The 72,089-nt window shown below is 44.2% G+C and overlaps 1 protein-coding gene across 1 annotated transcript; it reads left to right on the forward strand.

Moving 5' to 3' along the window:
• Nucleotides 1–23,969: 23,969 nt before the first annotated feature.
• On the forward strand, nucleotides 23,970–52,298 carry Siah2 (siah E3 ubiquitin protein ligase 2). The gene is made up of 2 exons (XM_041659578.1): nucleotides 23,970–24,908; nucleotides 51,664–52,298. The coding sequence occupies exons 1-2, from the start codon at nucleotides 24,483–24,485 to the stop codon at nucleotides 52,219–52,221; spliced, it is 984 nt and encodes a 327-aa protein (XP_041515512.1). The 5' UTR covers nucleotides 23,970–24,482; the 3' UTR covers nucleotides 52,222–52,298.
• Nucleotides 52,299–72,089: the final 19,791 nt, after the last annotated feature.

The raw sequence follows: 72,089 nt of genomic DNA on the forward strand, positions 1-72,089 counted from the left end.
GCACTCACATCATGAATTTATCATGCTCTGGCTGCCTTCACTTGGCACTTAGGGACATTCCAGCTGTTTTCAGCAGCTCATCTTTCCAGCACACATGCCTTTCCAGACGAAAGAAAGTGGTGGCATTTTCTATCAGAAAATCCAGAGACTCTTGCGAAGCATATACAGTCAAATGCGGCACGGGAAATTTGCCTCTGGGACTCATCTGAATAGCATTCCAGGCCGTGTTTAGGATCTGAATGCTACTGCAGTCAAAGTACCTTAATTTTATCTTTACACTGCTTGACAAAGGCAAGTTAAGGGATAATGTTGTAGGATATTTGGTCACATTGTCAACCCCAAAATTGCACTATTTACTGGAAAAACCTACTTCTAGCTGTGCTGTGATTCCGCCCTAGCACACGCCCTTAATCCAAGAGTTTTCTGCTTGAATATTGCAATCAGGATTAAATAAATTCAACCTAGTTAAAAGGTAGAACAAGCAACCAGACAACTGGGAAAAAAATATGGAGAGAAAGAGGAAGTGAGGAGGAGGAAGAGAAAGATGCACAGGCAGTATAAGGGAGGGACATCCAGTTGGAGGAGTTTTGGTTTGAGATGGAGTAGGAGAAAGTTCTCTTTCTGGGATGTTAGCAGAAGAGAAAAGTCAGCAGTGTGCATCTGCCTTTCTGAGCTAGCAGGTTCTCACGCCAGCATCTGGCCTCTGAGTCTTTTTTTTTTCCCTAGCTTCTGAGTAAAATAGAACAATAGAAAATTTGATAAAAACAACATCTGGGGCCCAATGTGGGGAATGACCACACAGGCAGAGAAATCACGTCCGTGGTGGACAAACTAAGAAGTCACTGGCTTTGGTAAGATACCTGGGGAGTCCGCAAGGAGAGGGCTAAGCAATATCAAAAGGAAAAAACTTTCCCATGTTGAGGATGGGAAATGCCAAAATTCAGGGCATTAGGACCTTGTATAATGCTACTTTAGATGACTTTGAAAATAGAAGCAGGAAATGGAAAGATAAATAACTTATCTGAGGTTGACATAATACCAGTTATAATTGCTATCAGTCTGGTGCTTCATATTTTATCCTTAATCGCCAGAGTGGTTTTATGAAGGTGGACTGATAAGACACGAGCCCTAGAAAGACTTATACACGGAAATAAGAAGACTACTCAGACGCGGAGAAATTTAGACAAGAGCCCACAGCACCACCGCATGATGAAAATGAAGAAGGGCAGCTCAAGGCGGCTAGAAAGCCAGCCTTAGTTTATCTAGTTACTGAATAAGGGTTTGTGTTAGCCGACAGTTCCAGTAGGAAAGAGTCCATCATGGTGAGGAAGATGTGGCAGACGTCAGGCACAGTGACAAGAGCAGAAGGCTGGCTGGCCACCTGGCCTCTGCACTCAGGAAGTGAGGGTGACCTGTGAAGTCTCAAAGCTCACCCCAGGGCTGTTTCCCTGAAGCAATGCTCCACCTCCTAAAGGTTCCACAATCTTCCCAAATAGCACCACCAGCTGGGGACCAAATGTTGGGCCGTGGGAACCTTCACAGCCAAACCACACACGCCATTTGGAAGCACGTGTTCTTCTCTTTGCCTTCTAAACGCAACGGAATGTACCGCCTTTATTCAGAGTTTACTGTGGGAAAGAGCCCTCTTACCAGAATTGTTACTGGAAGAGAGACAAAGCTAAATCAGTAGGACACTTGAATTTGGCGCCAACGCACGGATCTACGTTGCAACGCTTGTCAACTGCAAGCAAGCAAAACCAACATTCCGCCTCCTTGTCAATCACAGATTCTAAAAGACAATAAAATCACCCCAAATCAAGATCCAAAGGATCATCTTGATCTACACAAAATGGATCATTGGCAGAAAGAAACACAGAGAAGGAATGGGGGGGGAGAGAAATCAAGTGAACGAGTTCACTGGTGACTCATTTGCCTCACCCCAGAACGTCTTTCCTGACAGCCCAGCTTTACCCTCACACCGCTTCTTTATGCAATACTGTACTGGCTTGGATTTATGATGTAGTAGATCTTGGAATTGAATTCTATGAATTTATGATCTAGTAGATCTTGGAATTGCATTGTATGAGTGGTGCAAAGAGTTTAAGGGGACATTTAAGTTAGGACTTTTATTTTATAGATAGCAAAACTGAAATCCAGAGAATGGAAATGATTTATTCACGGCCACTAAATGGCAGATAAAGGACACACCCCCACTTATGACCTTTATACTCTGATCTTCTAGCTACTACATATCCTTCCAAGTACTCTCTGAAAGTGGGTGACATGGTTGCAACATCTGCAAGTTACCTTTAAGCCCTTCAGCTCTGACAGAGGGATATAAAAATGTGAGCTTGTTAAGGCTTAACCTACGCTCTAGGGAGAGTAAGTCACTCAAATCAAGAATTCTATGACAACATCTAACCACATAACACCACATAACAGAGAAGACTACCACAGGCCTCAGCGACTTTCCATCAACACCGGAAGCACTGCTAATCACGATAAACATTATTAATAGGCCTTCATTGGTAATTACTTAAAACTTGCTTAAAAATTAACGAGTAGTGACTTAATATAATGGATACTATAAATGGACTGCCACTGGTGAAGCCAGTCCTCTCCTGCTCTAGAGATAACTCAGTTCTTCACCATCATGACGAACCGTGGGGAGTCAGCCTAACCCAAGGCTTTCTCAGAATCCCTGGTGAAAGGATAAATGGAATGCTAGTTCCGTCTTTGCCAAGGGAGAGACTTGGTGAAGTCTGGTCTGAGGATGAAGCCTGGGCCTGGAAAGAGTCAAGGCTGCAGCTTCTGGGGATTCAATTCTTCCCCCATGCTGTGGTTATCAGTCCTAGGGCAGTCGTGTCTGAGACATCCTGTGTTCTCCTTGTCAGATTCAGCTCTCTGCTGACCCTGACCATTTTCCCCCTGGAAATAGTATGTAAGAACCCGAGCTGCTCAACGAGCTTGCTTGGCAGAAGTCATCAGCTTGTGCAAGACCTCCTGGGCCAGCTCTCTAGCTTCCTTTCATCATCCCTGGTCCTTCGTGACGCCTCCCTGCTTGGGGCCCCCATGTCTGAAGGTTCCTCTGGAGATCTATAAATCCTTCATACGAACGGCAACCAGGGTTTGACTAGGAACGATTCTTGGTCCAACCTTATTTCTAGGAATCCTGGTTGGTTGATATTACTGCAGAGTTAACTTAGTTCTCTCCTCTAGCTGAAGCACCAAACTCAGATGGAACCTTTACTCGGGGTAGAGAGAGATGTCTACAGAGAAAGCTGGGGTTTCTTCCTAACAATTTGTGACTATACTTGCAAACGGTCCCTGGGCTTATTTGTCAATCCACACTTATTTACGAAGCTGTGCGAGTCTGTCCTCCGCCAAGCATAACAGCCGTTGTCATCTTAAAGAGCAGCCATAATTACCTGTAAGAAATCCCCAAAAGAGGTCAGTTGACATTCACTCCCAAAAGGAGGTGTTGAGAAGGTTGATTAGACCCCTGCCTGAGATCCCAGCTGTTACCTTCTATACTCTGGGGCTTTCATCTGTATTCTACCCCAGCTGTATGTGATCTTGAAAGGTATTGGAAAATATAGGGGCACGGAGTAAACCTGAAGAGGGGACCCCATCTATGCAACTCTGGGGAAGCTGCCATCTAACCTGGAATGGGACTTTCCACCGATGCCTTTGTTTGGTTCCTGTGAGCAGCCCGTCACCTATGCTCCTGTAGATATTCCCAATTAGCCCTCTGGTTCCCCAAACTAGACTTTGTCTGTCATTAGTATTCTATAATGGGAAAAGATATTTGTTCACATCTCCCTGGGAAAATTCACACACCAGAAATATTTACATGTGTGCAGGAATTTGACCGAATGTTGTAGAATATTTGTGTGCACTGTAAAGTTGTATCTCTGCCTCAGGCGCATTCTGATTGGCTTAATAAAGAGCAGAATGGCCAATAGCTAGGCAGGAAAGGATAGGCAGGATTTCTGAGAGAGAGAAAGGAGGAGGAATCTAGGCACACAGATTTCGCCAGACACTCTGAAGAAGCTGGACATATGGTACAGAACAGAGGTACCAGAGCCACATGACAAAATGTAGGTTAATAGAGACAGCTTAATATAAGTTATAAGAGCTAGTTAGAAAACAAAGCTAAGGCCAAGACTTCATAATTAATATTGTCTCCATGTTGTTATAGGGGAGGTGGTGACCCCACAAAAGAAAATCTGACTACATTAGAGAAAACTTGTTACAACTGAAGACTCACTTTAAGTATAAAATAGAAAAGATTATATTTCTTTATATTATATAATATTATAGAAAGATTGTTAGGAAGTATCACCACTAGCTGTCTCTGAGAGTGGTGGCCAGCGACACCAACTCCGAAGATGCTAATCGTGATGAATTAGGGGTTGAATTACATCCCCCAGAAAGGCATTTGCTGATGGCTTTACAGAGATAACCCAACTCTGCTGTGGCCTTTGGAGGGGACTTCAAGATGGGTATGACTGGTGTTCTTATAAAAGGGGAAACTTAGAGAAAGCAGATACATAAGGAGGGAAGGGTATAAAATAATTATTGCAAGCCCAGAAGCAGACATCACGCCAACTGCCAGAAGCTGGGTAGGGGGTGCTTCACAGCCCTCAGCAGCATGCATGTCTTATAACTTGAACTTCTAGCACGGAGAAGTATAGGACACTAGGAGGCTACTGCTTAAACCTCCCAGTTCGTAGGATACTTTTCTCTCCAGAGCACACTTCAAAAACTGATACAATAAACTAATGGGCTTAGGTCTGTTCTAAAGAGATTTCAGTACCTGTTTGGACTACATATAATATACAGTTTCATAAGGGTGAGAAATGGCTGCCGACTATGGAATTCTCCCTCTACTTAACAACATTGGGTTGAATTCCTACTTAAAAGTCTACTTCATAGGCATTATAGTGGGAGATGAGACTTCCACGATCAACCGGAGCCACTGCAGTGCCTCCAAAAAGATGCCTGGAACAGGAGAGGTGTTTCTGTTGTGTTGTCCTGGGAGAGGAACAACATTCAACAGAGGAACTGTGGAGTCTCTGGTTTTGGAAAGTGATGTGGGAGTGTCATATATCAATCTGTTGATTTCATTGGTTAAGCAATAAAGAAACTGCTTGGCCCTCATATGTTAAAACATAGGTGGGAGGAGTAAACAGAACAGAATGCTGGGAGAAAGAAGCTGAGTCAAGGAGTCACCATGATTCTCCCACTCCAGGCAGACACAGGTTAAGATCATTCCTGGTAAGCCAGCTTGTGGGCTACAGCAGATTATTAGAAATGGGCTAGTCCAGGTGCAAGAGTTAGCCTAGAAAAGGCTAGATAGAAATGGGCCAAGCGGTGTTTAAAATAATACAGTTTCCGTGTAATTATTTCAGGTATAAAGCTAGCCAGGTGGCGGGAAGCAGCCCCGCCGCTCCTTATTACAACAGATGGCACCCAACGTGGGGTCCGAACCCATGACCCTGAGATTAAGAGTCTCATGCTCTACCGACTGAGTGTTTTCTTTAAAATTTTTGACTGTAAAGGAGCTAAGTACAGAGAGACATTTCATTACATGGGCTGCCAAGCTAAACCAGAATGGATATAAGGGTATTACGATTTCAAAATTTGGGTCTAAGGATATGATGCTTTGGAGAGGGTCTTCTTTTGTTTTCACAGAGGACCAGACCCTGTGGATTTCTTCTATTCCAATTTGGTATGATAGACCACACCCTCCTGAAAGGTTGCTGTAACACCCTCAAAAAATTACTTCACTCAACTGCCAACTGAGATGACCCTGGCACACAGGTTATACCATGAAAGACCTAATTAACGATGCCCCCATTCAGCAGGAAGCAGTTTGGAGAGAAAAAACTGCGCCCATGTTCCCAAAATATTGTTTATAAATGTTCGTTTACATTTAAAGGGGGAAATGATATAGGTATGAATAATTTGCATTGGTATGGATTTTACAGTCAATTTTGTTATGTATATATGTATTTCTGATCTTGAATAAGGTGTTGTGATTGTGTAGTTCATTTTTAAAATGTAATATATAATAGGAAATAGAGGTTGCTAATGGATAATCATTGATGATAGTAAAGTTTGTAGTCATGTTACTTAGATTTTCTACATATATAGAGATATATTTCAGATAGGCATTCTTCATATCTCTCAAAGGCTACAGAATATGGCATTTAAAATATTTTGATAATTTAGGACTTTTCATGACAATGAGACATATCTGCTCCTGGCGGCACCAATCTACTTCGAGAGGAAGATGGGCATCGAAGAGGATCCTTATGGGGTTTGATAGCCATTTGGGCAAGAAACTGCTCTTGCCTGGACTGTTGCATAAAATGGACACAGAGAACCCGCAGAGAGAGGACTGCTGAACTTGCCTAAAGGTGAGATGGTCTTTCGGGGTTCATGACTCATGAAAGAGTCTGCGAGACATTCTGCAGGACACAGCAGATAGTAGCTGAACTGTCTTTGGCATTTCCTGCTTCATGGAAATGTCTGCAGGAAACTATGGGCCTGTAGGCCGAAGATGGATGCCCCAACCGTGCAGAGAAACTTTGGGTGACTGTCCAGGCAGCGAGATGTCTCTGTCATTTCTAGAGTTTTGGACTTCTTGTTTGCTTAGGAAATGTTATATCCTTCTGGAGTCTTTGATAGAGTTGAAGAATGGATAGTTATAGTTTTCCTTAGTTATGATAAAAGATAAAATAGATATAAATATTGTAACTGTAATTCTTGCTTGATAACTGTTTTGCTATATGTAATTTTGCTATGTTAAAATTAAAGCTTTCCTTTTTTTGTTTAAACAGAAAAAGGGGAAGTGATGGGGGAGTGTCATATATCAATCTGTTGATTTCATTGGTTAAGCAATAAAGAAACTGCTTGGCCCTCATAGGTTAAAACATAGGTGGGAGGAGTAAACAGAACAGAAGGCTGGGAGAAAGAAGCTGAGTCAGGGAGTTGCCATGATTCTCCCTCTCCAGACAGACGCAGGTTAAGATCATTCCTGGTATGATGGAGGAAGGTCATTGGCTAATAAAGGCACTGCCCTGGCCCATTTTATTGGTTAGAGGATAGGTGGGAGGACTAAACAGAACAAAATGCTGGGAGGAAGAGGAAGTGAGCTCAGAGACTCGACAGCTCTCTCGGGAGCAGACGCCTCAGAGAGAGATGCCATGCCCCGCTCCCGGGATGAAGCTCCGACCCAGGATGGACTAGGCTAGAATCTTCCCGGTAAGACCGGTTCTCACAGATTATTAGAGATGGGTTGATCGGGATGTGAGAATTAGCCAGTAAGGGCTAGGGCTAAAGGGCCAATCAGTGATTAAAAGAATACAGTGTCCGTGTAATTATTTTGGGCATAAGCTAGCCGGGCAAGCGGCCGGGGGTGCTGAGAACGCAGCCCTGCCGCCCCTATTACTTCACTGGTAAGCCAGCTTGTGGGCTACAGCAGATTATTAGAAATGGGCTAGTCCAGGTGCGAGAGTTAGCCTAGAAGAGGCTAGATAGAAATGGGTCAAGCGGTGTTTAAAAGAATACAGTTTCCGTGTAATTATTTCGGGGCATAAGCTAGAGCTAGTCATGTGGGCGGCCGGGTGCCAGGGACGCAGCCCCGCCGCTCCTATTACAAGAGGAAAGGACTCTAAGGCTTGGGATGGAGTTCAAGGAAAGGAGCTAGCTGTGCTTAAGTGATCCCATCAGGAAATGAAGGATTATATCATCAGGAATTTTATCTATTTAGTTATTTAGTAAGGTTTTTGTTTTGTTTGAAACAGTCTTTCTATGTAACCCTGGCTGTACTGGAACTTGCTATATGTAGACCGGCTGGCCTTGAACTCATGGAGATCTGTCTGCCTCTGCCTCGCAAGTGCTGGGATCACAGGTGTGCACCTCCCTGGGATTTTTAACTCCCATCTGAAAGGCAGAAGGGAGGAAGTGGAATTAAGGCTGTAGCTCATGGAGAAGCAACAGCCACTTACTGGAGCCACATAGGATTTACAGTCGGAACAACCGTTTGTGCGTGCTCAGCATTACTTTGCTTGCATCTTGCTCCATCATACCTACAGGGAAACCTTCCATGACAGTGGACGCTCTTTGAAGACAGAGCTACTCAATGGAGAAACAGCAATATCTCGGCAGCAGTGCCAGGCCAGTCCCAAGAAGGTCCTGCCTTTCTTCTCCTAACCAGTGAGCAATCTTAGCATTATGATCAGGGGGCAACAGGGTACTACACACCTCCAGATACGATGCAAGAAGTCCACGTCACCCCAGAAGAGTTCTTACCAAGAAGAAGCCCAGTGAACACAGCACAGAGGAAGGAACTATAATACAAGTCACATGTGTGATTTTGAATTTATCAGTGTCCACATCATAAGAGCAAAAATTAATTTTAAAGTATATTTTATTTGGCTAGTATATCTGAGATATCATTTCACATATAATGAAGACTCTTAAGGAACTTACCATTCAGATGCATACCTCAGATATGGCATGAAACTTGATTTGATAAAACAAATGGAAAACATTTTTGTAGCCAGTTCCAGAGAATGACTTTTTTTTAGAAGATAATATTTTAAAGATGATTTTTTTAAAGGACGATATATTATTATGCTTTTGGAGCTGATAATGCTACTGTGCCTTCATTGCATAAAAAATAAGTCTTAATCTATTAAAAGATAAAGGCTGGAGTATTTACATGTAAAACAATGTCATATCTGGAATTTAAAATATTTCAGCAAAATTAAAATGTAGGAAAGTGGTAAATGAAAGAAAAAAATGGCTGGATGTGGATGTGGTGTAGAGGGCCCATCTGCTACTGTGTTTGCTTGAGTAGCTCCGTGATAAAAGATTAAAAATGTTAGGTGTATTGGCATGCACCTTTAATGTGTACCCAGGAGACAGAGGCAGGTGTCTTTTTCTCGGTCCGAGGCAAGCCTGATCTACACAATGTGACCCTGCCTCAATAAATAAATAAATAATAACTGTGATTAAAATGCAATTAGTTTATCATCTCGGGTGTATCGCTGGTGTCAAAATCACCAAATTTTACACTTTAAATATGATCGGGGAATTGTATGTCAATTAAATCTTAACACAGCGATTTAATAAAGCAATCCATTGTGGGATCATATGTCCTTGGGAACCTAGCATGGGTGAACTATCTTTCTCAACAATTTTTGATAACATACTTAATACAAATTCAGAGGTAATTCTATTGCTTCAGGCATGACTGGATAAAGGGTTGCATGTACTTCATGGGCTGGATAGCCTCCTCTTGGCTCTTTCTTACTCTGAGACAAACCTTTTGTGAGGCGTGATTACTTCCTCTTACCTGGGCGGGGGGAGATTTTCCATTTCCTTTTCTGTGGCCAGGTAGACCACTCTACCTGGTTGGATGAATGGCTTGGGTAGTGTACAAACCATCACACGTAAAGAAGTACCGTTCATATCATACGTGTCATAGATTTGTATGTGAACTGCAACCATTTCCAGTGGATCGAAGTGTCTTGGGGCAGGTGTTATATGGGTGGCCTGGTTTGGATGATGAGTCTGATCTCCAGCTATGAAGGCAATCTTACCGAAATCGGAGTGTTTGCCGGAAGCAACACTTGAGAGCATTTATCAAGAGTGGAAGTGAACGCTGTACACAGGAGTCCATTACACACCAGGTCTATTACTGTCGATGATGTCATGAGCCACAGGAACCAAACCCAAAGCCATATGACCCCAGAACACAGCCAGTTTCCACTTTAATTTCCTGCCATTAGTGGATCATAATTAACTTGCTTATTTTATGTTTACTCCCTTCCGATTCAAAGTCCATTCTTTACTGTGTGATGGGAGTCTTGATTGTCAATACATGAGAGTCACCATGGGAATAAATCCCTGCGCATATCTGTGAAGAATTATCTAGTTTAGGTTACACGAGGAAAGAATGTCTACTCTAAATGTGAGTGGTAGTCTTTCATGGGGTCCAGACAATAAAACAAAAGAGAACTAAACACAAGCCCCCACCGCAGTGTACTTCCTGAGGATGCAAGGTGACCATCCACTCCCTCCTCCTGCTGCCAAACCACCCCCATGTCAGTGGACTGTGGCTCTTCTAACCCAGAGCCAAAACAAGCCTTTCCTTGCTTCAGTGGCTTTTGTCACAGCAGCAAGGCAAGTAACCAGTAAAGCCCCCTAATCTTAACCCCCATGGCTCAAAATTAAATGTACCTGCAATAGTCTCGTCGACCTTCCCTATTCTTTTTAAGAACATCTGTGTAACGGCGTAAATGAATGCAGACAGATTGTAAAAATATATAAAGCTTTAATGGCGAAATAGACTTACAGAACCACCGTTCCCGCGGAGACCAGGAAAGCAGAAAGGGACGGCTGGGAGCATGCTTGCCAAATTTATGGGCCAACATTAGCCCGAGGCGAACACGCCCCCTAAGGGGCGGGACTTATCCCTACACCTCTATATTCTCATTTGAAGTGCCTGTGCCATACAAAACTCAAAGCCGTATAAGTACCGCGCGCTAACCGATTGGGATCTCACCAAGGCCAGCTGGCCTAGGTCTGAAAAAGCATGGGATAAATCCGGACTAGCTGAACATAGCGGACAATGAGGAATACTGAGAATTCAAGAACAATTGCAGTGGGTTTTTGATCCTACTGCACGTACTGGCTTTGTGGGAGCCTAGGCAGTTTGAATGCTCACCTTACGAGACCTGGATAGAGGTGGGCAGTCCTTGGGCTTCCCACAGGTCAGGGAACCCTGATTGCTCTTCGAGCAGATGAGGGGGGGGACTTGATCGGGGGAGGGGGAGGGAAATGGGAAGCGGTTGTGGGGACGAGGCAGAAATCCTTAATAAATAAATAAATTAAAAAAAAAAAACTCAAAGCCGTATGTTTCAAAGTCAAGATAATACTTCTATGTTAGGTTACAAAATTATTTCCTAAACTCACCCACACATTTCATATTTATTGGTATTAATACCAACTCACCACTTAATTTCTCCAAAGGTGAGGAGCCATACACAGGTCAGGACTTTTCTTAAAATATATAGGACAACTTTTGGAGCATCAGGACAGCCCTAAATTTCCTTCATTAAAATGTTTTTTTTTCCCATCTACCAACAAGGAACCAATAATCACATATTCACAGAAAACCTGTCTGCCCAGCCTTAGCCAGCTGCACTGGGAATAGTTATCTGGCCTAGGCTGGTCAAGCAAATGGTCTCTCCTGAGACTGGAACCTGAACCTAAGATATAAGATGCTTTGTCCTTCCAGAACTAGAATAGAAAGCTGTATCTCAAAATCTGCAGGCTACCTGTTTTTGACACTGTGTTCTAAAAACCAACAAGAACCAGTTTGCAGAAAGAGAAATAAGCCAGTCAATTGTTCACGGAAAGAACTGGAAAGCATACGTTGCCTGCTTACTGGAGCTCCCAAGCACCTGGTTCTGGGTTCACAGGCCTGCTGGCACTGCCTTCCCTAGTTTTCCAGGCAAGACACCCCAAAATCTGCCTGAAACAAGTTCCATCTTGTGCAAACACAAAAGGACACAGCAGACTGAACCCAAGATCAGCACAGAGAAAACATTTACTTTGACACAGGGTGAATGGTCCAATACAGCAAATGTTTGTGTGCGGCGCACCATGCCCATCTGCAGGCAAGGGGCTGGAGACTGAAACACACACACACAAAGGCTCACAGACAGAGACACGGGTCATTTTTCAAACAGGAATGCCCCAAGAATGGTCCCTTTATTGTGTTCGGGGGGCAGCTTATATAGGGATAGCCACGCCCCAGCCAAATGCACCAGAAACCATTCTCCTGCCATCAGGAACTCCTGAGGGTCTCGTGCTCAGAGCAGCTGCAGGCACTCAGATCAGGGGAAAACAAGTTGTTTACAAGAAATTCAGGATCTGGGGGTTCACAGCTCCCAACACTTGTGTCTGACTCCTCTGGGTTGCAGAGCGCATTACACATCACTACAATAGAATACAGTCGGCATCTGCACTAGCAGGTTCTGTTCTGCAGATTCAACTAACCATGAATGGGAAATACTTGAGAGGACAAGCATCTGTACTGAACATGTATAGACCTTCCGTTTGGCTTAGTGGGACGTTGTTCCCTGCAGGAGACAGTATAACAACCACACTGTCAGAATGGCTCTGCGTTTGTTCTGTTCTAAGCACGTTAAACAGTACACAGACCTGAGATTATGCAGCTGTGGGGGTTATATGAGAACTCTGTTCAAGTTCATATGAGCATGGGTTTGGGTATGAGGTTAAAAACCCGTTTTCCATAGATGCCAAAGGATGACAGCTCCCAAGACTAGGTGAGTTAAAAAGAAGGCAAGTCTATTTTGGCTCACATGTCTATAAACTAGGAGATCTAAGAGCCTGGTACCAGAATCTGCCCAGTGTCTGTGGACTGAAGGTTTCATATACAGAAAACCAGAAAGGCAGCAGAGTCTGGGGAAGAGGAAACACACAAGGGGCAGGCTTTCTAGAAACTGCCTCTAGCTCCCTGAGAAGAATATCAATCCCTTTTAATAACCAATCACCTCCTGAAGGCCTCCCCCATCCCTCCCCTCCCCCACTAACACTGCCACGGTGACAGTGACGATCGTCAACCAGAGTTTCAGATAGGACAAACTGTATTCCTGCCCTAACACGCGGCGGCCCGTTACTCATTCACTGGGGCTCTCCGTGTGTCCTGGAATTGGCGAAGAAGCTAGTGAGGGTGGTGGGAAGAAGGGCACAGGTCACTGGGACAGGAAGGGCCTGGTGCAGGCAGGACGGTGGACAGTGCCACATGTTCAAGATGGCACAGAGGCATGGCTAGGCTGGAGAGAGAGGACAACTCCGGAGTCCCAGCAGGAATATAGGGGTGATTGCTCAGCCATCCACTAAATCCATGGAAGATATAGAGAAAAACAGCGTGTCTGTGGGAACCTGGAAAGTCTGAGAGAAAGATGCATACACGGGTTTCTCTAGCTTTTATGAATTTCTCCCAGACGAACTAACACCCAGAGGAACTAACTTTAAAAATCACCTACTACCTAATGTGGCATCAAGGACTTTTTTTTTAGTGCCCTCTTTTGTTCTGGTTCAACGACAGCATCAATGTAACTGGGTTTTTAATGCGATGAAACTGATACCAAAGGAAGAAAAAGTATTATTGGAGGTCATGTCAAGTTTTGATGGTTCTCAGTGACCCACATGCAACATAAATGAGCCCTCTGGGGAACCCCATGACCCACACAGGCATGTGGGCCTTAGGACTCTTACTCTCTGCCTCCCTTCACTTCGCAAACTCTCTAAGGATAGGAATCTAAGACCAGTCCTGATACCGGTGCATGCAGTATCATGCAGCTCAACCTCGAGAGTAAGTGTTGGGGGAGTTGGCTTAGTTAGTAAGCTGGCTGTTCAAAGACGAGGAACTGTGGTTGAGCTCCCGGCACCCATGTAAGAAGCCAGGCATGGCTGAAAGTGTATGCACTTCTAGCATTGGGAGGGGGTGATAAAGACTGGCAGATCTCAGGAGCTCACTGACAACTTAGCCTAGACAGACAGTTCAGTGCAAGACCCTGTCTCAAGGAAATGAGGCAGAGAGACATAAAAGGAGAAATCTGATGTCCTCCTCTGGCCTACACATGTGCACACGTGAACATGTGTGTTGTGGATTTAGTTGGCCATGTTGGGTGCCAATTGGGCAAGAAACTGCTCTTGCCTAGACAGCTTCACTGGACATGAAGTACCTATAGAGAGATGACTGCTGAACTTGCCTAAAGGTGAGATGATCCATTGGGGTTCCTGTTTCATGAAAGAGTCTGTGAGACATTCTGCAGGATACAGAAAAAAGTGACTAAACTATCTTTGAAATTCCCTGCTTCATGAAAAAGTCTACTGGATACTATGGGCCTGTAGGCTAAAGATGGATGCCCCAATGGTACAGAAGAACTTTGGATGACTGTCCATGCAATGAGATGTCTTTGTCAATTCTAGAGTTTTGGAAGTTGCTTACAATGCACTTCCTGTTTACTTAGGTAATATTATAGCCTTCCGGAGTCTTTGATGGAGTTAAAGAATCTATAGTTACAGTTTTCCTTAGTTATGATAAAAGCTAAAGTAGATATAAATATTGTAACTGTAATTCTTGTTTGATAACTGTTATATGTAATTTTACTATGTTAAAGTTAAAGCCTTTTTTTGTTTAAACAGAAAAGGGGAAACGGTGTAGGAGGTCCTTTAGTTTGTGTGTTGCTTTCATGGTTAATGAATAAAGAAACTGCCTTGGCCTAGTTGATAGGACAGAACTTAGGTAGGCAGAGAAAGCAGAATTGAATGCTGGGAGGAAGAAGGGCAGAGTCAGAGAAGCCATGGATCCTCCGCCTGAGACAGATGCCAGTTAGAATCTCCGGTAAGCCTCTGCCACGTTGCGATACACAGATTAATGGAGATGGGTTAAACTGATATGTAAGAGTTCGCCAATAAGAAGTTAGAGCTAATGGCCAAGCAGTGTTTTAATTAATACAGTTTCTGTGTGGTTATTTCTGGTGTAAGCTAGCCAGGAAGCCGGGACAAACAAGTGGCCCCTCCTTGCAACAGTTACACTGTTTTAGACTTCACAAAGCATTCCCAGCAAGAGAGCGGAATATTTAAAGTGCACACTGGCATTGCAGCAGCCTACCTCCAGATCAGGAGTCTGCCTTGCCCAGCTATATGAGCTGCTATGAAGTGCTAAACTCAGATCCTTGCTTCTCTCACCTATAAAATGAAATAAGAGCACACACAGTCCTCACAGGGGTTAAATGATGAATGTGCTGTATAAGAGTTAGCCATTCTTGATATCATTGCCTCTCAAAGCAATTACCTCACCAAGAAGTGAAGCTTTGATGTGCTGTGTAAGAGTTAGCCATTCTCAATATCATTGCCTCTCTAAGCAATTATCTCTCCAAGAAGTGAAGCTTTGACCCTGGCTGGTAATCTTTGTATTACCACAGGTCATACATAGTTCCACCCTCGCCCCTGCCTGGGGCTGAATTTCTGCTTGACCCAGGAAGACCCCAAAGCCATCCATCTTATCTAGCGCTCTCTCCATCTCTCTCTCTCTCTCTCTCTCTCTCTCTGTCTCTGTCTCTCTCTCTGTCTCTCTCTCTCTGTCTCTCTTTCTCTCTCTCTCTCTGTCTCTCTCTCTCCCCCCCCCCCCTCTCATTTTCCAAGTTCTACTCTCATTCTGTTTTTGAATTTTAGTTTTAATGGTGGTGGTGGTGGTGGTGGTAATGGTGGTGGTGGTAATGGTGGTGGTGGTGATGGTGGTAATGGTGGTGGTGGTAATGGTGGTGGTAATGGTGGTAATGGTGGTGGTGGTGATGGTGGTAATGGTGGTGGTAATGGTGGTGGTGGTGGTGGTAATGGTGGTAATGGTGGTGGTAATGGTGGTGGTGGTAATGGTGGTGGTGGTGGTGGTGGTGGTGGTAATGGTGGTGGTAATGGTGGTGGTGGTGGTGGTAATGGTGATGGTAATGGTGGTGGTGGTGGTGTGTGCGAGTATTTTAAGGTCAGAGAAGAATCAAGTGGATTCACTTCTCTCCCTCCACCTTTAAGTGGGTTTTGAGTATTGAGCTCTGGTTTACACACTTGTTCAGCAAGTATTTTACCTCCTGAGCCATCTCTGAATTATCCTTGTTAAGTCACCAATTTCAGGTACTGAAGAGATAACTGAGCAGTTATGAGCACTAGCTGATCTTCCAAAGGACCCTAATTCACTTCCTAACATCTACATTAGGTAGTACACAATCATACAAAACTCTAGTTCCAGGGGATCTGAAACCCTTTTCTGATGTCTGTGGTATCTGCATGTGTGCGCACGCGCGCCACACACATACACAGTCTAAAGATTTCAGCAAGTCACCTCCCAGACCCAAAGACTATTATCAGTGCAAGTTCCAGCTAGTCTGGCTGACTAATTTTGTTTGTACCACCATTGTGGTACCAACCCCACAGCTAAATAAATTCTACTTTAAATGATTCCAAAAAAGCAAGGTCATCTTTTTGTAGGAACACACAAAAAAAAAAAATGCATGCATAAATTCTCACTGCATAAAAAGAAAAAGAGAAAACACAGAGCCAATGAAAGAGAAGGCAAAAGGAGTCCTGTGTTTATTTACCCTCTGTGCCGGCTGTCCTTCACCTTCTTCTGGGCCTTTCCATGTTTTACAGTAGCTTGGTTTTGTGTGACTGTTTTACATAATTAGAATTATTTGGGGTTTGGGGCTTTAGCTTCAAGTAACAATCAGTTTAAAAAGCCTTTTTCAAATTGTACAGGATTTTGTAAGGTGACTTTCTTTGGCTTTCTATAGTTTATTTTTCTATTGAGAGACATTGGAACTGTTTCCAATCTAAAGGATGACTGCATTTAATCACATCTTCCACCACATTTACCATTTTAAAAACATGAACTTTAGGAGCTAGAGAGTTGGCTCCAAACTTATGAGTATTTGCTGCTCTTACAGAGGACCTGGGTTCAATTCCTAACATCCATGTGGTGTCTAATAACAACCTAACTCCAGTTCCAAGAAACTTGATGTCCTTCAAGACTCTCCAAGCAGTAAACACACAAATAGTACACATAATTTAAATTACTCACACACCTAAAATAAAAATAATTATCTAAATATTATATGTTAAATTTAAAGAATTTAATTATAGATTTAATTTTAAATCTGAGTCTCTTCAAGACTCTCCAGGCAGTAAGCACACAAGTAGTATATATAATTTAAATTACTCACACAACTAAAGGAAAAATAAATCTCTAAAATTTATATTTTAATAAGAGTAAGAATTACATTGTTGCTGGAAATCAATTTCTTTTTTATAACTATATTCAATATTCATTAAATTGTAACCATAGATTTACATAATTACATACATAATAAAAAATCACTATGGGGACAAACTAGAAGTTTTACATTTTGCATTTATTTTTTCACACATAATCCGTGAATTTGGACAGGTATATTAGTTACACACTTCTGTGTAACAACTTATCTAGGAACAGTGGTTGAAAATGGTAAGTAGGCTTTCCCCTGTTTTCTGAGGTTCAGTTCAGGTGGGCTTTTGGCTCCTGATCTCACAGTAGTTATCAACTGTCAGCTAGAATTATGGTAACCGCAAAGCTCAGCTTAAGAATCCACTCCCCAACTCACTCACTGTGGGCAGGGGTGTTCACTGGCTAGTGCTCCCTGACTCACTCACTGACGGCAGGAGTGCTCACTGACTGGTGCTCCCTGACTCACTCACTGACGGCAGGAGTGCTCACTGGCTGGTGCTCCCTGACTCACTCACTGTCGGCAGGAGTGCTCACTGACTGGTGCTCCCAGACTCACTGTGGGCAGGGGTGCTCACTGGCTGGTGCTCCCAGACTCACTCACTGTCGGCAGAGGAGCTCACTGGCTAGTGCTCCCAGACTCAACCACTGTCGGCAGGAGTGCTCACTGGCTGGTGCTCCCAGACTCAACCACTGTCGGCAGGAGTGCTCACTGGTTGGTGCTCCCAGACTCAACCACTGTCGGCAGGGGTGCTCACTGGCTGGTGCTCCCAGACTCACTCACTGTCGGCAGGGGTGCTCACTGGCTGGTGCTCCCAGACTCAACCACTGTCGGCAGGGGTGCTCACTGGCTGGTGCTCCCAGACTCAACCACTGTCGGCAGGGGTGCTCACTGGCTGGTGCTCCCTGACTCAACCACTGTCAGCAGGGGTGCTCACTGGCTGGTGCTCCCAGACTCACTCACTGTCGGCAGGGGTGCTCACTGGCTGGTGCTCCCAGACTCAACCACTGTCGGCAGGGATGCTCACTGGCTGGTGCTCCCAGACTCACTCACTGTCGGCAGGGGTGCTCACTGGCTGGTGCTCCCAGACTCAACCACTGTCGGCAGGGCTGCTCACTGGCTGGTGCTCCCAGACTCACTCACTGTCGGCAGGGGTGTTCACTGGCTGGTGCTCCCAGACTCACTCACTGTCGGCAGGGCTGCTCACTGGCTGGTGCTCCCTGACTCACTCACTGTCGGCAGGGGTGCTCACTGGCTGGTGCTCCCAGACTCACTCACTGTCAGCAGGGCTGCTGACTGACTGATGATCAGATACTTGGGTTCCTGGCCCTGAGGCTCTTTGACTAAGTTATGTACAAGATGATAGCTGGCTGTACCTACAAAGAAGGCTCAGAGACTAGTAGGGACCTAATACCTATACCCCTCAAAACATACTGCAACTCTACCCCCTAACACGATGGCACATAATGAGATGATGTCATAGCAGAGATGAATTAATGAAGAATGCCAAAAGAGCATGCGTCTTACTCGCAGTATAAAGGTCAGGGGAACTGTCAAACCTCACCAGACCTTAACCTGCAGGCCTTGATCTTGAACTTCCTGTCCTACACAACTGTGAGAAAGAAATGCTTTTTGGTTTGTGTCACCTGATTTATAGTATTTTGAAAAAGCTGGCTTTGAGAGACAAGGACAGACAACAAGAAATCAGTCTTTTTTTGTAATATCATCTCACAAGTGACATTTTATTGCTACTCTAGTCATTTAAAGCAAAGTCTGTCCTAACTAAAGGGGAAAAGATTACATGGGGACAACTCCAGGAGGAGTGGCTATTGAGAACCAATAGGAATCCTCTCCAACTGGCAACTCTGTGCCTCGTCATAAACCTCCAACTTATAAAGACCAGTTTGAGGAATCAAAGAATTAAAATATGGAAGTCCTTGAACAGCACTAGAGAAATGTATGGGGATGAAACAATGCAAAGAGAGCCACTCTTGATACCCAGAGGGTAAAAGATCTAAACTCACCTCCAGATTTAAAAACTCACCATGCCCTGAGCTCACAAACCCACCAGTCCCTGAACTCAAAAAACCACCAGACCCTGAACTTGAAATCCCAACAATCCCCACCCTGGAAAACTCTGCCCCCGAGAAACCCTGCCTCCTGCTCAGTTTCCTGTTGCTTCACCTTCTTGTGTCTTTCCCAATAAATCTCTTCTGTGAGGTTTGTTGTATGGTGTGACTTTTTGGTATTCCTTGGCTCCCAGCTGCCAGGATACCTTTCCCCTCAAAGCTGCAACACTCCTATTGGGGAAACCTTAGCCCTCAGCACTGCAACACTTCAGAATTGCACCACTTACAGTGCCTACACCTGTAATCCCAACTCTTGAAGCACAGGGTGGAAGATTGCCAGATCCAGGGCAGCCTGTGCTGCCCAACTAGTTTCTAGCAAACTAAGCAAGCAAACAGACAAAAAAAATATTCTGTCCGTTTCAAACAAGTAAGTCCACATCGGTTGTTCAGGATACACTGAAGATTTTATTTTGAGCCAGTAGAAATTACCCTCAGAAACAGAGGTGCTTTATACAGCCAACATTGTGACCAGGAGGTCTCATAGTCATCGCCAAATTTCCCATAAAGTTTCCCCGATCAGAAGTTTTCAAGCTCCAAAGCACACCCCAGTCATTTTTAGACCTAAACAGGAAAGACCTCCCAGGCTCGGCTCTGCAAATGCAAACTATTTGCCTAACTGCAGAAGTCCCGGGGTTTGCAAAACCACACCATTTGTGAGCTGCAGATATAAGGGCCTACTTGTCTGCCTGCATGGTGTTCAACAGTCAAGGCAAGATGGGGTCTCACCCACAAAAGTGCTGGGTTCTTGTTGGTTTCTGTTTTGTTTGTTTGTTTGTTTCAAATAAGATTTCTTAGCAGAGTCATCAGTGTCAAAGCCTGGGCGCTGGCATTCCTAACAAGTCAGACTCTTGACCATGTATCCTCAATAAGCCAATTCAAAAAAGAAAAAATAGTGAAAAGAAGAAAACAGAAACTCAATGTCAGCACTTTAGAGACCCAGCGACCCACACCTCCAAGCCCATCTTGGGCTCCTGACAGGAGGTTCAGGGAAAGGACCAGTGGTATACTTGACTAACCAGGTATGAACCTGCCTATAACCGGCCCAAGGCTGTCTCAATCCCAGTCTCTCCTGAACAGTGGTCTGACAGGTTCCCAGAACTCTGTGAGAGCTCAGGTTCCTACTCTGGCTCGACCAGATTTCAGCCTTCTTTTTGCAGCATGAGAGTCCCAGGAGAATTCTAATTTCTTGGAGGCCGTAGCCTGATTGCTAACAGGAGAAGGCACGAGCTCACATGTTCTTATTCCTACCAGGCCAGCTACAGGTGTACTCTGTGAGTTTAAGGCAAGGGAAAAAGTCCCCCAGTACATCCCCAGCTTTAAAGGTTCAGTGGGGCATGAGGACCGGGGAGTTGGTTCGGTGGTTAGGAGCACTGACTACTCTTCCGGAGGACCCTGGTTCAGCACCCACACGGCTACTCACAAGCCTCTGTAACCCCAGTTCCAGGGAATCTCCTCCTCTTCTGGCACCAGGCACACACAGACATATTCATGAAGGCAAAACGCCCATACTCATAAAATAAAAATTTTAAGTCATATTTAAAAAGCACAGAGCAGGAGACAGGTAAGGGGAAGTATCCTGTTTGACAGGCCATCTAAAATTCAGTGGGTGGGAGGAGGTTCACCTCTCATCCAGATGTGGAAAATGAGTCATGACTCGAGATATTACAAAAGGCTTCACCCCCTCTTCCTGAAGCCAAAAGGTCACCCATTAAGCCTAGGCCCAAGAATACCAATGTCTCCCGGGGCAAAAAACATCTCAAGTCAGTTCCGCACACAGCACACATCTGGATACTCACGGAGTGGAAGCTCTGAGCTAAATGCTCTCTGAAGAGCTCAGGCTCCCCACGTGGAAAGACCGCCTCTCTCACGCAAGCCCCTCGGGGAAGAGAAGGGAGGCTGGAAAGTCCAGTCTAGCAGCATGTGAGGTCACGGGTGTGACTGGGCCACCAGGCCTGTCCCCTTGGCTACTGTCAGTAACTGCCAAGAGACTTCTCATTTGGCTTTTCCTTTTATTTTTAATGACCCCGGTCACCTTAATCAGGAGTGCCTTGGTTAAAATGAAAGCAGTTCTCTGTACCAGGTGATTCATCTGCTGGGGTAAGAGTTGATAGGTCAGTTGCAGTTTTAGAAACCGAATTCTCTCAGCAGAGAACTGCTTTCCCTGTTCCTTTTTTTTGTCGTCAGCAGCCCTGAAACCATACTTTTTTTTGAATTATCAGGAGGTGACAGCCCTTGTCAACAGAGACAAGGCAAAGAGCCCACTTCTGCGGTGACCTTTAGCACATTCCAGGAACGGGGACTCCTAACAGAGACCAGAGGTCAGAGGCAAGGGAAATGCAGTCTGTCATAAATTCCAACTGCTAGGGTTCTAACTTGGGTGGAATACATATACTCTCTCATAAAGGTGAGATTGCTTTCATTTCCTGACATCACTCTTACATTCTTTGTGCTCAACAAGGGTGAAAATCTAATAACCAGGATCGACCTTTTCTCGACCTTTTCTCTGCAGACCGGCTAAGAAGCAGTGACCATGGCCCACACAGTTCATTGTGGTTGTGAAGCTGCTTTCTGACTCTATCTAGAGAGTGAGCTCATTGCCTCGTCTCAGTGACGTAGGAGTCAGATAAAGATAAGGGTTCCAGAGCAGGTTCCAGCCTTCTCGGCTGTGTGGCCCTGAGCAAACCAAACTCCCAATGGCCCTGTTTCCTCGACTGTAACCACAGCGTCCATCCAATAATATGGTGCTGCAGAATCCAAAAAGCCATCTTTGCCCACATAGTGGATGCTCAATAAATATTATTTTATAGACTCCACAGCACCAACCTAGAAGTTCAAGTTCAATACATCACAGATCTCTAAAAAAGAAAAAGAAAAAAAATCCAGTGATTCCTAAATACCTAGACTTATTCATTCTGTTGCTGTTCATACAACAACACTCACATTGCATTACACACACCCAGCCCTATCCCGTGTGTTCCCTTCTCACCTTGTATTTCCACCCCCATACCCCCTCTGTATTTTACCTTTTTGCGTTACTAGGAATTGAACCTAAGACCTTGCATAGGCCAGACCAGCACCACACCACTAAGCTACAGCCCTACCTTTCTTTTCGGTTGAGGACAGCATTGCTAAGTTGTTCATGCTGGCCTTGAAGTCACCCTGTGACTCAGGCATGCCTGGAACATGGCCTCCTCCTCAGTGTCCCAAGGAGTTGAGATGACAGTCCTGTAACCACCCTGCCTAGGTACTCTCTACGCTTCTGAAGCTCTTTCCCCGCTGAGTGCTTTACTGGCCTCGAGTCCTTGCTAGAATGTAAACTGAGTGAGAACCATTTGCAGAGCCTGAACAGTCGTTGGCACACACAAATCCTAGGGAATATTTTGTGGGTCACTGACATTTATACCTAGTAAGTTTCTCTGAGTTTTAGATAACCCTGTCACCCATGAAAGTCTTCCTAGGTTCTTTACAAAAGTTAACTTTGTTTTTCTTTTGAGCCACATTCCCTGCATTTTAAGCTGCAGCTAACATTTCCAAGGTGCTTATGATGGATGAGGTTCGACAAGAATAGCGTTCCCGAAACTCCTTCAAAGCTCACCTCAACTGTTTAAGCTCACTCTTACAGAATAGGACATTGGGGCCGGGAAGATAGCTCAGTGGCAGAGTGCCTGCCACCCAGCCAGACAACTTGAGAAAACTGATTCCACAAAAACTATCCTCTGACCCCCACGTGTGCACGCAGACAGTCACGTACAAACTAAATCAGGATATTCAAAGAATTTGCTCCAAGTCACGGGGGCCACTATTTTTGCCGCGTCTTGACTAATTTCTGTTTCTCCTGCAAATTACACCCTACCAGCTTTACCAGTTCTAACATCATCGGTTCGAGCATAAAACTTTTTTTCCCCAGGCAATTATGATCAGGTGGTATCCATTCTATTAAAATCTAGTTTGCTCCAGGCTCTGAGGCTTCTGTAACTTGGGTGGGTCCTGCAGGGTGGGTGTCTGGAAACAAGCTCTACAGAGACCCTTGTAGATTCTCTTATTACTAGAGATGGAAGTTAGGCTAGAGATGCCCTCTGCTCCCCCAAGCCAAACCCCCGCTTAAGGTTAATTTTTATTTTATGGGCATGTGCGTCTGTGTGCACGGGTACTGATGCCAACTGGCATCGGATCCCCTGCAGCTAGGGTTACAAACAATTGCAGGTGCTGGAAATCAAAGTCTGGTCCTAGAAGAGCAGCAAGCTGAGGCATCTCTTAGGGCCCCCGTGCGCCCTTTATTAAGCTCTTTCTCTGAGACCTCCCACATGCCAGGCTGCACAGAGAGTACCGAGAAGGAAGCCAGCAGCAGTCCTGCCAAGATGAGGATTGGCAACAGGTGCTTTGAGCTCGCCCATTTCTTTCCCCCTCAAGCCCAGGTAAGCTTCAGAGCTTGCCTAAGGCTTGGACCGGGACTAGACATTAAGGACTCAGGTCTTTGAGGACTGAGGGTCTCCCTACTGTCGTTCTGGGCCTCAAAAACCCAAGTCACGCTTCTGGTATTTCTTGGGAGACTTTAATTCTCCATCCAGCCAGAGATGTCCAAGACATCAGGGTTCTCTAAATCGGAGGCGCTCAATTCTAAGTCGCTTTCGCCAGTGGACTTTCCACGGAAAACCCCCTCTACCTCCTGAAGCGCCCACTAGCTCCGTCCCTAACCGTTCCCGCCCGACTCGGGGTCCCGCCCCCGCGTGGCAGGCTACCGGCCGAGCAGCCCGGTCGCCGCATTCTCCCGCGCACCGATGACTCATCCCCGCCCCGAGAGAAACGTAGGGATTCCACGCCCCGCACCCCCCCCGCCCCGTCCCGCCCCTCCCCCGCGCAATCGCGCGCCGCCCACGCCCCCGTCCGGCCATCAGTTGCCCTTTAGCCGGAGACCCGGCGTGTGTCGGCGTGGCTCCCCTGGGAAAGGTCAAAGGACTCCAGGCAACGTCGCCTCCCGGGGCCACCGGCTTCCGCCACCGCCCAGAAAGCGACCGCGCGCGGCGACCGGCCGGTCGAGTCGTCCAGCAGGAAACGGCCCCGGCGCTGGCAGCCGGGTCGGGCGGAGCTCGTCGAGCCGCGGGGTGGCTCTGCCAGTCCCAGCGCGCCGGGGCGGCCGCACACGTGTCTTAGCGTCACGTCCGCGCGCGCCCCCGGGGCTTGCGTCAGCTGCGGCTCCTGAAGCGAGTGGGCCGGGACTGTGCGCAGCCGAGCGCCGCGGGAGGAGGGCAGAGCGCACGGCCGCGAGCCCCGAGAGCGTCGGCCACTCCGGGCGCCCGCGGCGAGGATCAGCGCGGTCCTGTCCCCGCCCTCCCGGTGCCGGTCGGGTCCGCGCCCTCCCCCGCTCCCCGGACTGGGCGCCGTGGCGTTGCCCCGGAGTCCGCCACCCGCGGGGCGCGCACCGCCTTAATCCGGGCGGCCCCGCGGCAGGCAGACGCCCGCAGGTCCATGGTGGGCTCGGAGCGCGATGAGCCGCCCGTCCTCCACCGGCCCCAGCGCTAACAAACCTTGCAGCAAGCAGCCGCCGCCGCCTCAGACCTCGCACGCTCCGTCGCCAGCTGCGCCCCCGGCCGCCGCCACCATCTCGGCTGCGGGCCCCGGCTCGTCCGCGGTGCCCGCCGCGGCAGCGGTGATCTCAGGCGCCGGCGCCGGCGCCGGCGGTGGGGCCGGCCCGGTATCCCCGCAGCACCACGAGCTGACCTCGCTCTTCGAGTGCCCGGTCTGCTTTGACTATGTCCTGCCCCCGATTCTGCAGTGCCAAGCCGGGCACCTGGTGTGTAACCAATGCCGCCAGAAGTTGAGCTGCTGCCCGACGTGCAGGGGCGCCCTAACGCCCAGCATCAGGAACCTGGCTATGGAGAAGGTGGCCTCGGCAGTTCTGTTTCCCTGTAAGGTAAGCCCAACGACCAGCCGCAGATCTGCCAAGTGACCTTCCAGAGTTCCGGTGTCATTCATTCATATTCTCTCTCTCTCTGTCTGTCTGTCTGTCTGTCTGTGTGTGTATACACGTACCTTGCCCACCTATCCTCTTTGGGAACAAGGGTTGATGTTTGCCAATATAAATTGTCACTTGCTGACGGTTAGGAGCAAGCATCCTTACTCTCCCAACCCAGAGCCGCCGCGTCCCCTGCAGGCTCTATAGGGCTGGGCAGCTCTACGTAACTAAAACTTAAACTGGGAAGCTGGCGGTGGGGATTGTGGGGGTAGGAAACGGACGGTTTTCAGCAATAAGCTTGGCAGGAACGGTCCTGGACTCAGCGCCTAAGATCTGGATGCCCTAGGGTTTACAGCTACAAAGACAGGGACGTACCACCTGCTACAGGGGTACTGAGAAAATCCTGCAGCCACGCCTTCTCCTCGCAGTTTCCCAGGGCCCGGGGAAGGACTCAGAAGTTGAGGCTGCTGTTTGTTTGTCACTAAGTGGGATGAACTCGAGTCCACCAGGACCTAACGTGGACACCCAGGGGCTTTATTAGTTTTTCTTCAGTGCCAGCGGTTTATTTAGAGAGTTCCCTGTGCTCTTGGGGGCGGGGGGGGGGGGGGCGGGGGGTGAAGCAAACCGCGAGCAAAAGTCCACACTCACTACCCTGTCCCCACCGGTTTGTGTTTGAGCCGTGTTTACACCTTCACAGCTGAGTCTAGTTCTACATTAGTGTGTGTCTCTGAAAACTTTTTTAAATGTCCACACGAAAAGTATGCCATTTGTCAAACAGCCAGCTTTTCAAACTGATATCCTCATCTATTTCGTGCCTGATAGGATTGCCTGATTGTACTCTAACATCCTGTTGCCTACACTGAACCCACCCCGTAAAAAAAAAAAAATCCTCACAGTCCCACTTGTAAACCCCTTTATAACTGAGTCCTCCACCAAAGAGTTCGTTTTCTGAACTTACAGGTGGAAATAATGATAATACTGAGGGTTTTTTTAAATATGAAAGTAATTGTTCTGCCTGAGGCTGTTTAAGCTGTCTTTCACATCTCCTCACTGTTGATTAGTTTTTAGGGCAAGAACTGTTTTAAATTAAAAATAGTTCACTGAAGATTTTAATTTTAGGCTTGAGAGTCATGTCAGTAAAATGAGTGACTTAATTTGGTCTTCTGCCCAGCTATAAATCAGTTAAAATAGCATATTCAAATAAAGGTTTGAATGAGGGTTTAGGCTATGGGGTCACCTTATTAAGTTGCTTGCTTTTAGCCCCAGCTCTGTAACGCTTCCTAATTCCCTAAGCTCAGGTGCTGTATCTCTGCAATCTGCATGAGGTATTTCGACGACTCTTCCCCCGCCCCTTTATTGAAAATGGACTTTTTTTCTCTAGTGTTTCCCCTTCCTCTACTCCTCCCAGGTCCTCGCCACTTCCCCTTCTATCCAGACCCGCTCAGTTTCTTTCTCTGATTAAGAAACAAGCAAGCTTCTAAGGGATGATAATGAGAAGAAAAACTAGTTCATCAGGATTGGACCAAACAAACAGGGAAAAGAGCCCAAGAGAAGGGACAAGAATCAGAGACCCACTTGTTCGCCCACTCAGGAATCCCATAAAAACACTGAACTGAAAGCTTTAATACAGAGAGAGAGAGAGAGAGAGAGAGAGAGAGAGAGAGAGAGGAGAAAGAACCCATTGCAGACACCTACAGGCCCAGTGCATGGTGCCTCAGTCTCTGTGAGCTCTTGTGAGCTTCCCTTGTGGTGGTTAGAGGGTGTGTGTGTGTGTGTGTGTGTGTGTGTATGTATGTGTGTATGTGTATGTATGTATGTATGTATGTATCCATATCCATGTGTATCATCCATCCCCTGTGGGTCACTCAAGATTTTTTTTCTAGTTCCATCCATTTACCTGCAAATTTTTATTCTTTTTAATGGCAAAGAAGTGCTCCATTGTGTAAATGCGCTATATTTTCTTTATCCTGTTGAGGGACATCTAGGTTGTTTCCAACTACTGTGATTAGAACAGCAATGAACATGGTTGACCAAGTGTTTCTGTAGGAGGAGGAAGCATCCTTTGGGTATATGCCCAGGAGTGGTACAGCTGGAGCTTGAGGTAGTAGATCTGTTCCCATCTTCCTGTGGAACCACCACACTGGTTTCTAGAGTGGCTGTACAAGTTTGCACTCCCACCAGCAATGGAGGAGTGTTCCCCTTATTTCAGATCCTCAACAGCATGAGCTGTCGCTTATGATTTTTATACAAGCCATTCTGTCAGACTCTTTTTTTTTTTTCCTTTGGTTTTTCGAGACAGGGTTTCTCTGTGGCTTTGGAGCCTGTCCTGGAACTAGCTCTGTAGACCAGGCTGGTCTCGAACTCACAGAGATCCACCTGCCTCTGCCTCCCGAGTGCTGGGATTAAAGGCGTGCGCCACCATCGCCCGGCTCTGTCAGACTCTTGAATTAGTTTTGATTTTCATTTCCCTATGACTAAGGATGTTAAACATTTCATTAAATGTTTCTTGGCCATTTGAGTTTAGTCTCTTGAGAATTCTCTGTTTAGTTCTGTACCCCATTTTTAAATTGGGTTGTTTTCTTTATCTAGTTTTTTGAGTTCTTTATATATTTTGGATATTAGTCATCTAATGGGTGTAGAGTTGGGAAAAATCTTTTTCCATTGTGTTGGCTGCCATTTTTTCTGAATGACTGTGTCTGTTGCCGTGGAGAAACTTAACAGTTTTCTCAGGTCTCATTTATTAATTGTTGATCTCAGTCCCTGTGCTAATGGTGTTCTGTTCAGAAAGTCTTTTCCTGTGCCACTAAGTTCAAGGCTTAGTCTCCACTTTCTCTTCTGTCAGGTTCTGTGCATCTGGTTTTATGTTGAGGCCTTTGATCCATTTGGAGTTGAGTTTTGTGCAGGGTGGTAAGTCTTTTTGCATCTTCTAGGTGCAGGTATCCAGTTTGACCAGCACCATTTTCTGAAGATGTTGTCTTCTTTCCAGTGTGTATTTCTGGCTTCTTTATCAAAAACCAGATGTCCACATGTGTGTGGATTTATGTCTGGGTCATCAGTTCAGTTCTTTTGATAGACATGTCTGGTTTTCTGCCAATGGTGTTCTATTTTTATTAGATAGCTCTGCAATACAACTTGAAATTAGGAGTGATTGCATCTCCATTATTGGTCAGGATTGTTTGAGCTGTCTTGGGGTTTTTTCTGTGTATGAGGCTGTGAATTGTCCTTTCCAGATCTGTGAAGAATTGTGTTGGCAGTTTGGTGTGGGAATTGTTTTTGGTAGAATGGCCATTTTATTTGTGTTAACTACTATTGTGAATCAGTTTGCTACTGACCCATGAGCATGGGAGATCTTTCCATTTTCTGGTATCTTCTTCAGTTTCTTCCTTCAATGCCTCAGACTTTGTCATACAACTCTTTCACTTGCTTGGCTAGAGTTACTCCAGTGATATAATGTACTATTTGAGGTTATTGTGAAGGGTGTTATTTGCTTGATTTTTTTTCTCAGTCTGTTTGTCATTTGTATATAGGAAGACTACTAATTTCTGTGAGTTAATTTTGTAACTAGGTATTTTGTTGAAACTGTTTATCAGCTCTAGGAGTCCCTGGTGGGATTTTTTGGGTCACTTATGTATGCTATATCATATGCAAATAAAGATTCCTTGACTTCTTCCTTATGCTTCTCTGGACTTCCTTGGTGTCTGTTGTTATATCCCCCTTTTCATGTCTACTTTTGTTAATTTGGATATTTTCTCTCTTTCTTTTAGTTAATTGGGTTAGGGTTTGTACTCTTACTAATTTTTCTCAAAGATCCAACTCTTTGTTTCATTGATTCTTTATATTGTTCTCCTTGTTTCTATTTTATTTATTTCAGCCCTCAGTTTGATTATTTCCTGCCGACTACTCCTCTTGGGTGCCTTTGCCTGTTTTTGTTCTAGAACTCTCAGGTGTGAGGTTAAGTTGTTAGTATGAGATCTTTCCAATTTTTTTTTAGTATAGGCACTTAGTGCTATGAACTTTCTTCCTGGAACTGCTTTCATTATGTCCTGTAAGTCTGAGCATATATTCATTTTAATCATTTCTAGAAAGTTTAATATCTTTCTGAATTTCCGTCTTGACCAATTTTTTTGTTCGGATGTGAGCTGTTCAGTTTCCAGGAGTTTATGAACTGTCTGTTGTTTCTGTTGTTGCTGATACCCTGCTTTAACCTGTAGTGATTAGGTTAGATGCAAGGTGTTGTTTGGATTTTCTTGTATCTGTTGAGGCTTGCTTTGTGTCCAAGTATGTCATCAGTTTTGGAGAAAATGCCGTGTTATGTGTTTACCTTAATTGTTCTAGTATTAATAAAAAAAAAACTTGAGAGTCAGAAATTCAGATTTAAAAACCTCTTTAAAAACCAAAGAACAGCATTTCTAGATTGAAAAGATCCCAAACCTCCCCAAGCCCCCTTTTATCTTTTCCTGGGCCTGTCTGACTTCCTCAGCCCTCCAACATGTCTATGGCTAATTCTGGCCAGCCAGTCACTGACTCTGCCTTCTTATTCAAGGCTTAACTTTTTTGGAAGTCCTGGAGTGTCAATGTGAATGACTACCCCACAAGATTTCTCTGTTTTTGTCTAAATAAAAGGAAAGGTTTTTAACTCTTAACATAATAAAGCTATATACAATGAGAACAGTTATCAAGTATTGGCTAAATAAAAGGGAAAGTTTTAAGCTTAACAAAGTAAAACTATGTACAATAAGAACACTTATCAAGTAAGAATTATATTCACAATGTCCAGTCGATTTGCTTTTAGCAAATTCAGAGAAAATACTCCATTATCTATCCGATCTTGATGAGTCCAAAGTTTTGTACCAAATTCACTTTGCATCCTAACTTGTATTACCAACCTAAAACTATCTTTTTAGAACCTCAAAACATTTTCTTAGATAAATTTCTAAGCTTTTATGTCTCAATCTTATATACTTTACACCTCTTTTGTGAGTTTCTTTTCTGAATTTGATAACGAGGAAAACTATAACTATCTAGTCGTCAACACCATCAGAGTGCCGAGAAAAAACTCCATATGGAGGTTCTTCAATGCCCCAAATTCTTTTTTTTTTCCCCAAATTCTTTTTAAAGTAAATTTGTGCTGCCAGGAACAGACGTGCCTCACTGTCATAAAAATCTTATGTTACTGATGCCATATTCTGTACATCTCTGAAGTATTTGAAGATCATCTTTGTAAAATATATGTTTGACCTTGAAAACATATCTAACATGGTCACAAATTTGATTATTAGGTGATTAACTATTAACCTGTATTTCTTAATTTATCCTGAATAGTTTGTAATAATAACTTTCAATGACTAGGAATTTACATTATATTGTTAAATGAGCTGCATAAATGTGATTCCTTAAACAAGAGTAGAAGCATATATAAAGTATAATAAAAATAATCTTAAATTTGTGTCATGTAAAAAAATCTATACCAGTGTAAAATAGTTAAGACTAGTAGTTGCCTTTTCATTAAAAGTAGATTCAATAATCTCCCTTTTTATCTTGTCGTTCCTATCCCCCCTTTTACATCTCAGAATGAGATCCCTGAATCTAGTTTCCTCTTTGACTGTAACCTGCAGTTAACCCCCTCGACAATGAAATGACAAACATCTACCAGACGACCAGAAACCACCCACCCCACCTCTTAGGAATATGGAGTCCTGTTCTTAAAGTTACTCCCTGTTATCTGGGGGTGGTGATATCTTTAGGGGACACTGTGAAAATTGAGATAATGTCGAGTCCTGTCTCAGTGTGATGGAAACATGAGGGCTGGTCTGAAGGCCTGGCTGGAGTAGTCTGTGAGGCTGGACCATCTTAGCTGATGCTTTGAAACTGTCCTGAGCAGTTCGTGTTCCAAAGCTGATGTTTGGGTTTGTCAGCTTAGTGGCATTACCACAGTCCAGATGGAATCATCATTTGTGGGGCCCCATCATCCTTTTGGGGACCTCAAAGGTCACTGTTAGGAATAGTCATAGTTCTGCAGAAAACTTAAAACATTTTAAATGTCTCATGCAGCAGATCCTGGAGAGGTTAAAGGACCACGGTCTATGAAACATAACTGGGATACACAAACTTAATTCCTAGTTAACTGCTTCACACTCAACCCAAAATCTCATATAGAAAACTAGATGAAGCCTATTTCTAGAGTTAGTACTCTATATGACCATTAATACCAAGACGGAAAGTTTAAATGTATATATACGAATCTTATAAATTTTGAGATCATATTCTCTACCTTAAGAAAAGTTTTAGAGTCAAAATAAAACCAAAGGATTATGAGATTAGTAACAATAGACTAGACCCTTAATTTTCTTTTTCTTCTGTCCCATACCAGGTGGCTCTTCTGACATGAGACAGATATTTTAGAATTTCCTGTAACAAGCATGGTTGGGTTTAGAGAAGGGAGAGCCATGCTCCAGCTCCAAAGTCAGCTTTAATTTCTAGATGAACTGGGACTGCAAAAAGACCATTTGCCTATATGTCTATGGAGAACAGCAAAAACAAGCATTTGGGAGCATTTATAAAAATGTATCTTGTTGGGAATGTTCTATTCCATTAAGCCTTTTTCTGGGGACACTTTCTCTGGATGATTCGTCCTTTTTCTTAAGATATCTCATTTTTGCCATGGTCTTCAGATTCTTTAGTTGGACACTTTTATTCTCCTGGAAAGACAAAAACAAAATCCTGCCCCAACCCTAACTTTGGGGAGTTTCCCCTTTTGGCAGGTTATAGCTGATCAAATGAAAAACATTTGTTAGTTTTATAAGTTAGTTTAGAATGCATGGCCATGCTGTTTGATGAACCTATCACGTTTTCTAATCAAGAGGCTTCTACTGTTTGAATCTAATCTTTATCGATCTTGATGGTATCCATAGCTTTTCTTCTCCTGTGGAAGCAGAAGTAAAACCTCTTTTCCAACATAACACATATGTTTTCCATTCTGAGGTCAATCAGTACATCTCTAAGGTATGCAGGCTGATTTAATTCAGGTTTTTTTTTCTACTATCCAGTGTCTCTCCTCAGCTGTCATTCTTTTCTCATTAGCATTAAAATTTTGAGGTTAATAAAACATTGTGTAATCTATCTCTGGGGGTCTTTATTATCCCTTTCTGTTTACTAAGCTTATCTTTTCAAGTGTGACTGGATCTTTCCATAATTGCTTTCCCTGTAGGATTGAGTGGTAAACCTGTAATATGCTTTATGCTGTAATATGCAAAAAGACTTTTATTTTACAAGAGACATATGCTGGGGCATTGTCAGTCTTAATTTGTACAGGTATTCCCATAGTGATGATAACCTTTAATAAATGTGTGATCACATTTATTTTCAGAACTCAAAGCAGTTTCCCATTGAAAACTGAATAGCTCTCAATAGTGTGGTACACATACTTTAATTTTCCAAATTCTGTAAAATGGAACCCATATACTTGCCAAATGTAATTTCTTTGAGTATCCTTTGGGTTTCTTCCTGTAGGTAGTGTAATTTGGTCATACAAAGAGCAAGTAGGACATTTCCTCATAATTTCCTTGGCTTGTTACCAAGTGATAGAAACATCCTTCTTCAAACCTTTGCTATTAACATGGTGTTTCTTATGAAATTCTGAGACTCCTATCACATTTACTACCAATAGGTGATCAATTTCATCATAACCTTGTGCTAGAAGGCCTGGTAGACCTGTATGGGATCAGACATATATTATATATAAGGAATGATTCCTATTTATGCTTCTTTCTTGTAATTGAATAAATAACAATGTTAATTTTGAATCATCTAGAATAAGTTCAATGATTTCAGTATGTACAACAAAGCCTTCTGCATATATTTCAGATAAAAGTAAGAATGCTTTTGAAGCTAAAAAAAATATAAAAATAAGTGCTTTCAGCCACTTTGCTTATTTTTTCCGACATAACCTGCCTTTCCTGATTTACTTACATCCGTCTAGAATGTAGGGGCTCTAGAAATTGGTGTTCCTCGTACAATGTGAGGAAGGATCCCATTTGTTCTTTTTATAAGTTGAAGTCTCTTGCTTTGAGATATTTGTAGCTAATCTCTCTGAAGAAATTGCTGCAAGCTCTTTGTCAGTGTTTATTTTCTGCCCATAATGAGGCAATTTCTGCATTAGTAAAAGGTGCCACATTTCAAAAGGGGAAAATGTTGCCGAATATTTGTTTTACGCTATGTGAAGATATGTCACTGTGATTGGTTTAATAGAGGACCAAATGGCCAGTAGGTAGGCAGGAGAGAATAGGCGGAACTTCTGGGCAAAGAGAGGAACTTGGGATTAATCTAGATGCATAAGAGATGCCAGCTAAACACTGAGCAACTTGGACATATGGTACAGAGGAGAAGTGACTGAGCCATGTGGTAGAACATAGATTAATAAAAACAGGATAAGTTATACAAGCTAGTTGGGAAAAAGCCTAAGGTAGGCCAAGCTTTAATAATTAATAAGTCGTCTCTGTGTTACAATTTATGAGCTGGTGACCCAAAGAAAAGTCCAACTACAGTCATGAGGTGCTGACAAGAAGATACTTTATTGTGTTTGATGGAATGTTTTGTAATGTGAGGTCCATTTGGTTTACAATGTCAATTTGCTCTAGCATTTCTCTGTTTAGCCCTTGTCTGGATGACCTGTCTATTGGTGAGAGTTGGTTATTTATGTCACACCTTATCAGTGTGAGAGGTCAATATGTATTTAAGCTATACTAATATTTCTTTTGCAAATTTGGATGTTCTGTGTTTAGTGCATAAATATTAAGAATTTCAATGTCCTCTTGGTGTATTTTTCCTTTGATCAGTATGTAGTGTCCTCCCCTATCTCTTCTGATTAGTTTTGGTTTGCAGTCTATTTTGTCAGATATTAGAGTGATTACACCAGCTTGCTACTTAGGTCTACTTGCCTGGAATATCTTTTTCTACCCCTTTACCCTGAGGTGATGTCTATCCTTGATGTTGAAATGTGTTTCTTGGATGCAGCAGAAGGATGGATCCTGGTTTTGCATCCATTCTGTTAGGGATCTTTTTATGGGAGCATTTAGACCATCGGTGATGACAGAGATCAATGAGTGGGGTTTGTTGTTCCTGTTATTTTGTTGTTGTTGGTGGTGGTGGTGGTGATGGTGTTGTATGTGTGTGTTACCTTTCTTGATTTGCTTGTATCAGATTATTTATTCCGTGTATTCTCTTTAGTTAACCTCTTTAGCTTGGAATTTTCCTTCTATCATCTTCTTTAGAGCTGTATTTTATAGTTAGATAAGGCTTAAATTCGGTTTTATCATGAAATGTGTTATTTTCTCCATCTGTGGTGAATGAAAGTTTTGTCCAGTATAGTAGTCTGGGATGACATCAGTGGTCTCTTAGTCTGTAGAACATGTGTCCAGGCGCTTCTGGCTTTTAGAGTGTCCACTGAGAAGTCAAGTGGCATTCTAACAGGTCTGTTACTTGGTGTTTTTCCCTCCCAACTTTTAATATTCTTTCTTGATTCTGTAGGTTTAATATTTTGATTATTATGTGCCACAGTCTATTTCATGTTCTGTGTGCTTCTTGTACTTTAGGTTAGAGAAATTTTCTTTTGTGGTTTTGTTGAAAATATTTGCTGTGACCTTGGCCTGGGTTTCTTCTCCTTCCTCTATCCCTATTATTCTTAGTTCCCCAGATTTCTTGGATGTTTTATATTAGTAACTTTTAGATTTAACATTTTCTTTGATTAATGTATTTATTTCTTCTATCATATCTTCAGTGCCAGAGATTCTCTCTCTTCCATCTCTTATATTCTGTTAATTAGGCTTGCCTCTGTTAAAGTTCCTAAACTTTTCCTTTCCAAATTTCCCTTAGTTTGTGTTTTCTCTATTGATTCTGTTTCCACTTTGGGTTTTGAACTGTTTTGTTCGTTTCTTTTTACTATTGTGCTTTTCTGGATTTCTTTAAGGGATTTATTCATTTCCTCTTTTAAGGACCTCTGTCATATTCATAAAGGCTATTTTAAGGTCTTTTTCTTGTGCTCCAGCTATGTGGGAATGCTTAAGACCTGCTCTGGTTAGAATTGCTGGGCTCTGGAGGAGACGTACGTCCTGACTGTTGTTGGTTGTGTTTTGCACTGATGTCTAATCACCTGGGTTTAGGGTGATTGTAGTTCTAGGTGCTGATACCTGGTGTTGTCTTTATTGGGTGGATGTTTTGTTCCTTGTTTTCTGTTGCCCTCTCTGAGTTTTAAGAGACAGTGGTAGGGAATGCTCCTGGGGTCTGGATAGATGTGGGCACTGGGCTTCCAGGGAAAACGTGTGTAGGCATTGTGAGCTGACCCTTCGGAATGGGAAAGGGCTGGAGGTGGTTGAGAGTCCTTGGGCGGGAAGAAAGGAGGATGTTTTCCAGCACCTGCTTAGTCCTCAAGAGTAGGGACATTGAGTGAGCAGAGGCCCATGGCAGAAGGTCTGCTACAAACCTGAGGATGAGCCTTGGGGGATTGGGCTTCCCGGAATGGAGGGGGAAGGGTAAAGGTTTTCAGTTACCTTACCTACTTCCCCTGCCAGAGTGGCCCTGTGGTGCCCAGGATGCGCCTGTAAGTGATGAGGACTGGAATAAAGCAGTAAGTGGGCAATAGGGAAATCTGGAGGAGCACATCCTTGTGGCCTCCTGGAGATGGGTACAGGGTGGGGGGTGCAGCAGGTGGACTAATACAGAGCTGGGGTGAGGATGGGGGTTGGATTTGGAGAATAGGCAGAATAGGTGAATGTTGTAATAAGGAGCGGCGGGGCTGCTTCCCGCCACCCGGCTAGCTTTATACCCGAAATAATTACACGGAAACTGTATTCTTTTAAACACCGCTTGGCCCATTTCTATCTAGCCTCTTCTAGGCTAACTCTCGCACCTGGACTAGCCCATTTCTAATAATCTGCTGTAGCCCACGAGCTGGCTTACCAGGAATGATCTTAACCTGCGTCTGTCTGGAGTGGGAGAATCATGGCAACTCCCTGACTCAGCTTCTTTCTCCCAGCTTTCTGTTCTGTTTACTCCTCACACCTATGTTTTAACCTATGAGGGCCAAGCAGTTTCTTTATTGCGTAACCAATGAAATCAACAGATTGATATATGGCACTCCCCCATCAGGTGAAGATCTGCAGTTAGCCGACTTGCTGCCCTGTCAGAGTGGCTTTTCACAGCTTTCTTGAGTGATGAAGAAGGCTGCTGTTTTGTGACCGGGGAGAAGCAGATGATTGTTGACAGGGTGGGTAATTGACATTTGAGAAAATTCAGGTGGTAGGAGATGCTCTCCAGATTCCTGCAGAGCCGTCTTCCTCCCTTTCCTTTCTCCAAACTTTCAATGGCTGTAGAAGAAATGGCTCTACTTGATAGTCAGTATTTAGTGGTGCTACTGGTATGTAGCATTTTACTTTGGTTCCCATAGAAACATGTATTCTTTCCTAATATCTGAGCAGGCTCGTGAAGTCATCCTTGAACTTTAGCAGGACCAGTATGTGCGAGTGTTTTTCTCATTCTATCCTACATGAATGCAGCTGGGCCAAGCCATCACATAGACCAGGAACCAAGCTTATCATAGGTGATAGTTACTTGATTTGTGCATATGTATGAGGTTTATAGAACTGGAATGTGCATCCCATACATTTGGTTAAGTAATAATCCAAACTGTTGAGTGGGCAGCCAAGTTTGGACGTGTACTTACCGCAGCAACCAGACTATTCCTGGAGAGGAGGAGCATTAAGGATAAGGCCTGTGCCAGACAAGGTGGGTCTGTGTCCCTAGCTTTTATTTTATCCGGCAGTTTGAGACTCCTAAAATTCCTGAGGACTGTCACACACTGCCCCTGCTCTTCTTTCTGTAAGCCAGCTCATACAAGAATACAGTGTTGAATATTCAATGCCCAGCAGAGTCTCCAGAGTTGCCTGATTCTCTCCATTTACTTAGAGTGGGCAGTGAGGTAGGGAAGCCTTGAGTTCCTCCTCTGTAAATAGCGAGCGAGGCATAGCGAGCGAGGCTGCCCGACTTCTAAGGAAGTCAGTGTTCATTCCATGAAGAGTGGGGAGGCTGTGTAGAATGCACTGCACCCCTTCTTTGTACGAACTCATTTGCAGGAGGCAGCGTTTATTAGTTCTCCTAGACGACGGGTCTCATGTCTGTAGACTGATTAAGTATATCACGTGGTCAGGCACACATCTTTGGTGTGCTCCTTAGTACATGGGGATTTTTTTTGTTTGTTTGTTTTTTCCAGACAGTGTTTCTCTGTGGCTTTGGAGCCTGTCCTGGAACTCGCTCTGTAGACCAGGCTGGTCTCGAACTCACAGAGATCCGCCTGCCTCTGCCTCCCGAGTGCTGGGATTAAAGGCATGCGCCACCATCGCCCGGCTACATGGGGATTTTGAATCTGAATTTATATTTGAGGCTTCCAAGTTATAATTCAAGGCTAACACAGGTAATAAAGCCATCTGGTTGAAGGAGTTCATCAGATGATACTGTCCCAACACAGCTTTGGACCATCCGATTAAAAAGAATGGGTGTGTTGCCAAATAACTACCTTATGGGACTGGAGAGATGGCTCAGAGGTTAAGAACATTGCCTGCTCTTCCAAAGGTCCTGAGTTCAATTCCCAGGAACCACATGATGGCTCACAACCATCTCTAATGAGATCTGGTGCCCTCTTCTGGCCTGCAGGCATAGACACAGACAGAATAGTGTATACATAATAAATAAATAAATAAATAAATAAATAAATATTTTAAGAAAAAACTACCTTATGTAAAGTGTGAAGCCAGATAATTAAATAATTAAAGTGTTACCACACTGCTAATATAGACTACATGAATTAACTCAGATCTTCCTTTCTAAGGATTTTTATCAAGATATGCTTACTCGGGTGTTTTCAGTCCGTTTCTCATCTACAGTCTGCTCTGTCTTAGTGGAAAGTGGGTGTAGGGAACGAGGTGAAGGTTGCCATGCCAACCGTACAGTCTATCTCACCACTTAGTGGTGAATTTCTTAATGTATTGTCATGTGTTGTATTCACATGTGTGTGGGGCACACTGTGGAAGTCATAGGACAGCTTCTGGGAGTCAGTTTCCCTCCTTCCGTCACCTGGGTCAGTCTTGGTGGCTGGGGATCAGACTCGGGTCCTTGGCTTTGTGGCAGGCGCCCTTACTTGCTGAGTGCTGTCCTCACCATCTCACTGGTCCCTCAGCAGTGCTTTGTACCATCCAGGAATTTCTCTCCACAGCTGTAGGATACTAACCCTCTCTAGTCTACTTATAGTGTTGTCGTACGTATTTTCCATTTTCATATGTCATCTTTGAAAGCTCCTGTCATAAAGACTGCATACATCACTGAATTTGAAAGCCTCAGCCAGATAAGTCTTTTCTTTGGTTAAATTGTGACAGAGTTGCTTTTTAAAAAAATAAATAAATAATGTCAGACAGCATAATTGACCCTTGAAAGGAGTGGCCCTGTGTAGTCCCTTTGGTGCTCCCAGGGTCTAGAACAAGGAAGAAAGGTAACTGAAACACATAGCCCGGGGTTGGGGTAGCCTCTAGAGCATTGGCTCTCAACCTTCCTGATGCCGCGACCCTTCAATACAGTTTCTCATGCTGTGATGATCCCAACTATAAATTTATTTTCCTTGCTACTTCATAACTGTAGTTTTTCTACTGTTATGAATAGGAGTGCAAATATCTGTGTTTTCCCATGATCTCAGGTGGCCTCAAAGGGGTCGCCACCCACCAGTTGAGAACCACTGCTCTAGACATACAGAGCCTGGGGAGCTCAGGCCCCTCCAAAGACGGCATCTCTGGACTGAGCTGGATCACCTGAGCCCAGCTGGACTCTACATCACAAAAACAAACCAGAAGGCAACCTCTCCTCTTGCCTGAGAGCTGGGAATGTGGACACAGCCGTGCCAGGCATTCATAGAAGAAAAAGAAAAACTAGAAACTGGACTTTGATGTCAAATCTCAACCCCTTGCCCCTCTCTCTTCGTCTCAACTTTGGCCAAATGCAAACATAGAGCCAGCACTGACAGGCCAAACAGTCCATATCTACAGGCCAAACAATCCGTATCTACAGGCCACATTCCTGCTTAGGGATAGCCTTTGACTGGCTCTGTTTTAGGCCGCGTTCACTGAGCCTAACTCTTACTTCATCTCTGCATACCTGATCTGGAACTCTGACAGGCCTCACAGTGATTTTGTTTCCTTCTTTCTTTTAACCTTTATTTTCTAAGGGGTGTGCATTCTGGTCCCCACGGGCCATGACTGCTATCCTAGCAATTAGATAGCTGACTTTGTACAAGGCAAGTTATTGTTTGCACCTGGGGGTCTTTAGGAGCAAGTTTGGGGCTGACTGATTTTTCCTACCCTAAAGTTCTGGACTCTGGTCAGAGGCCATGGTGTAAAGCACTAAAGAAGGCAGAGGGGTCCTCAGAAGTGCTGGCTGTGGTCTAGCCAGGACCCTCTCTGAGCCAGGTAGTTCCTCTGTTAAAACGAACAGAGGGACTTCCTACATGGTGGATACCTTAAGAGTAGATTAGAAGACCACAGAGGGCCCTTCCTCACCATAGGAAATGGAGGCCAGGTGCTTTTGTGCTAGGACAGGGAAGCCCATTAGCAAAAATACTTTCAAAGATTTCTTCTTAATCTCAAGAATTCTCCCGTGACAGTTGTTTTCTTTGGAAGCTGTCTCTGCACTCTTTATGACTGCCTCAAATTGACTGGGTTGGCCCAGAGACTTAGAATATTACACGAAGAAGCACACCTCAAATCCATTCCTCCACAGTTCAGGACTTTAAGGAATAAGATTGACAATACAGCTCTTATATATCACATAGAACTGAAGGCTGGACTATTGCATAGCAGTGCTAAAGTTTAATATTGATTCTAATGAAATTGACCAAAGAATGTCAATTGGTCACCACAGTTCAGAGCTGGAGTAAACTGTCATTAAAATTGGCCCTTCCTACAGCCAGACTATTATGGCAAATCTGGCCCATAAAGTGCCAGCCAGAGATTAATTGTAGTCTTTCACTGTTCCTTACAGATCTTTCTTATAAGCCCCTTACAAAGTTTTGCATTTGTGTGATCGTATGAAGGCCAAGCTAAGTAGAAGTTCCTATTCAAACATATATGGCCTCCACCTGCGTGCCAGCTTCCACCACCATCAATGGAGATGTGATAATCCACGGGTGTTAGAGCCAGGATCCATTCTGAACATCCAGAAAAGAAAACTAAAGATGTTTTTCTGGTTAAACATGTCTTCATACTTCAAGCACCTCAAGGTTTTATTGGAGTTCCTGAAAATTATCTAGTGGTGCTTGATTAGATTTGCATCAGGCACCCATCTGTTTCTGTTAGTTCCTTGATAATTAGCCATCTCTTCTTCTTCACTTCCAGTTTGGTAACGATTTTATGTAGTGACTTTTTGGACTATGTGGCATCTATGGGATGAAAAATTACTGCAGAGATAGACTGGACGGCGTTCCTGTGGTGAAGATTTGGGTTTGTGCATTGTTTTAAAACTGAGTGGAGCTGGGTGGTGGTGAGCACACCTTTAATCCCAGCACTTGGAAGGCAGAGGCAGGTGGATCACTATGAGTTCAAAGCCAGCCTGGTCTACAAGAGCTAGTTCCAGGACAGGCTCCAAAGCTACAGAGAAACCCTGTCTCAAAAAAAAAAAAAAAAAAAAAAAACTTTGAGTGAACAAAGTGGCGCCTTTGGTCCCTCCTGCTGCTAGGCTCCCTGGCTCTAGTAGTCCTAAGAGCGGCCCCAGTCATAGCTGGTTGGCATCGCTCCCCTAAGCTCCAGGGGCTTATTTGTAAAACAGCACCGTACTGGGGTTGGTGGGAATGATTCACACAGAGTTCCTCACACTGCCTTGGCGCTAAATAAATGCACAGTTAGATGCTCAGAGGAAGCAGATGATGAGCAGTGTTGCTTCAGGCAGACACAAACTGGGAAAGGAAAAAAGAATGGCTTTTAATTCCACTCACGAAACCTCTCACTAGGCTTCTCTCCCCAACTTCTGATGGTGTAAGCCGGTCTTAGGGTCTCGTAGAGCCCGGTGATGTTGTTCTGACATTGGTTCATTGGCGTTTAGGATTTGACTTTTTTCGTTCTTCCCATTTCTGTAATCTAATTTTCTGTCCTTCCCTTCTTTTTCTCCCTTCCTTTTTTAATTGAGAAAGACCAAGACACTGTTATGTAGCCCAGGCTGATCTGGCCTCAGTGTCCTGAGGTGGTGGGCATGTGCCATTATCTTTTGAAGCCTGGTTTAGTTAGGTATCACTTTTAAGTCTATATGTTTTATTTTATATGTCTTATTTTACACATTTTAAGTTATTTTTCCTTACATTTATTTCAGAGGGAAACACGGTGATCAGCCTTTCTGAATGTACAACTGAACAGAAAGTGATATAAAATGAAAGTGCCCTATAATTCTCCCCTAAAATAACCATAACACAGTTCTGTAGATTGCTTGCAGACAGACCCGTAATACAATGGTTCCTCTCACTCACACCATCCCCACCAAGAAGAATGAGAAGCACTATTTTTCCTGCCGGTTTTGACTTTTCACACTGTGGCTGCTTTTTTCTACGCTGCTAAACACTTTGAGGTCAAGTTCGATGCTGATTGCACTGCCCTCCCCTGAAAGCACCGGAACTATTCCCTTAGCTTACTGTTAGTCATTTTTCATTTTCTTGCTGTGATTTTATTTTAATTACTACTAACCTGAATCCTTGGGCATAATCTGACCATTTCCTAAGGATACTATTTCTAGGGATTCTGTAGTACATTGGCAGGGGACAGGTCAAACTGGTTTAGACTCTGAACGTATCCGCAGCTCCATTCCTTCCCACGGTGTCCTTTATGGCCAGTGCTGCTAATGATACAGTGTCCCTAAAGTCACCTCAGGCCTGCGCCGGCTGCCGCTGCTCATAGCCCACCTAATTTTAACCCCCTCACTCTGGTAGACATCCTTCAGCAGCCCCAGGCCTCCTCCTTTCGGTGACCCACTGTCTGCCTCACCTGCCACTGTCCCCATTCGCCTTCCTGGAGTCCAGTAGTAGAGACAGATAAGCCAGCAGAGCCGCATTGCACTGAGAAGGAGGAGCAGACAGGAGTCCCCCTGAAGAAGGGGTGGAAGGTCATCTGTGGACCTCAGGGAGGCTATCTGGAGAATACTGCCTCCTTATTTTAGGTGCCCAGCACGTTGTCACTGATATCCTCCCAGCCTCTTTGTGAAGGAGATGGGACACAATCAGCATGCCCCGTAAGAAGAGAACGCTCCTCGATGTCGGTTTGGACAGTGCAGGCTTCAGTCTGAAGCAGTGACTCTTTTTTTCCAACCCCCTGTCTCTTTTGTCCTCTCCTCCACTTGGCTAAGAAGCCACAGTCCCCTTCCCACTGCGGACTCAAAGCACTGGTCCTCTTCCCAGGGTTGCCAGATGTAATTCAGAATGCCTAGTTAGATTTGAACCTCAGTTAAGCAGCATATAATCTTGGAAGGAGGAATAAGAGCGTAAAACAACAACAAGAAAAATCTGCCTGAAGATACACTGTGCACTTTGTATTTTATTTGTTAATCTAACAACCCTCCCAATCTTCTGGTGAATCTGATTGATTTCGACAATAAAAGGTTGGTAAGGGAGAAGCACTGTTTAAGGCTTGTTGGTGTTGTCAATACGGTCGTGCAGGTGGGAACCTGGCATTGAAGAGAGAACAGTGAAGAGGTGGGCCAGGTGCTAGGAACCTGGCAGAAAGCTTTGCTCCCGTGCTCTGTCCAGTGCTTCTGTTTACACTGAAAGGACCTCACAGAACTGGTTCCCGGTGACTGTGCACTTGCCTGCTAACTCTGGCTGTGGACAAATGAGAAACACGTGGTCAAAAATCAACTCTTGCTCCGAGTTTCTAAGATTAAAAATAAACTACTGCTAGCCCAAAGTCTTTGTGAGGTCCTCTCTCCTTCACAGAATGCTCTCAGATCTCAGGGATAGCAGTTACCCCAAAGTCTTCCACCAACACACCGTTTAGCAAGACAGCTGTCTATTGTGTGCAATCTGTTTCGTCTTAGGAATAAAGGATAGATTTGTGAACCCAGGATTTTATTTAGAATGGCCCTCCTCTAAACAAAGTTTGTCAAGTTAACCGTATATTAGTCTCACCAGTGTTTGGTGACACTGTTTGACAGTCTGGGGCTCAGTAATAGCATCTTAGTATCTTCTCACTTATCTGGGGGTTACAGGAAAATATGCCAGGGTGTTTAGAGGAAGATCTGAGCTGATACAGGCTGGGCAGCTTCACTTTATTCCGCTCTCTAGGGGTTCTCCTGAAGAGTACACGCTCTCTTGTAGTTAAGCATACTAACAGGCTCAAGGGCAAAGAGGCTCGAGCACTGGCCTTCTAAACACAGGTGCTCCACCAGTGGCTGTCAATCCAGAGAGGCCTACGGTGGTCAAAGCACAGCGGACCTGTTTGTTTCTGCTCTGTGGGACATTTCAGGAGAGTTATAAAGACCACACTCTAATTGTTTATATAAATAAAATATGTAAAACATCTTTACCAAAAGTGAGAGGAGAAGCCTATAATTTTGATATTTAAAAGTATGAACATTTTTCTTACATGATCTGAAACTACTGGATCCTCTTAATACTAAAATCTACAGTAAGATTTCCAGCTGAAGTAAAATCAGCATGGTGCGAGACTGTCCATCATCTGCAAATAAACCTTGTATTTACTCATCTGTCAGTATTTACCAGCTAGACAAGGGCAGGTAATAGAACCAGTAAATCAGAACTTAAACAAAATTCATCGGGCCTATAAAAAATTGGGAAAATAATCTATGATCACTTGGTGATATTTGGGAATCAGATAAACATTTTAATCACAAAAAGTTTGAATAGCTAGAAGGCTGTGTTTTTGTTTTTAAGAGCTAAATTTTTTAATGACTTATTTTTATGTGCATTGGTATTTTGCCTGCGTGTATGTCTGTGTGAGGGTGCTGGATCCCCTGAAACTGGAGTTACAGACACTGTAAGCTGCCATGTGGGTGGGTCCTCTGGAAGAGCAGCCAGTACTCTTAACCACTGAGTCATCTATCCAGCCCCCAAAATTCTGCTTTTAAAAACTGGTTATTTTGAGGCTGCACATGTAGTTCATGAGTGTATCATTTGCCTCATCCGCACAAGACCCTAGGTCTTGTTCCCAGTGCCAATTAATGGTTAATTTGATAAACCAGGTATTGCCATGCTGAGTTTAGCGTACTATAGTAGCTTCACCTAAAATCCCCAGCTGAAGAAACATGAAGTGTTGAGAAGACAGACAGCAGCTAGGTCATCTACAGGCCTTGCATGGTAAATTACACCTCCCTCCTGTTAGACTCGCACACTGTACTCCATTTCTAGAACCCTGTAAGAAAATGGGGGATTGGGCTCATTCCATCCTGGAACTCACGTTTTAGCTGGGGTCTTAGAATGGAATGGACCTGTCCACGTGGTGGATAATGTCACTGAAGTGGCCAGAAGTAGCAGAGCAGGCCTCAGAGCAGCAGTCCAGACTGCCAGCCTTGGCAGGGTCAGCAGGTGATGTGGACACTCTGTCTTCTGTGGGGACCAGGCGGGGTCAGCAGGTGATGTGGACACTCTGTCTTCTGTGGGGACCAGGTGGGGTCAGCAGGTGATGTGGACACTCTGTCTTCTGTGGGGACCAGGTGGGGTCAGCAGGTGATGTGGACACTCTGTCTTCTGTGAAAACCAAAGCGGGCCGGGCATTGGTGGCACATGCCTTTAATCCCAGCACTCGGGAGGCAGAGGTAGGCGGATCTCTGTGAGTTCGAGGCCAGCCTGGTCTACAAGAGCTAGTTCCAGGACAGGAACCAAAAGCTACAGAGAAACCCTGTCTCGAAAATTAAAAAAAAAAAAAAAACAAAAAAAACAAGGCAGGGTCAGCAGGTGATGTGGACACTCTGTCTTCTGTGAGACCTAGAAATGCACTGGTTTTTATAAGAGTTGTTCTTCGTTGTGAAACTTTGTTGCTTCACTAGAAATGAGCCCAACAGAACCTTGGGAAAAAGAGAAGTGAGTAACTTTGGTTCATTTTTATGTAGATGTTTTATGCAGAAGTGTGTTTACTCCCAGGAAAACACTAGGAGAAAGCTCAGTTCATTCAACCAGCTCCTCATAAGAACCCTTAATCCCTTAAAATGTAAACATGCCAACCTCTCTCCTGGATTCCTTCATACAATTTAATTTGGATGTAATGTAAAGCATAGACAACAGTTACAGTATTAGTGTAAAACAAAACAATGGCCTTTATCCAGATTCTCTAGACCCTTCTTGCCATGTGTGTTTTCATTTTGCTTTTTCAACTCAGATCTATATTGTTAACCATTTGAGTGTCAGCTACAGGCCGACCCCTGTGTTCCTCTTCAAAGCCAGGGCATCTTCATGTCATCAGGAAATACGATCAGCACAGACACGGTGCTCTCTAATCTGCAGTCACGTGCAGAGCGCAGTGGCTGTCCTAGAAATGCCCTCTGCAGAATTGAGGTTGGGTTCCCAGGCCAGAGCGACGAATTGTATTTAACCACCAGTGTGCGTTTTATGATCATTAGAGCTTATTTAGGTTGGAACGAAGTGCTGTTTGCTCGAGCTTACTCAGGAAAAGGTCATTTCTTAGATTTGATTCACATCCAACAGCAGGATATTGGCTGTTTTGTTTTTTTATTTATTCTTGAGACATTCTCATTTGAGACACTGGCAGATATCCTGCTAACGAGTCTGAGCTGTTTCCTTGGAGGTAAGCAGTGGGGGCAGGGCGTTTACCTTGCAGTGCCCCAGGGGAACCAACTTCTTCCCCGAGCTCCTGGCACCTCAGTTGTAGTTGGTGTTCAGGGTGTCGTTCTGGAATTACACAGAACCAAGTTTAATGAAACAGACTACATGACTTGATCCAAACCTTCTACAGCACACACAGCCTTCACTAGCATGGATGAGAGCATATTTAGCTAATAACCCCATTTTATAAACAATTGGTGTTGCTGTTTATTTGTAAATAAATGATGTCATGTTCCATATGCTGTAGTGTCTCATACATACTTGTATATGAACTAGTTTTATATTTGTATATGATAGGGTTTCTGTGTCAAAAGGGAAACCCTGCCTAAATTCCACCTTAAATACAGCCTTCAGACCTCTCGCTGGGAAAGAATGGGAGCTATTTACTGCTTTCTGCAAAGACTTAAGCAGGGAGCAGCAGGGTGCACAGCCTTTCAGTGCAGAACTTGTTTGCACAAGACGGTTGCATGGCAGCTCTGACAGGCCGCCACACAGACAGGTCTTCGGGTGATGTCCACGTTTGATTCTCCTTCTCTTCCTCCCCAAGTTCTTTAGTGTTGAGTTGGTCCTCTCCTACCTCTGTTATTTTTCTGTGTGCCTTTCTTTCTTTCCTCCTTTTTCAGAGAGAGTTACTAAAAAATAACCCCACCCTTTGGGGGAAATGAACACACCTTTCCCAAAGGAGAAGTCTCATTTATAGCTGTGGGTGTGTCCCAGGACACACAGGCCTCTCTGCGAGGAGCCCAGGGACTCTGCTCAGCTGCACTGCGTACAGGAAGAAACCAGGCCTGTAACTGGACAGCCCTCTCTCTCACCACAAATGTCAGAGAGAGAATCATTTACTTCATATGGCCCTAGATCACTGAGCCTGGACTGTGTCAAATAAGTAGATATATATAGCATGGATGAGCCAGACAGTAGGGTGACTTGACTTACATAGGTACAAAAAAAAAAAAAAAAAAGGTTGAATGGTTCTTTCTTGGAGGTAATCTTTAGTTTAGTTGCCATAGAAATGGCTTCTGTGGTCCTGAACCACAAGAGTGAAATGAGAGAACAGATTGGTCTTGGAGTTCAGCTGGTTTAGAAGAAACAGTAAAAAAACCAAAGGCTTTAAAAACGTCTCAAGTAGAGCACAATATTTTTAGAAGGTTGTTGTCCACACCAGGGCAAGGAAATGCTGTGTGTGTGTGTGAGAGAGAGAGAGAGAGAGAGAGAGAGAGAGAGAGACACACACACACACACTTGGGGGTTACTCTGAAGAAGAGTTACATGTGTGACAACCAAGTAAGTAGTAGAACACGCACAGATTCCTACCTGAGCAGGGCAGGTTCCCAGGCTACACTGCTGATAGATACGCTTGTTGTGGATGTTGGCTGAGGGGGGGAGAAAGGCTGGGAACACGCTGTCCTGGATACTGTCCCATTGCCAGACTTTGCCTTATTCCTGGGCTTCATCCTGGGCAGCTAAGGTCAGTAGCCCATCCTAAGACATCTTTCCATCCAAATACTGAGCCAGGCACGGAGAAGTTCTTGCTATTTTTGTTGTGTTTATGTGTGTTTTTAAAAACTCTGACTGAAATGCCTCACCAACTGTCCACAGGAGACCATCAGGAGGCTTTCTGTCCTGCCCACACCCCATATTTAAAACCGTTCATGAGACTTCTTACTATTTAAAAAGCTGAGAACACAGTGTAAATAAAAAAGGATGAATCTCCATTGTGTAAATGTACCACATTTTCTTTATCCATTCTTCTGTTGAGGTTGTTTCCAGTTTCTGGCTATGACAAACAATGCTGCTGTGAACATAGTTGAGCACATGTCCTTGAGGTATAATTGAGCATCCTTTGGGTATATACTCAGTAGCAGTATTGCTGGGTCTTGAGGAAGATTGTTTTCTAATTTTCTGAGGAATCACCATACTGATTTCCAAAGCAGCTGTACAAGTTTGCACTCCCACCAGCAATGCAGGAGCATTTCCCTTACCCCACAACCTCTCCAGCATAAGTTGTCATCAGTGTTTTTTGATCTTGGCCATTCTTACAGGTGTAAGAGGGAATATCAGAGTTGTTATGATTTGAATTTCTCTGATGGCTAAGGATGGTGAGCATTTCCTTAAGTGTCTTTCAGCCTTTTGAGATTTCTTTGTTGAGAGTTCTCTGTTTAGGTGTACCCCCTTTTTTGTATTATTTGTTCTTTTGACGTCAAGTTTCTTGAGTTCTTTATATATTTGGAGATCAGTCCTCTGTGGTACATTTGTACAGTGAAGTACTACATAGCAGTAAAAGATAATGGCATCTTGAAATTTGTAGGCAAATGGATGGATCTAGAAAAAAACATTGAGGTAACCCAGAGCCAGAAAGACAAATATATACCCACTTATAAATGGCTTCTAGACATAAATAAAAAAAAATAGCCTACAATTCACAACCCCAGAGAACCTAGACAACAAAGAGGACTCTAAGATGTATATGGATCTAAATAGGAAGGCGAAAAAGCCAAGATCTCCTGAGAAAATTGGGAGTGTGGGAGTCACAGGAGGAAGGGGGAAAGGAGGAAGGGATAGTAGTGGAGAAAAACGTATCACATAATAAAAACAAGAAAAAAAGGGAGATAAATCTTTCTCCTGCTGCCCAAGAATTTTTCTTTACCTGAACTTTTAAAATTAGTCTATGGTTCAGAACTATAACAAGTGATTCCTGCCAAAGTGGTAGAGGCATGAGCTGCCTTTTTGTTGGTTTTGTTTCTGGTTTTTCAAATAGAGTTCTGTGTAATTAAGGAGAGTGTGAAACATGCAATCCTCCTGCCTCAGCCTCCAGAGCAGTAGCATTCAGACACAGCCCCTCATACACCGCCACACTGTACTTTTTCAAGTGTCTTTCTTTGAGTTCCCTGTGGGGAGAGGTTGTTATCTTGGCTTCTGCTTCCTCTCAGAGACTTCATCTTGGTGTGCTGTGTGGATAAGGTTCTCAGGCCCTCCTGGCTGCTAGAAAGACATTCTATGAAGATTGGAATTTGACCTGTGTTAAGTTTATAAATAGTGGCTTATTTCATAGGTCAGGATAGGGAGAAGCAAAGGCAGATGTGAATTTACAGGTTGGTTTGCTTTCTTATCTTAGTATCTTAGAAAGATGACCTGGTGCAGTCATTTCTTTGGCACCTGCTTGCTTCAGTGGAGGGCTGGAGATTAAATGCAGTAAGCAGCTACCCTGTGTTCCAAAGACAGAAACTAACTCCTTATTTTACCTGAAGAGTGGTTTCCAGTTCTTAAGTCATCCTGTGACCACAGCACAGAGTTACTGGGTAGATATCTGTGGGTGGATACTCCCTCTGGTAGGTAGAACTAGCATTGCCATTCTTGTGATGTTTAGGAGTAGAAATCTCTTCAGTTCCTGTTAGGGTGGCCTTCTGTCATGATAGACAGACATGGTGTGTCTGCTGGGAATGTTGTGAGAATGGTAAGGAAAGGAAAGATTGTGTTCCTACCCTAATGTAAGCAGTGTTTGAAGGCAAACTCTGTTAGATGTTCACCCACCTTCCCCTTTCTCAGTCTCCTCAGGAAGATGTGTGTGTGTGTGTGTGTGTGTGTGTGTGTGTGTGTGTGTACAAGGATGAAGCATGTGACTAATTATTCTTTATTAATAAAAAATCAGGAGTCAGATATTAGGGTAAGAACCTGAACAATCAGAGAAACTGCTGAGAGGCCATCAGTCAACTCCTACCTCTTCCATTCCTTCCTCCAAAAAGAACACCTTACTATTTCCTGTCTCCTATCTACCCATAGTCCTGCAAAACTCTATGGTGAATTTTGGTCAGCTAGTGGCTAGCTCTGCCCTCTGACTCAAAGCAAGCTTTAATTTCAAAATGAAATAAAAATATCACACAACCTGTCCCCCTTTGTCTAAAAGGGAAATGTTTTAACTAACCTTGTAAAACTATAAAAAGTACAATAACTATATACAAATATATACAGGTAAAAAACTACATTAACAATGTCCAGTTCATTTGTATTTGGCAAATTCAGAGATAATCCTCCATTGTCTATCCTGTCTTGGCGAGTCCAAAGTTTCGCACCTAATTCACTTTGTATCCTGACTTGCATTAGCAACCCAAAACTATCTTTTTATGTCTCTCAATCTTATACATGTTATACCACTTTTGCAAGTTTAATTTCTGGATTTTGTAGCAAGGAAAACTATAACTATCTAGTCTTCAATTCCATCAGAGACCTGAGAAGGATATAATATTATCTGAGTAAAAAGGAAGTATGGAGCAAACCTCTTCCAAAACTAAGAAATGACAGAGACAGCTGGCTACTTGGACAGTCACCCAAGGTTCCTCTGTAATGTTGGGGCAACCATCTTTGGCCTACAGGCCTAACATACCTGACAGACTTTTGAGAAGCAGGGAATTTTTTGTTTTGTTTTTTCGAGAGAGGGTTTCTCTGTAGCTTTGGAGCATGTCCTGGAACTAGCTCTTATAGACCAGGCTGGCCTCAAACTCACAGAGATCCGCCTGCCTCTGCCTCCCGAGTGCTGGAGTGCTGGGATTAAAGGTGTGCACCACCACCACCTGGAGAGAAGCGGGGAATTTTCAAGGACTGTCATACCTTGTTGATTTTTTTCTTTTCCTCTTTCTGGTCCAGTTTGGACAGTAGGTAACTATCAGCAATTGAGGCAAAATCAGTTTCTTTGCCCACATAGCTAGCTTTTTACATAAAGAAAACAACTCCATATGGAGGTTTTTTCAAAGCCCATCATTCTTGCTTAAGTAGATCAGTGCTGCCAGGAGCAGTGTCTCACTGTCATGAGAAGCCTTTAGATTATTAAACATATTAGATGCTATATTGTATAGGTCTTTGAAGTGTTTGAAGACCGTCCATCTGTCTCTCTAAATATATCTATTATAGTTACATACCTACCTAACATGACTAAGTTTGGCTATTATAGATGACTATTAATCTGTATTTCTTAATTATACATTCCATTTTTAAATGAGCTACATAAGCACAATACCACAAACAAGAGTAGACACATACATAAAATACAGCAGAAATAACTTTAAATTTGTATCAGTAAACTAAAATCCATACCAGTATAAAATATTTTGAGATTAATAGCTTTTTTGGATTAAAGTGGATTCAATAATCTACCTTTTTCCCCCTATCATTCCTATATCATAAAACTCAGTCTTTAAGGAGAAGTTTGATCCTGTTCACCTTAACCTCTGCTAAGATAAATAGCCAAGATGGCAGTCTAGAATGAGATTTCTTTAAAAACAAAACTTACAGGGCCACAAGTACAAAGGAGACAGCAACATGTGACAGGACCCCAGCCTCCTCCTCCTGCTGTGCCCAGGCTTGGTCACACCAGCAGTCAAGAAGAGGGACCCACAATGGAGACTGACCACTGACTAGATGACCTGTCATCGGTCTAAGTCAGAAAGGAGTGAAACTGCTGTTTTCAGAGTCATTGATTGCAGGAAAAGCCAAAAGGTGATCCAGGAATCCTTGCCCACCTCTCCCCCAAGCTCCTCTTACAAGGAGCTGGGCTACAGAAAAAGAGAAAGGGCCAAGTTATCTCAGTAGTTTTGCTTGTTTGATGTACTTAAAAGAACTTTAATTCTCACCCTTCACCATTGTTGGGATTAGGGAGTGGGGTCTAGAAAGCAGTGCCCGACTTTATGCATGATGCTATTGACAGTGAGTAGAAACTGAGACTTGCCTCAAACACTTGACCCTCCTTGAACAAAAATTGTTGAGATAAAGATAGAATTTGAGCTCAGGAAACTCGTGTGGGTAGGTATGCATAGATATTGGCACCATGATGCAGTATGTTTCTTTCTGTCTCTGCAGTATGCTACCACGGGCTGTTCCCTGACTCTCCACCACACAGAGAAACCCGAGCATGAAGACATCTGTGAATACCGTCCCTATTCCTGCCCCTGTCCTGGTGCCTCCTGCAAGTGGCAGGGGTCCCTGGAAGCTGTGATGTCCCATCTCATGCATGCCCACAAGAGCATCACCACCCTTCAAGGGGAGGACATAGTCTTTCTAGCTACAGACATTAACCTGCCAGGGGCTGTGGACTGGGTGATGATGCAGTCCTGTTTTGGTCACCACTTCATGCTGGTACTTGAGAAGCAAGAGAAGTACGAAGGTCACCAGCAGTTCTTTGCCATTGTCCTCCTCATCGGTACTCGCAAGCAAGCTGAGAACTTTGCCTACAGACTGGAGTTGAACGGGAACAGGCGGAGACTGACCTGGGAAGCCACACCCCGGTCCATTCATGACGGTGTGGCGGCAGCCATCATGAACAGCGACTGCCTTGTTTTTGACCCCGCCATAGCGCATCTCTTTGCAGATAACGGGAACCTTGGGATCAATGTGACCATTTCTACATGCTGTCCGTGAGGCTCCAGGAGGCTTTCAGAAACCTGAGAAGTTATTTGGGCGAACGCTCTTTGTTTAATAAAGTTTTTTTAAATAGATGTTTTATTCAGTTATGTCTTCCCAAGTCAAGACCCACAACTGTCCTATGTTTTGTCTAAAACGGCAGCTTCCTGTCTGGCACTGAGGAAGCAGAGTTCATTGGACTGTGGTAAACGTGGTTGGCCTGTTAGTGATTCGGAGGCTGTTGTGTGATCTCAGATCAACTCTTTTCTGCTTTCTTCCTGAATAGCTCTTGACATTGTCCAGGGCTGCTCCCACCTGCCTCATCCTGAGCTGACAAGAGCACAGTGGCTCTCGAGATGCCTTTTCTTTGGGGGAGGTAGGAATGGTGTTGACATCTTTGAGTCTGGGTGGCTGACCAGTTTACACACCTGTAGTCTTCCTCTCCAACACAGGTTGAGAGAACCCATAAGTTGACTCTCCTCTTTTCAGTTTGCGGATTGCCTGCGTGCATCGTGGGGAAGGGTCCAGGATGTGAAGGTGCTGTAAGGCTGCCCTCTGCTGGCGCTGCTGGTCTCTGCTGTTTCCTCCCGCAGCCTCTGCACACACCACATTGAACCCAGAACTCTAGATCCGGCGGACACACGTCTGAGGCTCAGGTTGCTTTCATGCGTTCAGTGAGTTGGGAGTTCTCACGTAGTTCTTGCTCACCATAGTGTGGATGACCTGTTTACACATGGCTTCCCTTGGAAGCCCTCCTTGATGGGAGCTTGATGTGAAAGACTAGATCAGTAGTTGACTTTATAACCAGTCTCACATGCTTGCTATTTTAAAGGCATGTGTCAGTTGTCTGGGTTTGGGTTTTTGTTGTTGTTTTTTGCTTCTTCTTCTTCTTCTTCTTTTTTTTTTTTTTGGTCTCTTTCTTTTTCCACATTCTAATTTTTTAATAAATTTTTTTTAAAAAAATGAGTGTTGATTTTATTTTCCTGCTTGAGTTGTAGGCATGTATTGAGCACCTACTGTGTACAAATGCAAAGGAGCCTCCACCACTACCACTAGAGTATGTTCTTTCAGCGTGAGCAAAGTCCCTTGTCCAAGGTCGGGGACAGCCCTTGTGTCTAAACCCCTGCCTGTGCAAGGGCTAGTCATTCGTGGTGCAGGACTGTGTTTGCTGTCTGACTACAGGCTGTCAGGTGAGAAATCCCCCCCCCCCGTTTTTCCAAAATCAAAAAGAAGGGGCATGGTTACTGTTGAGGCTCAGAATCTTGAGGTCCATTCATGGTGGTTCCACACTCTCCTTAGCTCTAAGTCACAAGGGAATTCAAATTAGCCTGAGCATCGTTAGAGGATTTCGTGTCACCTCAGTGGCATGGCTGAGCTACCATAGCACAGTTGGAAGTGATGGCTTTGCTCTCTAAGGGGCAGTGTGAAGCTCGTATGTGACAGTTCTGGCGGGGAAGGAGTGCTGGGCTGCTCACTTTTTGTCCTCTTGACTCAAGCTGTCGTCATTTTAAGAGCAGGAACCCCGATTGAGAAAATGCACCCACCGGATTTGCCTGTGGGCGATTTCCATCTTGTCGATTGATAGCGGAGGAGGGTCCAGCCTCCTGTCCGCAGGTCCACCCCTGGGCTGGTGCTTCTGGGGGTGCTAAAAAAGGAGACTTCACTCAGCCAGTGAGCAGCACTCCTCCTTGTCTCCAGGTTTCTGCTGTGTTTGAATCCTGCCTTGCTTCCTTCAGTGATAGACTTTCGTATGGAAGCAGAAGCAAAATAAACTCTGCAAGATGCTTTGGATGTGGTATTTTACCTAAGCAATAGAAACACTAAACAATTGCTCCGGTAAACTCTAGGCTGTTTTTCAAATGAAGATAAAAACTGTCATGTACGAAAATAGGGAATGAAAATGTATTTTTCAAGTGAAGAAAACGCTGCTGTTGGCACTAAGTACGTCACTTCTGACACTGGTGGAGGTGGACCCAGGTCCAGGAGCAGGTGGGACCCAGCCACTCGCATTCGGTGGACTGAACATGTCGGCTCTGCTTCCTTCTTGTCTCACCCACCAGAAATCAGGACTCTGGCTGACAATTCAGGAAAAGATAAAGCTACGAACAAGACCCAGAAGGACAGACAGCAGGAATGTGGTATTTTAAGTGCACTGGCTCAGAAGTGCAAAAGGGGCCAAGGGGGGTAGCCAGCTGAGTGGCTGGTGACAGGAGTGGCCAGGGGTTCAGGTGCCCTAAGTCCCTGCAGACAGCAAAACTGAGCTCTTCCAGTTAGATGGCCCCATAACCTGACTGGAAATCACCAATCGTGACCTTTACTCTGGCTTTTCTGAAACTTATTTTCTGATGGAAAAAAAAAAAAAAGCTGAGAATCCCCAGATTGTAGAATTTCAAGAGGAAGTGAAAAAAAAAAAGTTATATAGTAATACTTGGCAAGAAGCCAAGTGATCTATTTCCCATATTTTTAATAAATGTAAGGTTTGTCTTTCCTTTGTCCCTTGACTAAAATCCAGCTGATTGGACAATGGTGGCTTCAGTATGTGACCCTCTAATTCATTTACAGACAGTTTCTCAATCATTCTTTGAAATAAAAGAAAAAAACTCAATCCTGAGTTCCCTATCATCAGCATCACTGGGGAGGGGTTGGTCTGTGTCTCTAAAACATGCAGGTTTTAGGATTCAGAAGCTTGCTGCCCAGTAGGAATGACAGAAAACTTCAGAGAGGCCCCCTGAGCCGTCAGCTGTCTTGGATTCTCAAATACAACCTCAGGCTCAGCCATTATGTCCAGACTAACAGCCTGGAATGTGTGAGCACCACGTCACTCCCTTACAATAGCACGCTCAGAAAACCATTCGTCTCTGTACTAATTCCATTCGGTTTCTTGGACCTTGCCATGTGACCCTAAATTGAGCTCTTGGAACCAAGATCCCTAGCCAGCAACATTAGAAAAATTACTCTCTGTCTTACCTAGTACTGGGAGAGGATATTCAGCTTTGGAGTTAAAGCAGATAAACCATGTTAGCTAGCAGCCTCTGCGAGGGTGACTCCAGGAAATCTGGGAGCCAGCTTTTGTCTGACATGGGAGTCATGCTTCAGCTCCCTCTTGATTCCCTTGAGTCAGAGCTGCAGGTGGTGCCCCCCCACCCCACCCCCGGGCAGGGAGACCTGCCATGCTTTGTGGTCCTGCTCTTAAAGCCTATGGCCTTGACCCATGAAGCCACCCATTGGTGCTGTCCTTAAACCTCACCACCTGCTGCTGCCGCTGCTCACTTGAGACTTAGAGTATTTTCTGCAAATACTGTTCATTTGCCTTAAAAGTCTCCAAATGATGAAGAATTTGGAGCCTGGATCTCCCTGGGAAAGGGAAAAATAAGAGATTTCTTGAGTGGACTGTGGGCAGCTAGGGATGAGAACATGAGAGATCAGGTTGGGAACGGTAGGGGAGCGTACTGAGACTACTGAGGGGCGCATTTCAGGGCCAGGTGAAAACCACCTGTAATTCTCCCAGGAATCTACAAAGATGACCCCAGCTAAGACTCCTAGCCAGAGTGGATACATAGTTTAAACTGGCCATCTCCTGTGCCCAGCCAAGACTTCAAGTGGAGGAAGTAGGAAAGCAACCCAGCCACATAGCCCAGACCTACAGTCTGTCCTGCCTTTGAGACGTGCTGGGGTAAGGGCAGCCTAGAGACTGAGAGAGTGGCTAACCAATGACTGATCTAGCCTAAAACCTGTGCAGGAGAGTAAGCCCACCCCCTGACACTGCCTAGAGCACCAGGACCCACAGGCTGCATGTCCCAGAGGATAGAACCAAACATGACTGGAGGAAGAGAAAAATGTCAATGCAATTGTTGGATGTAATTGGCCCCCATAAGCTCAAAGGCAGTGGCGCTATTAGGAGGTGTGGCCCTTATTTTAGTGGGTGTGGTCTTGTTGGAGGATGTATGTCACTGTGGGGGCAGGCTTTGAGGTCTGGTTTGCTCCACCTTCACTCAGTGTGACACTCAGTTGACTTCCTGTTGCCTGCAAGATGTAGCGCTCTTGGCTCCAGCACCATGTCTGCTTGCACGCCTCCATGCCCTGCCATAATGGACGGAACCTCTGAAACTATAAGCTGCCACCTCAATTAAATGTTTTCCTTTATAAAAGTTGCCATGGCAATGGAGTCTCTTCACAGCAGTAGAAACCTTAACAAAGGTGGTACTAAATGTCTTAACAATATTCTGCTAAACTCATAGATTGGTGCCCAGCCCAACTGTCATCATAGAACTGATGGAAACAGATGCAAACCACAGGCAAACATTAGGCAGAGCTCAGAGAATCCTACAGAAGACAGAGAGAAAAGATTGGAGAAGCCAGAGGGGTCAAAAACACCACAAGAAAACTCAGAATCCACTAACTGGTTTCATAGGGATTCACAGAGACTGAACCAACACCCAGGGAGCCTGCGTAGGGCTGGCAAACTCTGCACATATGTTACAGTTGTGTAGCTTGGCCCTCCTGTGGGACTCCTAACAGTGGGAGCAAGGGCTGACTCTGACTCCTTTACTGGCTTGTGAGCCTACTCCTCATACTGGGTCACCTTGCCCAGCCTTAAAACATGGGAAGGTACTTAGTCTTACAGCAACTAGTTATGTCATATTTTGTTGATAACCATGGGAGACCTGCCTTTTTCTGAACAGAAACGGAGGAGGAGTGGATGGAACAGAGGTGGTGTGGGAGAGAACTGCAGCTTAGATTTAAATACTTAAAAGAACTCGGAGCCCATCGAGCTGATGCCATCACCATTACTATTTCAAGAATGAATGGATTAATAAATAAATAATGTGTGGTGCTTCTTCCAGCATCAAAGATTATACATTAGGCCTTCTGAATGAGGTGCCCATGTGAGCCAGGGGAGGCGGCTGGCGGGATGGAGGCTGTCAGAATTAGAAAAGACTGCCCCAAAGAGAGAAATAGAAAAAGGACTTCCAAAGTCCAAAAAGAAAGTAAAAGATATCAGAAAAATTTGGGTGTGTGGGGTAAGGAGGGGCGTGACAGAGAAGGAACTGAAACAGCTGTGATTTCCCTTGGGGGTTGTGGGGGTGTGCAGAAGCCACTTCCAAGAGCTAAGCCAGGTGAAAGCTGAGCGGTGACTTCTGTACCCCAGACAAACCCTGCCTGTGACACAAGTCTAGAGGCCAATTGCAAGTTTGGGGAAGACTGACTCCTCATCAGGTCCGAGAAAGAGAAATCTTATTTTTGTCATACTACGAGATATTCTAAAGGAGTGTGTGGGAGTCTTCAGAAAATCCATTCTTAAGAACTAAGCAACCCAGGGGGCCTAAGGTCTGGAAGCAGCAAGCTGGGAAGCTTCACTTTGGCCTGCCACAGCTCTGAGTGGTACAGCTGCGAGCAGCTGGAAGGACAGACCCTGATCAGACACCAGGTGCAGGCAGTTGGAGACTAGCTTAAGGTGGGAGGGTATGGGGGAAGAGCCCTGCCCTTGGTGGCCATCTGGGAACAGAGCTCAAGTGATGAGAACCTTGGAACTGGGTGGCCTTGAACCTGAGACCAGCTGGGAGACCGAACTCTGGATTCAGGTCATCAAGTTTTAATGGCAGTGATGCTGTCTCTCCTGTTCCTCTTCTTTAAAACTCTGTGTTTTGTCTTAATCTCTTGCTCTCTTCCCTTCCGCGCCATAATGTTTTTCTACTCCCCTTCTTTCTCCCTTTACTTGCTGAGTCTCGCTTCGCTTTCCACTCCATCCCCACCTCCTTCCCTCATTCTCGCTGCCCTCACATTTGTGTAGGGGAGGTCGAGTTCGTCATCTTGGGATTGGGTGAGGAGTACATAGGATAAGGTAGTTTCTGAACCCATTGGTCAGTTCTTGTGTGCAAAAAACTAACCAAGAGCCATTAATAACTAACAAGGTATCTTCAAGGACACGATGCCTCCCAAGAACACCTGGACCTTGTGTCGCCTTGTTGAAGGGAATGTCTCACTGCGGGTGGGCTTTGAGGTTTCAAAAGCCCTTGCCAGGACCAGTACACACACACACACTCCCTCTCTTTATCTCTATCTCTTTCTCTATTCTTTCCCTCCATCCCTCCCTCTCTCCCTCCTGCCAGTGTCTGTGGCTCAGAATGTAGCTCTCAGCTACTTCTCCAGCACCATGCCTACCTGCCACCACACTCTCCATCATGATGATAATGGACTAACCCACTGAAGCTGTAAGCAAGCCACCAATGAAATGATAAGTTGTATTGACGGCGGTGTCTCTTCACAGCAATAGAACAGTAACCAAGACGATATGGAAACACAAACATCATAGCAGAGAGCAATGCTGAGCACATCACAACACTACAACACTGACTTCAAATTATACTACAGAGCAATAGTAACCAGAATCGCACAGTATCACCACAATACAAACACATAGCACAATGGGATTAAATAAAATAGGGAGAAATAACCCATAAGTACATCACCCCATTTTTGACAATGCTGTCAAAAACACGTTGGAAAGATGGCAACCTTTTTTTTTTTTTTTTTTTTTTTTGGTTTTTTTGAGACAGGGTTTCTCTGTGGCTTTTTGGAGCCTGTCCTGGAACTAGCTCTGTAGACCAGGCTGGTCTCGAACTCACAGAGATCCACCTGCCTCTGCCTCCCGAGTGCTGGGATTAAAGGTGTGCGCCACCATCGCCCGGCTGATGGCAACCTCTTTAACAAGTGGTTCTGAGAAAACTAAAACCACAACCTCACCCTACACAAAAAGCAATTCAAAATGAATCAAGGATTTTGTGTTTTTAGATGATGTCTTTTATAGCCTGTGCTGGCTTCAAATTTGTTCTAGGGCTTAGAAGTTGGACTTGAATTTCTGATTCTCTGGTCATCACTTGGCAAGGGCTAGAAGGATCATGGGTCTGTACCACGATGTCTGGGTCTGAGGGCAAACTCGTAATGAAAGATCCTAAACTTTGAAACTGATAGAAGAAAACATCGTTACCTTCAAGATACAGGCACAGGCAAGCATTTCCTACAAAGGACTTCAATAACACAGAAAATAATCCCAAGAATTGATACGTGTGATTATATGATATTAAGAAGCTTCTTCATGCCAAACAAAACAATTATCAGAGGGAAAAGAAAGCCTACAAAATGGAAAACAATCTTTGTTAAACAGGTCATTAAAGTTTCATAAAATGTATAAAGAGCTTCAAAAATTAAGCATTCCAGATCATCCAATCAGTAAATGAACTAATGAACTCAACAGTCAGTCCTCAAAAGAAGAAATACTAATAGATACTTGGGGGGAAAAGTGTTCAATATCCTTAGCTACCAGGGAAATAGAAATAAAAATTCTTCTGAAAGCTGGTGAGATGGCCCGGAGGGAAAAGGTGCTTGCTACCAAGCCAGACCACTGGAATTCAATCCCTGGAACTCACATGGTGAAATGAGAGAACCAGCTCCTGCAAGTTGTCAGAGTGGGCACTATGGCACACATACAAAGTTTTTTTTTGTTTGTTTGTTTGTTTTTTTTAGTTAGCATTTGATAAATTTTATTATGTGAAAGGAGTCAGGATGAACATGTCACGTAGGCAATCTTCCTTAATACGAGTAGTTTACAGAGGGTTGGTACCAACCTACTGTCTAACTCACAGTTGTGGCTTCCCTCTCCCTCCCTCCCTCCTTCCCTCCTTCTCTCTCCCCTCTCACCCACCCCAGCAATTTACCTAAGGTAGTATTCACTTGAAAATAAATCTAGATCTGTGTAGTGTCAAAAAGCAAGAGCTTAACTATTATGCCTTCTCAGATGAAGCAGAAAATATAGTTTTATCATAATTATGTTTTATATGTTAGCTATAACATGCAAACTTAGGTGCCTTAGCAAGCACAGGCTCCTTCGCTCCCATCCTGCCTTTCCTTCTTGATAGCGTTTACTTCTTGCTTCAGGTTCTAATGCATTATGCTGTTGCTTCTTTTTGATAGTCTTTTTTTTTTTTTAAACTGCTCTGTGATTCCATCTCACTTCAGTCGGAACAGTGACCATCAAGAAAACAACAAAGAAAACCAATGATAGGAAGTGGTAGTGGCGATGTGGTAGAAGAGGATCCTTAGTCACTGTGGGTGGGAGCCATGATGTAAATCATCAGCATTGAGATTCCCCGAAAAGCAACTAAAAGTAGGACTGTATGACCCTATACCACTCTTGGGTCATCTGGTCAACCCACCACAGAGATAAATATCCACATTCATTGCTGCACTAGTCACAGTAGCCAAGATATTGAACCAGTCTATATGTCCATCAATATTCCATCTTGGGGACAAGCTCCTCAAGACACAGGATATTCTGAAGGGAGGTAGAACATTCCATCATGCAGGAAAGCTCATTAAAACCCATGAAATAACAACTTAGAAGTTTCAGGAAGTGCCTGAAACTGAAGATATATGAGGTCTCTCCCTATCAAAGCTTACAGAAACACAATTCCTTAAGAGAGGCATACTCTCAGATTAACTCAGATGCCTAGAAGAGGCAAATCTTCCAAGCTGCCTGAAACAAGCAGAGACCAGCTGTAGTAGTTTGAATGGAATTGGCCCCATAAGCTCCCAACAGGGAGTGGCACTATTAAGAGGGATGGCTTTGTTAGAGCAGGTATAGCCTTGTTGTAGGAAGTGTATCACTGTAGGGATAGACTTTGAGATCTCATATATGCTCAAGCCATGCCCAGATTAGCTTTTTCTCCAGCACCCTGTCTGCCTGTACACTGCCATGTCCCACCATGGTGATAATGGACTCAACCTCTGAGATATAAGCCACCCCAATTAAATGTTTTCCTTTATAAGAGTTGCAGAGGTCATGGTGTCTCTTCACAACAAAAGAAATCCTAACTAAGACATCAGACAAATGGACTGAAAGAGGCTTAGTCCCAAGTAATTAGCTGGAAGAGATGAGCTCCAATCTGTAAAGTTGCCTTCGAGTTATGCAGTAAGCTAAATGGTTCTAGCTGTTGCCCATGCTGGGTGGGCTTTAATGAGGCAGCTGTCTTAGAGTCATTTCTGCTTCTGTAAGGGACCCTCATGCATACTCTTGTAAGAAATCCCAATGAACATATGAGTTGGACTTTGGGGGTATCCTTACTTTGGTCTGTCATTGGTTCCTTATCTGGGGTGAGTGGATGTTTATGCAAGTCTCCCCAAGAATAGTGTCACACAACACAAAATTAGATCTGTTTTCAAAATCCACCATAGACACAACAGTTGCCATGCATTTGGGTACCACCTACGGGCAGAGCGCTTTGTCTGTATTAACCCACCTAATTCTTCCAATGAGAGAAACAGTTTATTATTCCCATGTTGGAGTTGAGAAATGAAGTCTCCAACAGATTAAATACCTCCCGCAGCTGCTATGTTACAGATCTGGGCTATGACTACTTTCATCTGGTCTTGTGAGGTATTATTTAAATCTGGCTTTCATGCTTACAGAAATACTGCATATGTGCAGATAGCATGCAGGATCTGGAGACTCAAGATGCTCAGGGAACAGAACACTTGTGCTATGACCACGTTCTTCATTAGCACAGCATTGCAGGAGAGGATGGAAACTGGGCCGTCCTTCAGAACCCCCGCTTACCAAGGACTCCACGGACCAGCAGAATTAACATCACCTGTTTCCAGCATCTCAGGTCCCATGCCAAATCTGCATTCTAACCAAAAGACCAGGTGATCTGAATGGATGTTTGGGTTTGCAAAGCACTGTTTTAAGCGGGACCCTTCACAGTTATCTGGGAAATGTCACAGCATGCCGGGACCTCAGCTGCATTGGTAGTAGTAAGGCTGAGATTCTGTGTGCTTTTAAATGCTACCCATTTCTATGATCTGGACTTTGGTGGTATCTTTACTTTGGTCTGTCATTGGTTCTGTATCTGGGGTGAGTGGATATTTATGGAGGAGCCAGTATGCAGTTGGGGTTGAAAGTCATTGACCAAGTTCAACCCCCATTGCCTTACTGTCTCTTATTTTGTCTTTGCTTTACACTGCAGTTATAGCAAGCAGAATGAGCTGCCAAATGTAATAAAAAATGTGGAAAAAAAAAAGAAAAAAATGTTTAGACTCTAGAGCAAGATAGGTCAAAATGTACAACCTGATTCTAATGCTTACTTGCTTTATAAGTAGGCCATTTATTCAATGGATATAAAACCCCCTATACCCCAGCGGCTCACTATAAAGATGATCCGTGCCAAGAATGGAGACAGGAATGTCAGCACAATCAAGAACCCCAGTAATTGACAACGTTTCTGGCGGCCCTCGTCAGATCACCTGAGACAAATGACCGTTGGAAGAGCAAGGGGCCGAGGCACCACCAAGCCCTTCACGGAGTCTGCAGAGACAGCATTTGCTGAGAATTGATGAAACGCATGAGAAGCAAGGAAGGGGGCTGAACTGACTCCTCTTTTATGGGCTCCTGTCCCAAACCAACTCTTGTTAAGGCACAAAATGCTTCCGATACTGCATTTTTATCTTTAATTTATAGAATAACAGAAATAACACAGGCAGAAAGAGCCCCTTTGGCGAAGTTCATTTGCCCACTCTGAGGTTCTCAGAGAAGACACAGGTGTGACTTCATACTTTCCTACTGTTATCTTACCATTTTAGTCATTTTAGGTGTCCAACTTAGTGATATTAAGCATAGTCACACAGCTGTGCAGTGATTTTAGTGACTTGCTTCCTACACAAAGAAGCATATGAAGCATTTTCATTATCACTGCTGTTCTGGAATGTGTTCATTTAAATTTGGAAATGAGCTGGCATATAGGCAAGGATAACAAGCCCTGAAGTTTGAAAAATTCTTTTCTTTCACTGTAGAAATTTTATGCATATATGTTTGTATATATGTATATATGTGTGTGTGTATATATGTATATGCACGTATATGTAGTGTCTAGTAGGGGCATTTCCACCCACCCATATTCAATACCACAGACTAACAAAAAAGCACAGTGCCAGGAATGGATTATCTTTTTTGGAGTTGGAGTTGTTGGTCACAGGTTATAGCAAATGCTTTGGTTTCCTGCCAGAACTTAAGGGTAAGACCCTATTGGTAAACGCACCGCATAATTGAGTTGTAGAACATAGAGAGATCCAGCTGGTACTGGCCTGGAAACTTCATCCCTCTGGCTAGCTGCTGCAGTACTGGAAGGTGCTATGCACACGACCAAGGGAAAACAGTCACTGGTGATTTGAATGAGGATGGCTCTCATGGGCGCGTATGTTTGATTGCTTAGTCACCAGAGACTGGTGACCTATTTGAAAGGATTAAGAGATATGGCCTTTTTGAAGGAGGTATTTCACTGGGGGTGAGCTCTCTCCTCTCTCTCTCTCTCTCTCTCTCTCTCTCTCTCTCTCTCTCTCTCCTAGCTGCTATCAGGATGTAAAGCTCTCAGCTACTACTTCAGTACCAGGCCTGTCTGCTTCTCAACACGATAACCCTGAACCCAGCCTTTCAACTGTAAGCAAGTCCCCAGTTAAATGTTTCTGTTTCTAAGAGTTGCCTTGGCAGTGGTCTCTCTTCACAGAAACAGAGCTGTTGTAACTAAAGCAGCCATTATCAGTCTTATCCAGCCACAAACCCTGTGAGCTACAGTAACAGCCATCCTAGCAGGACACGCCTACGGGCGCAATAGTGGCACCAACGTCCGACTTTCTGATAGGATTTAAGTTCTACTCCATTAGATAAAGACAATACCTGGCATTATCATCGGGGCCAAGAACCTGTGCATATCGGTCCTATGGAAGAGCATATACGTATTATTCTACTAACGGGGTCATGGGTCCTATGGAAGAGTGTGTAGCTATTATTCACTAACGGGGAATAATGCTAAACTGCTCATGGCTTCTCACACTATACCAGTAGATTGGCATCTCTCTCAACTCTCATCAGAGAAGCTTCTTTTTGAAATAGATGATGATTAACACAGAGACCTGAAACTTGTTAAGGAGAATAAGAGACTAGAAAATGTTCAGCCCCCAAATGGGACATCTATATCACATCCCTCCCTAAAGGGCTGAAATCACTGTGGGGAAGGGGACAAAAGACTGTTGGAGCCAGAGGTGGTGGGTGACGGCACGGAGCAGTGTTTTCGGGGCACAACAGACAGTTGCACTTACAAAGTCACAGTGATTGTGACAGAACATATGTGATCTGCACAAACTCAGGCCAAACCCAAATCCCATCACGGAGAGGGGAGGAGGGCATGAAGCTTCACCCTTGGCTAAGGACTGACAGCTGCTGGGAAGAGAATTGGGTTTCTTTCAGAGTGTCGTCCTTGGTAGGTTGACCAAGCTCCAATGGACGGCCCAGCACCCAAGAGCATCCAGACAACACAAATTAGACTCAGTGGGGGGTTTCGTTTGTCTGTTTTTTGGATTTTTTTTTTAAATGAGGATATGAAGTTGGGCATGAAAGGCAAAGGGGGAATCTGGGAGAAGTTGATGATATGGATACAGAACATACTGGTTTTTGGGGTTTTTTTTGTTTTTTGTTTTTTTGTTTTTTTGGTTTTTTTGGCCTCGAACTCACAGAGATCCACCTACCTCTGCCTCCTGAGTGCTGGGATTAAAAGCGTGTGCCACCACCGCCTGGCTCACACTGACATTTTTAAAGAGCTAATTAAAAATGAGAAAAAAAGGAAAACGAGACAGAAAGGAAATGGAAAGGGTCTCGGGGACACATGCCATTTCCTCCTAGAGCAGCACGTAGTAACATCTGTGTAGCAGGTGTTTTCGCGCAATTTCTAACAGCCCCGTGAGGGAGATAAGTAGGCGAAGGCGGTGAAGCAGCATTTGGGGATGGGGAAACAAGGAGTGCATCTTTCCCTGGGAGGTGAAAGAAGCCAAAGCTCTCGATTTCCCTCCCGGTGAAACGGGACATGGGACTCCCTCCAAGAGAAGGTTGACACAACCTCGGAACACCACTTGCCTGGTCTCTCACTGTTCTTCTCCGTGCTGGGCTGTTTCATTTGCCAGGAACGAAGATTCTGGCAATCCTCAGTTGACAGCTATTCACTGTTTCAAGGACAGCTACAACACTGACATTTGTGCTGAGCGGGTTCCCTTGCCTCCAGATTGCCCCTCCACACCTCGGGCTTCATTACCTGGCAGGCTGCTCTATGGTTTAATAGTCCCCCTGCTTTCCCACTGGTCTTTGCTTGGACTGAACTTTAGAATGGGGTATGTGGGCAGGAGTGGGGACAGGTTTGATTAGTCTATCACCATTGTACCCTCCATGGAGACTGCAGTGTATATGATATCACACTCTGAGACCTGTGAGCCCAGCCTTGAGAGACTCCCTTGCTAATGGCCTTTATCTGTTCCCACCCTTTGTAGTCTTCTTTCCACTTCTCAGCCACCATTTTTGACTGATCTGCTACCTGGCGACAGTGTGCCTAACACGTGCCGGGCTCTTCTCCGTATTTTATTTTATGTTCGTCATTGCATCCGGTCATCCCAACAGCCCTGGGAAGGAACATCAGCATCAGCCAGGTTTACAAATGAGGAAACCGAGGCCCAGTGTGGCCACTTCCTTGCCTAGTCCATAGGTCCAGGCAGTGTGTCTCCCGACACTGATGTATTTGGATATGCAGGGAAGCTATGACACTTCCTGCCCTCCTCCCCATTCTGGCAGTACACAGCAGCACATGCCAGCAGGCTGCAGGAAGTATGAAAGGGATGACCCTGCATCCCCACTGAGGTCCCAGATACTCACTATCTCCCTGCCCTTAGTGCTTGCTCACTGTGGAACAGCTCCCCGCTTCTAGCGAGGCTGGAGAAGTAAGGCTAAGGTCATATGGTAAAGGGTCTTGAAGAAAAACCTGAAGCTTTGTCTGGAAAATTCCTAGGAGCTACTAGGATGTCTGCATGATGCAGTAAGATAAATGACAGCGCTGAGGGAGGTGCATGGGTTGGTATTAGCCTCCTCCCTCAAGAAACCGGGCCAGCTCCTCCCCCAACCCTCTCCCGGCAAGCATAACAAAGCAACCTCTAGCCCTGCTCCACCAATTGGGAGCCACTCTTGGCCCTCCGTGCAAAAATTGAGCCGCAGCCAGAGGCTGTGGTCTCGCTCTGTCACAAAGCCCACTTTTTAAATGTGTAAACGTTCATTCTCTGTGTATGCAGTTCTTTCAGACCTGAAGGAAGAGGGGCTCCATGAGGTGCTGGCCACGGAAGCGCAGCGAGTGTGCAGGCAGCTGACCCAGGGGGTACACTGGTGTGTTCTGTTCTCTAAAATGGCCTAACGAAATGACCACTCAAAGAGTCAAGAATACCTCCGTCTAAACAGCAGAGTGACACCCCTGGACAGCGTGGAAGAACGGGGACATCAATCACCTTTTTGAGAGTTCCGTCAGTACAGATAAAAGAAGAGCAGGCCTTGGGGGATGCCAAATATTTCTCTGCTGTGTAGTGGCGGCTCCAGGCAGAGCGAGGCGTCACTGTCCTCCCTGGAGCTGGAGACACATTGACGTCAATATCCTCCATGGTGGCTTTCATGGTAAATCAGATTTTCCAGGAGAGTCAAAGATCAAAGGCAGCAGGAGAGATGACGGTTTATTTTCTCATGTGAGTCATGGCTGAGACCACCAAACACAGAGTTCAGCCAATGTCATGAGCAGCGATGACGGCGCTGAGACACAATTATGGCTTTCTGGTGTGATGTTTAATTCAAACTTTCCATCTGATCAAGGGCACGGTCACTACCGGTGACAGTGTGAATTACCCGTCACCCACAAATTCTTCCTCTGGGAATTGATCCTAAAGCACTCTTAAAGATATAGGCTAAGACTTGGCTACACAGATAACCTCCAGGCAGCCTTTAATAGTGCAAACATTCGGAAAAAATTTAAATCCCCCTCCCCAAAAGAAGGCAATTAGCTAAAGATAGCATCATCATGAATAGGCTACCGATAAGGTCCACGTTGCCACGAATGTACACACCATACATGGGTACGCACAAGGATTCGTGTGTTTGTATAGTATGCTCTGGCACAGTGTGGGAATAATCTGATATTCCCTTTAATAATATGGGTGAAAGATATCATTAGCATGTCAACTGTTCTTTTGCCACCTGTCATTATGAACCTGAACCACATTTTTGATGAAGAAACTATCCCAACAGACCCAGACCCATCCACCAAAGCACCTACCTATGTAACTCAGTAATTGCTCCAGATTCCAATCCACGCCACCTGCATCACCCTGCCACACCCAGACTTTCTCCCACGCTGCCCCTTATGCTCAGCTGGATCACTATTGACGTTCCATCACTATATGTGCTCGTTGGATGAATCCCCTAAATCTTTTCATTGGCCCACCCCAGGCCCAGGCGGAACTAGGAGTCCAATCTCCGTGCACACTTCCTGTGATCATCATTCCAGACCCTTGCTTGCATCCCTGCGTGCCCAGATTGCACCCACATATGCTCTTATGGTGAGCATGCTCACACTGCCCTTCTTGCTCAGACCCAGCAGGGAGTCACACTCATATGCACTACCCGTGAATCTGCCCCAGAGCCCTGGCTATCGCTGCCATTCTGTGCTTAGACCAAGTCCAGAGCCACAACTGCAAGCTTTTCCAGTTACCACTGACTTAGAATCAACTCAGTATCTCCAATCAAAAATTAACCCCGAGGGGCTGGAGAGATGGCTCAGTGGTTAAGAGCACCAGCTGCTCTTCCAGAGGTTCTGAGTTCAATTCCCAGCAACCACATGGTGGTTCACAACCATCTGTAATGAGATCTGGCACCCTCTGGCGTGTGGACATACATGGAGGTAGAATGTTGTATGCATAATAAATAAATAATTTAAAAAAAAATTAACCCCGAATACCCAAAGAACTGACCTACAAACCTTCTTTTCTCATCTGAAATCCACTAAGTTTGAGAAACGGCAAAACACCCACTGAACAGAGGCGGCCAGATTGTCATTTCAGACACAGAGCCAATGTAGCAAGCCCATATGGACACATCATGTCAAACAAAACACAACATGAAAGACCGTGACAATATGTCCCTCGCCGCTACCACCCCCAAAACCCACTAGTCCTATAGAATTGTTTTTCAATGAGAATTACCTAGATGAACCCCAGGATACAGAATTTAAAAGAAAAATTATAAATATGATCAAAGAATTCAATAAATTTAAGAGAGGGTATGAACAACCTGAATGAGCTTAAAGAGGAATAAATTCCTGGCAAAAGTCCAAGAAAACACAAACACAGCTGAATGAAATGGTGGAGACTGTATTAGTTACTGTTCTGTTGCTATGATAAAATACCATCACCAAAAAGCAACATAGACAGCAACAAGTTTGCTTTGGTTTTAGAGTTCTGAGGGGAAAAAGTTCATAATAGAGGAGGACGCCCATATGGCATCAGACATCCATAGTCAGAAGATTAGAGAAAACACATCTTCAACCACAAACACAAGCAGAGAGAGCAAAGGGAGGCAAGGCCATAAACTCTCAAGCAAACCCCATTGGTTACACTTCCTCCAGCAAGGCTCCACCCTCTAAGGTTCCATAACCTCCCCAAACAGCACCACCAACCATGAGACTGAATAAATGAAAGAGATGAGTAAGTTCAACCGTGAGACTACAGAAAGGCAGAGGAATTGTCTTAAGTACTGAAACAAAAATAGAAGAACGCACACCGCAGTCAAACAGCAACAAAGTGATAGCCATCAACACAAGGTTCTCAGAGACAGCTTTAAATAGCAGTGGTCTCAATCCCCAAAACAAAAAGCACGGATCTGTTGATTGGATTGAGAAACAAAATCCATCTTTGTGTTGTCTTCAAGAAACTGATTTTAAAGAAAGAAGAAGAAGAAATTCATTTGACCTTCAAGGATAAGGATCAACTTAGAGAGAAAGGATAAGTATATGGTACCTGTGGAAAGTGGGCATTACTATCAATTATGATATTAATTAAATATGATATGATATTAATCTGACAAAACAGGTTTTGATCCAAAAATTACTCAGAAGAGTAAAAACTTTTCATTCTGATCAAGGAAACAGTTTGCCAAGAGACATCACAATCCTAAACATCAATGCACCAAAGTCTGGCACACCCAATTTAATAAAAATCATACAGCTAGACTTCATGACACAGATTAACCTCAAATCAGTAACATTAAGATCCCAATACTCTACTCTCTATAGTAAACAGGCTATCTAGACAAAATAATTAATGGAGAAACATCAGAATTAAATATCATCCACTAAATGGACCTAGCAGATAGCTACAGAATATTCCGCCCATCACCAAAGAGTATACATTGATTCAAAAGCCTGTGGAAGTTTTTCTAAAATATACCACATATTGGGACACACACACACACAAAAATCCCCAAACAGAAAAATTTATAGAATCATGTATTTTATGTGACCACAATGCAATAAAACACATCAAAGAAGAAATCAAAAAGGAATAGTTTTTGAACGCTCAGAAATAAATGAATATGAAACATACCAAAACCTCCAGAATAAATTAAAAAGAAGTATTGAAAAATATATATATAACTCTCAATTCCTACATTTAAAAATAGGAACACAGACACACGAATAAACAATGTAACAAGGGAATTCAAGGATGTGGAGGGCAAAAAACTAAATTCAAACCCAGAAGATGAAAAGAAATAATAACAATTATGCCTTCAGAATCAAAACATAAATTAATGAGATAGAAACAAATAAAAACACAAAGAATCAATCTAAGAGCTGGTTCTTTGAAAACATAAACAATATTGATAGACCCTTAGCTGGATTAACGAAATGAAAGACAGAGGAGACCCAAGTAAACAAAAATCTGAGGCAAAAGGGGAACATTACAGCAAACACCAACACGTTCAGAATATTACGAGAATACTTTAAAAACGTATTCTTCGTTATGCTGAGTACGGAAACCCAGACACAGAAAGACAAATGCTGCACCTTCTTTCTTATGTGTGCATCATAGCTCCAGGTCGCTAGATCTGATATCTAACCTGTAGTGACTGCAGAAGCCAACGAGAGGGAAAGAGCCATGTAGGGCGGGGTGCAGAGGAACTCAAGAGACGGGGGTGGAGGGACAGTGAGACTGCAGGGGAAGGAGAGACAAACAGCACAAAGGATGTTTGGAAAAGCCATAAGGAAACATATTTTTGAGACAGGTTCTGTGTATCCTTGGCTATCTTTGACCTCACAGAGATATGCCTGCCTCTGCCTCCTAGGTGCTGGGATTAAAGGCGTGGCCACCCACCAGGCCCATCTTGGAAATATATTACACACACACACCATCATCATCATCTATATATAGGGGTGTATACATACATATATGTGTGTATGGCTATATGTGTGTGTATGTCTCTCTGTGTGTGTTGTGAGATGAACTAATGTTCATCTCAAGAGCCACAGACATCTAAAACCCCAGTACCAAGCATGGGAAATCTCCCTTCAAATTGTTGGTTAGGGTTAGTCTGGGATATAAAAACAATATAGGCTATTGCCATTACCCTGCTTGCCCCCCAAAACTTGGAGGTAAGTCTCTATTGCTGAAGACAGCACACACTTCAGTCACAGGACTAACCCTAACCCCAACTGAGCTGGAATTGATGGGGAAGCTTCCTTCCTGAGGACTGGCTCCCATAGTATCAGAAGGTCTTCTCTAAGATGCCAAGAGAGAGAAACAAACAATAATCCTGCCCATCTGTGAAACCTATGAATCACAACAATGAGTGTCCGGGCAAGACATCTCCAATGACTGAATAGTGGCACTTGGAAGAATCCAATGGCTGTCTAATTGGACCTTGCTAGGGGTTTGGTACTGTAAACCTAGCCAAGGATCCATGGACGGGGAGGCTACAGAACATAGAGAAGAACCTGCTATGGTCATTCTCCTAGCCCACGATAGTTTCTCTAATTGCATTCTAAACACTTATGCTAGAATCCACAGGTAAGTGTAGCTCTCACCCCTCAACAGAAAACCTTCTTTCTATAAAAAGTGGGGGATCCTACAGAGATCTGCAACAGGTCAAAATAGAGACTAAGTGACAATGGGATGCTCAGCCCGTAATCATCTACAGCAAACCGACACCCCTAAACTTAGTCCAGGGAGCATTATGGCAAAGGGGACAGGAAGATTTAAGAGCCAGGGCAGCAGGATGCTATGTAGCAGGCTTTTTCTTTTGGGTCACCAACCAGCTCCCAAATAATGACACAGAGACTTAATGTTACTTATGATGCTCAGCTTTATCTTATGCTTGTCTCAGCTCTCTTTTAACTTAAAGTATCCTGTTTCTTTCATCTATGTTTCGCCTCAGAGCTTTTTACTACCTTTTGTTCTTTCTCTCTCTTTCTTTCTTTCTTTCCTTCTTTTTCTTTCTGTATGTTCTATTCTATGGCTGGCTGGCAGCTACCGGTCTTCTGGCCCCAGGTATGTACCTCCCTTTCTCCCTCATTCTCCTCTCTCTCTCCCTCTCTCTCTCCCCCTCTCTTTCTTTCTCTCTCCTTCTCTCCCTCTCTCTCTCTCTGTCCCTCCCTCTCTCTCGCCTAGATTTCTCTTCCTACTTATTCTCTCTGCTTGCCAACCGTGCCTATTCATCTCCTACCTAGCTATTGGCCATTCAGCTTTTCATTAGACCAATCAGGTGCCTCAGAAAGGCACGGTGAAACAGCAACACGTTTTACATAGTTAAACAAATGAAGCCTAAGCAAAAGCAGCACATCTTTACATAATTAAAAAGGCAGCAGAGACAAATGTAGCACACCTTTTCACAGTTAAAGTGATATTTCACAGCACAAACAAATGCAACACAGCCTTACATGGTTAAATATTCTTAAACAATGCTACCTGTGAGACAGTGTCTTCTAGACATG

The sequence above is a fragment of the Microtus oregoni genome, unplaced genomic scaffold, assembly GCF_018167655.1.
Source record: "Microtus oregoni isolate MIOR12 unplaced genomic scaffold, Mior012 000010F_ref0000083, whole genome shotgun sequence".
Classification (NCBI taxonomy): domain Eukaryota; kingdom Metazoa; phylum Chordata; class Mammalia; order Rodentia; family Cricetidae; genus Microtus; species Microtus oregoni.

Excerpts from the sequence above, each read along its gene's own strand:
- Siah2 (XM_041659578.1), top strand. The coding sequence starts at position 24,483 with ATGAGCCGCCCGTCCTCCACCGGCCCCAGCGCTAACAAACCTTGCAGC. Across the intron at positions 24,909-51,663 it reads CAGTTCTGTTTCCCTGTAAG|TATGCTACCACGGGCTGTTC; the intron begins GTAAGCCCAACG and ends CTGTCTCTGCAG.